The sequence below is a fragment of the Brassica napus genome, chromosome C1 (assembly GCF_020379485.1).
Source record: "Brassica napus cultivar Da-Ae chromosome C1, Da-Ae, whole genome shotgun sequence".
Classification (NCBI taxonomy): domain Eukaryota; kingdom Viridiplantae; phylum Streptophyta; class Magnoliopsida; order Brassicales; family Brassicaceae; genus Brassica; species Brassica napus.
Window position 1 is genome coordinate 5,060,061 of NC_063444.1, and position 65,732 is coordinate 5,125,792.

The 65,732-nt window shown below is 38.9% G+C and overlaps 10 protein-coding genes and 1 long non-coding RNA gene across 19 annotated transcripts; 6 read left to right on the forward strand and 5 right to left on the reverse strand.

Annotated features, from left to right (window-relative positions):
* Positions 1 to 12,202: 12,202 nt before the first annotated feature.
* On the forward strand, positions 12,203 to 16,390 carry LOC106416701 (protein SMAX1-LIKE 4). Of its 2 annotated transcripts, none has more exons than XM_022694542.2 (3): positions 12,203 to 14,463; positions 14,552 to 14,741; positions 14,838 to 16,390. In XM_022694542.2, the coding sequence occupies exons 1-3, from the start codon at positions 13,178 to 13,180 to the stop codon at positions 16,278 to 16,280; spliced, it is 2,919 nt and encodes a 972-aa protein (XP_022550263.2). In that variant the 5' UTR covers positions 12,203 to 13,177; the 3' UTR covers positions 16,281 to 16,390. The 2 variants fall into 2 exon arrangements, with proteins under 2 accessions (XP_022550263.2, XP_013713074.2); XM_013857620.3 differs by having other exon boundaries at positions 12,211 to 14,463; positions 14,832 to 16,390.
* A 2,568-nt stretch (positions 16,391 to 18,958) lies between these two features.
* LOC106416994 (probable calcium-transporting ATPase 8, plasma membrane-type) lies at positions 18,959 to 26,048 on the forward strand. The gene is made up of 18 exons (XM_022693858.2): positions 18,959 to 19,736; positions 19,810 to 19,905; positions 20,302 to 20,355; positions 20,432 to 20,464; positions 20,580 to 20,609; positions 20,680 to 21,485; positions 21,574 to 21,837; positions 21,957 to 22,076; positions 22,170 to 22,232; positions 22,323 to 22,421; positions 22,523 to 22,636; positions 22,719 to 22,886; positions 22,960 to 22,995; positions 23,060 to 23,327; positions 23,473 to 23,574; positions 23,675 to 23,873; positions 23,960 to 24,066; positions 24,173 to 26,048. The coding sequence occupies exons 6-14, from the start codon at positions 21,264 to 21,266 to the stop codon at positions 23,120 to 23,122; spliced, it is 1,149 nt and encodes a 382-aa protein (XP_022549579.2). The 5' UTR covers positions 18,959 to 19,736; positions 19,810 to 19,905; positions 20,302 to 20,355; positions 20,432 to 20,464; positions 20,580 to 20,609; positions 20,680 to 21,263; the 3' UTR covers positions 23,123 to 23,327; positions 23,473 to 23,574; positions 23,675 to 23,873; positions 23,960 to 24,066; positions 24,173 to 26,048.
* LOC106418341 (UPF0725 protein At5g63820) lies at positions 25,877 to 27,914 on the reverse strand. The gene is made up of 6 exons (XM_013859027.3): positions 27,721 to 27,914; positions 27,473 to 27,589; positions 26,903 to 27,092; positions 26,663 to 26,781; positions 26,463 to 26,540; positions 25,877 to 26,392 (listed from the first exon to the last, which is right to left on the reverse strand). Exons 1-6 carry the CDS (start codon positions 27,832 to 27,834, stop codon positions 26,162 to 26,164), a joined length of 849 nt encoding a protein of 282 aa, XP_013714481.2. The 5' UTR covers positions 27,835 to 27,914; the 3' UTR covers positions 25,877 to 26,161.
* Positions 27,915 to 28,001: 87 nt separating this feature from the next.
* LOC111202088 (UPF0725 protein At4g29550) lies at positions 28,002 to 29,508 on the forward strand. Its single transcript, XM_022694543.2, has 5 exons — positions 28,002 to 28,136; positions 28,239 to 28,340; positions 28,414 to 28,720; positions 28,807 to 28,913; positions 29,005 to 29,508. Exons 1-5 carry the CDS (start codon positions 28,080 to 28,082, stop codon positions 29,329 to 29,331), a joined length of 900 nt encoding a protein of 299 aa, XP_022550264.2. The 5' UTR covers positions 28,002 to 28,079; the 3' UTR covers positions 29,332 to 29,508.
* A 1,227-nt stretch (positions 29,509 to 30,735) lies between these two features.
* LOC106418211 lies at positions 30,736 to 32,744 on the forward strand. Of its 3 annotated transcripts, XM_048745345.1 has the most exons (5): positions 30,736 to 30,844; positions 31,569 to 31,618; positions 31,697 to 31,817; positions 31,869 to 31,948; positions 32,048 to 32,744. In XM_048745345.1, the coding sequence occupies exons 2-5, from the start codon at positions 31,583 to 31,585 to the stop codon at positions 32,066 to 32,068; spliced, it is 258 nt and encodes an 85-aa protein (XP_048601302.1). In that variant the 5' UTR covers positions 30,736 to 30,844; positions 31,569 to 31,582; the 3' UTR covers positions 32,069 to 32,744. The 3 variants fall into 3 exon arrangements, with proteins under 3 accessions (XP_048601302.1, XP_013714326.1, XP_013714328.1); XM_013858872.3 differs by having other exon boundaries at positions 31,697 to 31,948; XM_013858874.3 differs by having other exon boundaries at positions 30,742 to 30,849; positions 31,697 to 31,948.
* On the reverse strand, positions 32,204 to 33,543 carry LOC106418212 (UPF0725 protein At4g29550-like). Its single transcript, XM_022693860.2, has 6 exons — positions 33,505 to 33,543; positions 33,331 to 33,414; positions 33,125 to 33,226; positions 32,837 to 33,038; positions 32,637 to 32,743; positions 32,204 to 32,542 (listed from the first exon to the last, which is right to left on the reverse strand). The coding sequence occupies exons 1-6, from the start codon at positions 33,541 to 33,543 to the stop codon at positions 32,204 to 32,206; spliced, it is 873 nt and encodes a 290-aa protein (XP_022549581.1).
* Positions 33,544 to 33,686: 143 nt separating this feature from the next.
* Positions 33,687 to 35,815, reverse strand: LOC106418210 (UPF0725 protein At5g63820). Of its 2 annotated transcripts, none has more exons than XM_013858870.3 (6): positions 35,626 to 35,815; positions 35,370 to 35,486; positions 34,713 to 34,902; positions 34,473 to 34,591; positions 34,270 to 34,347; positions 33,687 to 34,200 (listed from the first exon to the last, which is right to left on the reverse strand). In XM_013858870.3, exons 1-6 carry the CDS (start codon positions 35,740 to 35,742, stop codon positions 33,970 to 33,972), a joined length of 852 nt encoding a protein of 283 aa, XP_013714324.2. In that variant the 5' UTR covers positions 35,743 to 35,815; the 3' UTR covers positions 33,687 to 33,969. The 2 variants fall into 2 exon arrangements, with proteins under 2 accessions (XP_013714324.2, XP_013714325.2); XM_013858871.3 differs by having other exon boundaries at positions 35,562 to 35,771.
* Positions 35,816 to 35,846: 31 nt separating this feature from the next.
* On the forward strand, positions 35,847 to 39,955 carry BNAC01G08520D (UPF0725 protein At4g29550). Of its 4 annotated transcripts, XM_048745341.1 has the most exons (11): positions 35,847 to 36,064; positions 36,163 to 36,267; positions 36,400 to 36,501; positions 36,574 to 36,778; positions 36,863 to 36,969; positions 37,073 to 37,758; positions 38,445 to 38,493; positions 38,571 to 38,747; positions 38,825 to 38,888; positions 39,006 to 39,394; positions 39,494 to 39,955. In XM_048745341.1, the coding sequence occupies exons 1-6, from the start codon at positions 36,011 to 36,013 to the stop codon at positions 37,406 to 37,408; spliced, it is 909 nt and encodes a 302-aa protein (XP_048601298.1). In that variant the 5' UTR covers positions 35,847 to 36,010; the 3' UTR covers positions 37,409 to 37,758; positions 38,445 to 38,493; positions 38,571 to 38,747; positions 38,825 to 38,888; positions 39,006 to 39,394; positions 39,494 to 39,955. The 4 variants fall into 4 exon arrangements, with proteins under 4 accessions (XP_048601298.1, XP_013714320.1, XP_013714321.1 ...); XM_013858866.3 differs by lacking the exons at positions 35,847 to 36,064; positions 36,163 to 36,267; positions 36,400 to 36,501; positions 36,574 to 36,778; positions 36,863 to 36,969 and having other exon boundaries at positions 37,657 to 37,758; XM_013858867.3 differs by lacking the exons at positions 35,847 to 36,064; positions 36,163 to 36,267; positions 36,400 to 36,501; ... (1 more) ...; positions 36,863 to 36,969; positions 37,073 to 37,758 and adding an exon at positions 37,800 to 37,891.
* An 8,060-nt stretch (positions 39,956 to 48,015) lies between these two features.
* Positions 48,016 to 48,960, reverse strand: LOC111201640 (UPF0725 protein At4g29550-like). Its single transcript, XM_048745343.1, has 3 exons — positions 48,856 to 48,960; positions 48,682 to 48,783; positions 48,016 to 48,608 (listed from the first exon to the last, which is right to left on the reverse strand). The coding sequence occupies exons 1-3, from the start codon at positions 48,907 to 48,909 to the stop codon at positions 48,123 to 48,125; spliced, it is 642 nt and encodes a 213-aa protein (XP_048601300.1). The 5' UTR covers positions 48,910 to 48,960; the 3' UTR covers positions 48,016 to 48,122.
* Positions 48,961 to 49,123: 163 nt separating this feature from the next.
* LOC106417651 (UPF0725 protein At5g63820-like) lies at positions 49,124 to 53,371 on the forward strand. Its single transcript, XM_048745344.1, has 5 exons — positions 49,124 to 49,288; positions 49,428 to 49,544; positions 52,007 to 52,196; positions 52,280 to 52,527; positions 52,611 to 53,371. Exons 1-4 carry the CDS (start codon positions 49,124 to 49,126, stop codon positions 52,435 to 52,437), a joined length of 630 nt encoding a protein of 209 aa, XP_048601301.1. The 3' UTR covers positions 52,438 to 52,527; positions 52,611 to 53,371.
* On the reverse strand, positions 50,237 to 51,947 carry LOC125580607. Of its 2 annotated transcripts, none has more exons than XR_007318342.1 (2): positions 50,709 to 51,947; positions 50,237 to 50,489 (listed from the first exon to the last, which is right to left on the reverse strand). It is a non-coding gene; the product is annotated as an uncharacterized LOC125580607 (long non-coding RNA). The 2 variants fall into 2 exon arrangements; XR_007318343.1 differs by having other exon boundaries at positions 50,237 to 50,599.
* Positions 53,372 to 65,732: the final 12,361 nt, after the last annotated feature.

Genomic DNA, 65,732 nt, shown 5'->3' on the forward strand with positions numbered 1-65,732 from the left:
TACTCTGCAGAATTGGTGATAGGAGAGGCCAAACTTCTTCTTCTTCTCGGATCATCCTGCAAAGTGTCAATGAATCCGATTCAAATATCACCCTCCTATACCCAAAGCCAGATAAGGTTGCTACTGCCCATCTAATCGCTTCTGCTTCACACTCTATAGCTGATCCCACATGCTGAATTGCCTTAGCTCCAGCCCACATCAGCCTGCCATTTTGATCCCTACTCACCCAGCCAACTCCATTTTGGTCTCTGTCTTTTTTCCAAGACCCATCGGAGTTACATTTCACCCATGTGGCTGGTGGAGGTTTCCATTTATGACAATGTCCCGTGGGGGTACTTTTCTTAATCTCTTTCAATTCCACCTCATTACCTCTCTTCCAATCCTCTGCATCTTCTCTAGCCTTATTTAGAGTACTAACCGCATCATAATCCCTCCCTTTAAACTGAAACTCATTCCTGTTCTTCCATAGTCTCCACAAAATCCAAGGCACTAACTCCATTGCAATTTCTTCCTTTGGATACTTCATTTGGGCGCTGAGTACATGATGGATATTAGAGTAGAATGAGTCAGTGGCAATACCTTCTGGAGGAGCAGGGATTGGAGACAGAGCCCAAATTAATCTTGCATAGGGACATTGGAATAGAACATGATTCACTGATTCAGACCCTGCTGCACATCGAAGACATGTTGCATCTTTGGATATGTGTCTATACGCCAGACTCTTAGCCACTGGTAGAGAGTCACTGAGGCAACGCCATAGAAAATGTTTGATCTTTGGGCTTGTTTCCAACTTCCATATCATCTGGAACAAGGGTTCCAGGCTCGGTTGTAGCACTTGAGCTCGATCTTCATCTCCTTTCAGTATATTTTGCAGCACCCAGTACCCTGATTTTACAGTGTAATGGCCAGTTTTTGTATACTCCCAGCTATACTTATCGTCACTCTTCTCTCCGCAAGGTCTGATGCGTCTGATCCACTGTTGTTCCTCCTCGGGGAAGAGACTATCAAGGAGCTGTAAATTCCACTCTTTCCCTTGATTTTGTAGTAGCTCGCTCACCTTACTGATTACAGGCAGAGTCTGTTGTTGTTGCTCCGTTAGGACGTTTATAGCTCTCACTGCCCTTGCTGGTTTGGCTCCCAACCATTGCTCTGTCCAGATCCCTGTGTTTCTGCCATTGCCAATGATCGATCTCGCTCCCTGTTTGATCAATTTCTGAGCCGAGTGTATGCTTCTCCATGCGTACGAAGGCCTCGATCCCAACTCAGCATTTAACGGGTCTGTCTTTGAATAATACCGGCTTTTGTAGATCCGGGCCAGCAGACTCGATTTGTTTGTGATCAGTCTCCAAAGTTGCTTCCCTAATAAGGCAAGATTGAAAGCCTCTTTATCCTTAAAACCAAGCCCTCCCAAATCCTTTGATTTAGTTAGATGATCCCAACTCTTCCAATGCATACCTCAAGAATCCTCCTTGTTTTTCCACCAGAAATCTGACATGATTGATGCGATCTTTCTGCATACCGTCTTGGGGAGCAGGAAGCAGGACATAGTATAAGTAGGTAGAGCCATTGCGACTGCTTTGAGAAGTACTTCTTTCCCGCTGGGTGATAGAAATCTGGTTTGCCATCCTTGAACTCTTTGACTCATCCTCTCCTTAAGATAGCTGAGGATTGATACCTTAGAGCCGCCAAACGACTCTGGTAGCCCTAGATATATCCCCTCTCCTCCTGTCTGCTCAATTCCCAGCAATCCTTTAATTGCTTCTCGTCTCTGCGATGGGATTAATTTTTCGAAGGTAACACTTGACTTCTGGAGATTCACTCTCTACCCTGAGACCAGACTATATCTTTGTATAATGTCATTCAACACCTGAAGCTCCTCGTCTGTTCCTTTACAGTAGAACATACTGTCATCAGCATAGAGTAGATGAGTCACTGCAGGGGCCCCCGTGGCAACTTTGAGTCCCGTCAACTTCCTTTCCGTTTCAGCCTTTTTCATCATTTGTACCAAGATCTCAGTGCAGATCACAAATAAGTAAGGAGACAGGGGGTCTCCCTGCCTCAGTCCTCTTGAAGGAACCACCTCTCCGTATGGTGCACCGTTAATTAAGACCTGGTACCTGACTGATGTTACACATTTCATTATGAGATTGCACCATTTATCTGAATACCCCAGCGCCCTCATCGTCTTGCGTAAGAATGACTATTCCACCCGGTCGTATGCCTTGGAGATATCTGTCTTTACAGCAATGAATTCTTTTGCACATTTGTTCCTGGAGCTCAAAGCATGAAGAAGCTCATGCGCCACCAGAATATTATCTGAGATTAACCTCCCTTCAATGAACGCCGCTTGGGTGTCTGAAATTACCGAGCTTAGAGTCTTCTTGAACCGCTTGGCTAGGATCTTCGAAATAATCTTGAAGCTAACGTTGCACAGACTGATCGGTCTGAACTCCATGAGCTTCTTCGAGTTTATCTTCTTGGGTATAAGACAGATATTGGTGTTATTGAGTCCTTCCTCAATATACTCATGCCTGAAGAAATTCTGGACTGTCTCAGTAACATTATCTCCTACAGTCTCCCAGAACTGTTGGTAGAACTGACCCGTCATCCCATCTGGTCCTGGGCACTTATGTGGACTGATGTCGAAGACTGCTTTTCTCACCTCCTCCTTAGTGATCTCTTTAAGTAGTTCTACATTCTGAGGCTCTGTCACTTTGGGGGAGATTTATTTCCATTCTTCTAGCTCCACTCCAACATCTTCGGATGCGAATAGCAATTTAAAATATGTTTCAGCAACTCTCCCCATATCCTCTTCTTTAAACCATTCCTTCTCAAAGTCGTCCACCAGACTGTGAATCTTGTTCTGCGCTCGTCTGTTCTTCGTGACCGCATGAAAGTATTTGGTGTTTCTGTCTCCTGCTCTGATCCAGTTCAGTCGACATTGTTGCCACCAAAATACTTCCTCATTTAAGTACTCCTCATTGAGCTCACTTCTCAGTCTACTAATCTCTCCCGGATCATCCCCAGTCTGTCTTGTGGCCATATGCAACTTATACTGAATCTCTCTGATTCTGAGTGCCGAATTTGGCTTGGCTGAGCGTTTCCACTGAGAGATTTGTTTACGGCATCTGGCGATTCTACTCATGAAACTAAGGTTTCCTCCCTCCTGTTCTTGCCATCCTTTGCTCACCATCTCACAGAAGCCTTGTCTTTTGCACCACCTTTGATCATATCTGAACCTAGTCTTCCTCTTCCAGTTGATACCCTCCAGGTTTGTTAGAACTGGACTATGATCAGAAGAGATCTTCCTCAGATATTGAGCCGAAGCATGTGGGAACCAATCCAACCAGACAGAATTCGCCAAGGATCTATCTAATCTGCATTGGACTAGCTCTTCGTTTCTGACTCCATACCAAGACAATTTGTAGCCCAAGTGTTTTAGCTCCCTTAGGCCACAGGCGTGAATCATGTCTCTGAACTCCTTCCCTTCTTCGGCTGTTCTTTCTACGCCTCCTGATTTTTCATCTTGATTCACCATCTCGTTAAAATCTCCAGTGAGCAGCCAAGGTTCAGCTCTTTTGATACCAATTCGCATTAAACGTTCCCAGACCAAACCTCTTTTGCTCTTTACTGGATCCCCATAAACTCCTGTCAGAAAAAAACTCTTATCTTGCCACTCCACCTTCATGTCAATCAATCTTCTATTCACTTGTTGGATGGCAATTTTGCAAGAGTCTCTCCACAATACTGCTAATCCCCCACTTCTACCTATTGGTTCCAGTGTGTACAGATCGTGGAACCCTAACTTTTCCGCCACACTCTCCATGTATCTCCTTTTGTTTTTGGTCTCGCTGAGGAATATTATCTCAGGAAGATATTGACCTTGTATCTCCTGTAGATGTCGAACTGTCGGGGTATTCCCCACCCCCTGACAGTTCCAACTCAATATCCTCATGGGGTGTTCGAAGGGTTGGAATCAAACATCAACCCTTCTTTCAAATTGCTTCCACTTGTCAGTACTATCCCTCGGACAGAGTGACTTGGAACTATAGCTGCTACTGGAGCAGAATGATTCTTCTCACACGACTGACCTCCCAATCTCTGGAAGACTGATGAAGGAGACTTTTCTTCAATGCGCGAAGCGAGCTTTACCTTTTTCGAGCTTCTCTCATCACTCCTGCTAAGTCTTCTTCTTTTCGAAGGCTGAGTTTCTTCTTTCTTCTTATCTATCTCTTGAGGGATCACTGTTGTGATACCCAGCCTTTCGAACACTGAGCCAGAGCCTCGGCTTCCATTGCTAGACTCTCCTTTCGATCCTTTGTCGTCTTGGTCGCCTCCTTTGAGTAGAGGGGTTCTAGAGCCTCCTGATCCTCCAGATTTTGTGGTTTCCTTATCCTCCTCCAAACGGTGTCCACCAAGTCTTTCAAAAACCGTAGGAGTCATATGACTTGCGCCTGAAGATCCACCACTCTTCCTCCCTCCACCAGGACTCTCTCCTCTATTTTGCTTAAAGTTGGACTCTTCTGTGCTCCTTGTTTGTTTGGACCCTCCTGTGCCTGAGGATGTATTGGCCCTGGTTGATTTAGGTCTCCACACTTTACATGTGGCCTCTGGAAGGTCCATCTCGTACTGTTCTCTACTTTCCTTGCCTTTGCCAAATCTGCTCTCAGAGTGATTCGAGATCGATCTGGATCTGTTCTCTACCTGCTTTCCCTTGCTCATTTTGCCCTTAGCATTCTTCATTGGCAGGTCTCCCTGGGGCCCTCTGTTCTGTAGTCGTCTGTTTTCATTGAATCTCCGTGAGCTCTCCAACTGGGGTACATTCTCTACAGGCTCAGCAAACTGGCAATGCGTCTGATCATGAGTCAGCCGTTTGCAGAGGAAGCAGACTTTTAATAGCTTCTCATACTCCAGCTCTGTAGGAACCACTTCAACAGATTTGAATCTTGCTGTACGACGGAATTGAAGCGGTTCCTCTGTACTTATCCAAACCTGCGCTCTGATATATTCCACTGAAGTAGAGTTCTTAGCATGAAGCTCCACCTTCTCGACTTTCCCCAAGGGACCAAGCAAGTAGTCCACAGTTTGTTTATTCAGCAGGTGAACTGGCAAGCCTCTAATTCTGATCCAGAACAGGATCCTAGTGAGATACTCGGGGCCAGGGCTCGGAGTCCACTGTTCTAGAGCTACTATCCACCCGTTGACGAACCAGGGTCCTCTTGTTAGGACGTGGTGGAGATCTCGGTCGGATTGGAAGATAAACTGAGCCCGGTTCTCTCCCACTCCTCTTTCATGTGTTCTATCTTCCAGACCCCAGATTGGGGGAAGCGCTTTAACCAAACCTCCAACTTTGTGGACCGTCGGGTTTAGACATCTCACTACCACACTAAGTGAGTTTTCTTCAATCAAGTCGTCATTTTCCACATCTGGGATGTCGACTATGTCTCCTTCCTCGAGGAACTCCAGATCTCTTAGTTCCTCCACCAGAGAGATTTCCTTCTTCTTCCTTGGGCGGAACATCTTTTAATCTTTTTTCAGCTACCACTAAAACAGAAGCCACACCGGCCTAATGATCGACAGCGACGAATGTGTCTTCACTCGTTGTCAGAAGAGTCAGTTTCTTTCTATGCGGGTTGAGATAAGGTTGCAGTAGATAAAACTTGTACTCTATTGAGAAGCATTAATCGGGTTTGATTTGCTTATTGAGGTCTCTAGGGTTTCAGATCTGGGGTTTGGGTGAGCGGCGCAAGGGGAACCTTTTCGCTTTCATATTTCTGTCGGTAGCAAAGGGTCTTACTTTTTTTTTATTATGAAACTTACTTTTGTTCTCGTTTCTTTCCTTTTTTTTTGTTTTTAAGAAATTATTAAATGCTAACTCAACCTTAAAACATAAGATTTTTTTTGATGTTGAGTTAACTTTTGAGTTAGCAATTTTATAAAAGGAGTAACTCAAAATTGTACTTCAACCATAACACATATTAAATCAATCTTAAAATCAAAATTTTCAAATTAATGTATGATTGGTAATATTTTTGAGTTACAACCATAAATCAAACTAAATCATTTCTAACTCATGTCACTAATCAAAGCCATAATGTTTTACACTTCATCTCAAAATCTGCAAGAAACATATTGGGCCTAAGTAGGCTTGTCGTAGGCAGCACTTTGTATATATTTTGAGTTCAGCCCGGACAGAAATTAATTATGGGGTTTACCCCGTTTCATTTTTCAAGTTTCTAGTGTTGAGTGTGTTAAAGAAAATTTGTGTAAATAAATGATAATTTTCAGTTTTTTTTTTCGTGTAGCATTTACGCTTACAACCTAGAATACATCAAAATGGTTACTCAAGCGCACACAAAAGATGAAATGTTAAGTCACTTGAAACTCTTTTGATATAGATAGACATATATAATAATAATTAATGAAAATGTCCCAATTATCTTTCTTAAAAGAAAAATGGGTGGCTTTTAAAAACTTGTTGAAATAAATATACATGAGTATCATGGAGGAATTGGATACAGCCATGCTTAATGTTCAGAACGAGACATAATATTCTATACTATTCTCTGGAAGTCTAGAAATGACTTACATTAAAACAATTGATAAAATATTGTAGTCTTGATACAAGTTTTTGCATGTACTAACTACCTATATATGTTTCTGCAGGTTTATGTTCGGACTCATCTGAAAAGTTTAAACATGTCAATGGAGTCTGTTAGAACACTGGTTAGAGCAGAAGCGAAGACTTATACAGTTTATGTTGTCGCTCCATTAGTTTCTCGCGTAAGAGCTAAGAAAAAAGTGTTTTTATTTTGTAAAGCGAGTTTCTTTGCGTACAGGGGATATAGGCATATAGGGAAAAAGCAAATTTCTTATATTTTGTATATTTAAAGATAAGAATGGAAAAGCTGGAGAAATACCATCTCAAATCAACTTGTATCATCCATGGCAATCAAGTCATTTACTTGTACACCTTGGAGTAAATAAAAATGACATTTTCTTTCCTAATGTTATAACTGTTTTTCTGATGATTTAAAATAACGTTTTTCTGATTGACAGTATAAAATAAAACCTTTCAAAAAATTTCTCTGTTAGAATTACTTATTTGTCTTGTGAAGGAAGTAAAGAAACATTCGTTCAACTGTACCCAGCAAAAGACAAATCCAAAAGAGCGTGACAGTAAAATTTGTTAAAAAGAAAGAGCTTAATTATTCCTCTTTGACCGATCCCGTCGTCAATGATTTGTTCCGTTTTCGTTTTCCCTTTTTTTTCTTTTTCATTTTGTATATATACACATGATATTAAATTAGGCAGGACTTTCTATTTACTACTAATTAGTAACCAAATTATCACTTATAATTTTTTTATTAAATATTAGGCGTTGCTACAATTTTATACACAAAAAAAAAAACAAATTATGCCAACTTTGTTCAAACAAATTCGACAAGAAACCAAGTTGTACTTATGAAAAATGTAAACCTCCTCAAAATTGAGTTATCTCTTTCACTGTGAGCATATCCTTCGGATATAACATGTATAACCATTTTTTTTTGAGAAAAAACATGTATAACCATTTTTTTTTTGAGAAAAAACATGTATAACCTTTAAACGTTACTAATACACACACACACATCTATATATATATAAAGTTAATGTTCCCAACAAAACAAAAGTAAAGATACGTATATGAGCTTTATTTTGGGATACGACGTTAGATGACCAAAAGAATTCTGTTAAACGAAATTTTTTTCTTTTAAAGTTTTTAAAATAATGAAAACTATCAATAAAAGATGTAAAAGGTTAAAAATGCTCTTTGACTGCTATAGTTGAACATTATACTGCATTTCGTAATATCGTATAGCCACTTTATTCCCATTTTCATTTTCTTAAAAAAGTAGATAGTTAATAACATGAATACAGAAGGAAATAAAAGAAACACTGTCCAATAACTAAATTAAGCTTTCGATAGATCAATCATTTAGTCTATATAATTAAGTAATTAACGAACAGAAATACAGTACTGTCAAACAATATAAATACACTTAACTGTTATAGATCAATAATGTTACTGAAGCGTAAAATCATAAGTAGAATTATCTAATTATTAATTTAAATAATTAAATTTGCTAATTTGCCTATTTGTGTGTGAGTTTAACAAGCGCCCTTGAATTTTTTTTTAAATCTAGTGTTTAGTAAAGTTGGATAGTAGTTTATGAAAGCCAAGTTACAAAAAAAAAAGTTGGATAGTAGAAAACCATTTACATCAAAAGTTTGTCGGGTGTGACCCGATCGGAAGTGCATCGACCGACGATGTCTTCTCCGAGATCCAGCGGCTATGGGACATCCTCGTCAAAACCAGATAAGTTTTTATCAGAAATGTATTCTACATTTTGATTTGGTAAATGGCTGTAAAGTGAATAAAATGTTCTGAAGGAATAAACATTAACTATCATGCTTCTTTATCCAATCTAGTCAAGCTAATTTTCTTTTTCCGTATACAATACCCGTAAAGTTGTGAATATATAATGATGCATTATCTATATAAAGAAAGGCCTACACTAAAAGACGTTCTCCTCCTCCTCGACGACTCTTGAAGACACCGACGCTCTAGATATGTTCCGGCAAGTGTACCCGCTCCGGTTCCGGCTCCGTTCGTCTCTGTTTCTTTCTGCCTCTTGCTATCTCCTCTTTCTTTCGTTGATATGCTCGCGACCCTGGTGATGGAAGACGACTGTGTCGCTCAGATCTTGTCAAGTAGATCTTGATTTTGGGCCTCGTTCTTCCCTCTCTGGTGAAGTGGCGAGACGATAGAAGTTATGGAGGTTAGAGGGGGGGTCGGCTTTTAGACTTAGGGTTTGGAATCCCAATTTTCCGTTCGTTCTGTTTATGAAACTTGGTTGGTTTTGAACTGTTTGGAGAGGTTGGGCTTGGTGTGTTGTCTCTGTTCTTTGAAGTTAACTCTTGTGGTTGTTGATCTTCGAGGGTCAGAACCTTTTACGAGCTCTATTTTAGTTTTGAGGAGAATCGGAGGGAAATAGATGTTTTTAGGAGACAATGCTCCATTGTTGGTCGTTTGTCTTCGTTCGTGATTGTCCTGGATTTGGAGTGGAGTGTTTTTATTCAGCTACCGGCTGTGTGAATAAGACATGTTCGGGAAGCTTTTATAGGCTTCGCAGTAGAGTGTTGGGCGTATGAGGCGCGTGGAGAGCACAATCAAGGTCCAATGGCAAGTCTTAGTTGGGATTGAAGGGTGTGTACTGCACGGTTAAGGATTCTAACCTTTCTCGAATCTGTTTATGTGTTGGTGATGCTCGTGCGCGTCCGGTCTACCTCGATGATCTTCTCCTCTGGTGTTATTTGTGGATGTGTTCTTGTTAGGTATGTCCGTCCTTGAGTGCAAGGTAGTGCTCTCCTCTCTTTTAGTGATCTATCCCTTCCTTATTTTAGCATAAGTTGTGTTCTTTGTTGTTGTTTTACTCTTGGTACTGAGGGGTGTTGTTTTACCCCGTCGGCTTATGGTTCCACAAAGGTTCTGTTCTTTTGCCGGTTCTGTGTAAAGCATGGTTATTTCAATATTAATTCAACAGATAGACAAAAAATAATAATGATGCATTATGTTTTTCTTACTTTTTTTGTTCGACTTTAAAACCGATTTCTTTTATCTAACCTGGAGGTAATGATTTTGTGAAAGAAAGATAATCGATCTGATAAAAGTAACCCAAGCTGCACCCTTTATACCATTGGAAGATTTACTTTCTTTTGAAAAACTTTAAATTCACATAAAAAGAAGATTTATAAAGGAGAAAAAAAAGAAAAAACAATAAAGAGAAATATTCTCGTTGGGATCAGAGAAACTAAGAGATCGGAGAAAGAGTGTGGCAGCAATGATCAGTTAATACGTCATCGTTTTATGCATGCAGTATATAGTTATGCAATATGAAGCAAAGCGACAAAGCGAAAGTACTTGCTAAACTTGTTATAGACATATGCATAAGTATTTTCTTTTGATTTTTAAACTTTTTTTGCTTTTATTTGTTATTTTTTCCTCTTGAGTTGTGACTTTAATCACATTCTCTTAGATTTCACTAGCAAAAGCTCTTGACACCTTCCTTCTTTATTCTTTTACTTGCTTTATTTTATATTTTAAATTTAACTATGGTTGTTTCTTTTGTGATCACTTTGTCCCCGACTTGTCTCTCTAATAACCGTTCCTTAATTTGCCAAGAAAATAACATTATCTTGGCAGTAATGTATGTAGTTTGGAATCGGTTCTTATGTTTATATACAGAATCGGTTATTGAGCCGTGGTTTAAATGATGATTTACCATTGTTGATCGTTCTGCAGAGAAAACTAACTATGTGCAAATGAACAACTAATCTCCAAGAAACTATTATGTTGAAAATTTAGCATGTATAGTATGTTGCAATTTCGAAAAATAAACATTTTCTTCTTAAATTTGCATAATTGGACTTGGACATGGACTTTGACATATTGTTAAACCATTTTATTATAGAGATGATTCTACGCTAAATAAACATTCAATATGTAAATTTTGCACGCAATGAGATTAGAGTCTATAATTATACACTATTTTAATTTGCTCCATAAATTTTAGTTTTTTGGGTTTATAATAATCTAAATATGCCACAGAATTTTTTCACTGAAATTGTCTCTGTCCACCTTAAGAGAGCTGTTGGCTTCCAACAAACTTTTTCTGTATAGTTAGGTTTCAGCCAAATCTGCTACTAACATTTAGTTCATCGACCATATGCACTTTTAAGGCATTTAATATTGCTATGACGATCGTGATAAATGTTTTAAGGTAAACAATCGAGTCTGCAATTATATGTCAGAACCTACTAAGAAGAAGCAACCATGTGCTTGTTGTTTTAGCTCATGTACATGTACTGAGTACAGAGTAGTGAAATACTTTGAACATGATTAGATCATTTGGTAGGAGCTACAGCTTTTGCATGGGAGAAGACATAATGATTATGAAATACGTATACATGTTGTATAAAAATAATTAAGTAATGATAAAAAGATGGTAATAATTCGAGTACCATGCATGATCAAAAGTTGTGGTAACTTAACTGCTTCACACATAACATGCAATGCTTTTTTTTCATTCTGACACCGATCGCGAGACAGCGAGGACCATCAATCTTGGATTATCGTATCGTATGACTTGAGTAATACAGTATTTAAGAGAAATAGCAAGTTGGTATAAGAAATTTTCGCAAATCCACCAATTAGACGAGGCATTAGCTAGGGCGAAACTTAAGATCAAATCTATGACTGGAAGAGTTCAAATATATACTATATAGTATGTATAGAATTTCAAGTTTAGGTTAGGGTATTACTGGTAACTGGAAAATAGCAAAATAATATATACTGCGAAATTATAACGCTTTAGTTTTATACTCATAATCGCAATTAATATCTCGTTTTATTATGTATTTATGAGATGATATATACACATACACCTAAAATTCTCGAGTAATTTCACAACATTTGTCGTGGTGACATAACATTACTTGTGATGTCGTGATACAATCATATATATAATGTGCTGCCGAAAAAAACAAACTGATAATACGGTTTTGAGAAAAATAAAAAAATTAAGGTTTTTATGTTTATTATATTATGTACTAAAATACATGACATATAACAAATATGAAAACTATAAAATATAGTTTACTCGAATTTATAATTTATTGTCATTTTACTCAAATGACATATATTAGGTTAAATGTTAAATAAACATACCCACATATGTATATATATATTGTGTGCTTAGAGAGAGAAAGAGAGAAGATAGTGCTTTACAAATTGAAAGATAGGAGACAGATTGTTGCTTTTTATGGGAGCTTGAGGAATGAAATTCTGTGTCTCTTCAAAAATCATCCTCAAAGACAGTGACACCACCTCAATTTCTGTATAATATGTTTTTGTTTATATACATTAAATATATTGCAAATTTACTTTCACTTCTCTTTATCATTATCTTTTGCTTTTCTTTGTAGTTACGCTCTTTGAGTTTTCTAGTTTTAGGAATATCGAGACTTGGGAGAAACTAAGGAAAAAAAGACTTTTTTTTCATATGATACTATTACGCACATAAAGAAAGGTCAATTAACCTTTGAAGATATTATCTTGTGGTTTAATCTTGTTGGATAGCCCATACTGTATTCTCATAATTAATTCGGTTGAGCATTAGAAAATTTTGATTGCTGTCTTTCTCAAATTAAAACTTTGTGATGCATGACTAGCTCTTCAAATATATTATCAATTTTTTTTTTACTTTTAATCAAGAGAACCCCCAAAATAATTTAAAAGTTTTGAAAAGAACATGGACGGACCAAAGGTTCTGGAAGGAAGACTTCCTCATTACGAAGAAAGCACCATTTGTGTTTCTAAAACTTCACAATAGTCACAACTGCATATAGATCGCTCGAACACATAACTTGAAATATAACTTTTTAAGTCTCCTTCAAATTTATATGTGGACGTCCAAGACAAGCGCAAATCTAGAAACAGAGACAAGAAAGCACAAGTGAACGACAGATGAGTGGACTCCGATAATATAAAAAACATAATCTAAAGAATTTGTTTTATGGTAAACCCAAACTAATTTTATATGAAAAATAAAAATAAACAACTTATTTGAACAATACCCTAAATTATGTAATATTATAATGTTATTTGTATGTATAAAAAGTATAACAACACTTAAAAAACTTCAATTGTACGAACGGTGTTATCAAGCCGGCCCTCAACATTCATATGTAATATAAAGATGATAATTAATTAGTATATATAGTTCAATACATTGTTAACTTGAACCTGTGGAGGGAAACGAAGCTTGAAGGAAGTGGCAAATTCAAAAAAGCTTCAGAAAGCTGTTTTGTTATTCAAAAGACGAAAGCAAAAGGAGGATATAATTTATTATATAAAAAACATACAAGAATATGATATTTAATTAATAAAAATTTAAAGGACAAACAACATCAAAAGTATGAAACCAACCAACAATATAAAACCATAGCTTGCTCCTTCCTCATCTATTGGATACGTCTTTCATACTAAACTATATCTTTGTCACACTAAGTTTGCTTCCTCTTCCTTGACGCTTAAAAAAACTTCAAAGTCTTTTTGTTTGTCAGTGGTTTTGTGATGCGTACAGGGGCTTATACCGTGCACCAGACGCTAACACCAGAGGCTGCTTCAGTTCTGAAGCAATCTCTAACCTTAGCAAGAAGAAGAGGCCATTCTCAGGTCACACCTCTTCACGTCGCTTCGACGCTTTTAACCTCCACAAGATCAAATCTTTTTCGAAGGGCATGTCTCAAATCTCATCCTCTCACATCCCTCGGTCGCCAAATAGCTCACCCTTCTCTCCATTGCCGAGCCCTCGAGCTCTGTTTCAACGTTTCCCTCAACAGGCTTCCCACCGATCCAAACCCTCTGTTTCAGACTCAGCCTTCTCTCTCCAACGCCTTGGTCGCAGCTCTGAAGAGAGCACAGGCTCACCAGAGGAGAGGGTGCGTGGAGCAGCAGCAGCAGCAGAGCCAGCAGAACCAACCGTTCTTGGCGGTTAAAATCGAGCTAGAGCAGCTCGTTGTCTCGATTCTTGATGATCCTAGTGTGAGCAGAGTGATGAGAGAAGCTGGACTCTCTAGTGTGTCCGTGAAGAGTAACATAGAGGATGACTCCTCTGTTGCTTCCCCTGTTTTCTACGGCTCTTCTTCCTCCGTTGGTGTATTCTCTTCTCCTTGCTCTCCTACTTCTAGTGATAACAATCAAGGAGAAGGGACTTTAAACCCTAACCCTAATAAGTTCTGGCAGTCTCATCATCACTCCTTTCATTTCCCTAAAGGAAAGAACTCTACTCAAGATCAAGACGCAAACCCAGTCATCGAAGTGCTTATAGGGAAGAAGAACAGCAAGAAGAGGAACACAGTCATAGTTGGAGACTCTCTGTCTCTAACAGAAGGAATAGTTTCAAAACTCATGTCTAGAGTTGAGAGAGGAGAAGTTCCAGATGATTTAAAGCAAACCCACTTCATCAAGTTTCAGTTTTCTCAAGTTGGGTTGAGTTACATGAAGAAGGAGGATATAGAGGGACAAGTCAGAGAGCTGAAGAGGAAGATTGATTCTTACACTTCTTGGGGTGGCAAAGGTGTGATTGTTTGTCTTGGTGATCTGAACTGGGCGGTGTGGAGCGGTCCTAAGAGCGCGTCTTCATCGCATTACAGCGCGGCGGATCATCTAGTGGAGGAGATAGGGAGGTTGGTTTTTGAATGTAGCAACTCAGGAGCTAAAGTTTGGCTATTGGGGACAGCTTCTTACCAAACGTACATGAAGTGTCAGATGAAGCAGCCTCCACTTGATGTTCAATGGGCTCTTCAAGCTGTTTCAGTTCCTTCAGGAGGACTCTCACTAGCCCTCCATGCTTCCAGGTTCCTCTCTTCTTCTTATTATTCTTTTCTGATCATTAATCAATAAGTTAGATACTCGCGGTTAATATTAAGCTTCTTGATGTTACAGTGGTAACCAAGTAATGGAGATGAAGCCTTTCAGAGTTAAAGAAGAAGAAGAGGAAGAAGATAAACTCAGTTTTTGCGGAGAATGTGCTTGTAACTATGAGAAAGAAGCAAAAGCTTTTATATTAGCTCAACATAAACTCTTACCACCGTGGCTGCAACCTCATGGTGATGCCAACAACATTAACAAAAAGGTACAATGTTTGTTTGTAAATGAATGATCTTTCTTTGTTATTGATATGTGTTTAAGTTACTAAACCGGCTTTTCCTTTTGTCGGTTGAAGTTTCAGGATGAACTGAGTGGACAGAGGAAGAAATGGAACCGGTTCTGTCAAGATCTTCACCACAAGAAACAGAGCAACTCTGTTTTACCGGATGCCTTTGTGGACTCACGTGCATCTAGTTCTGTGGCTAAGTTCAGACGACAAAACTCGTGTACTATCGAGTTTAGTTTCGGGAGTAATCATCAAGAAGGTCTAAAGAAGAATCTAACCGATGAACTGAGTTTGGATGGGTTCAAGATTAGCAATGATGAAGGTGTGGAGACCAAGATTACTCTTGCACTTGGCCATTCTCCGTTTCCATCTGATGTAGAGAAAGAAGAAGAAGAGACAGAGAGAGAGATTACAATGAGACAATTATCAGAGAAGCTTCACGAGAACATTCCATGGCAACGACAAGTTCTTCCTTCAGTGGTTGAAGCCATGGAAGAATCTGTAAAGAGGAGAGATGTTTGGATGCTTCTTTCAGGAAACGACGTGACTGCGAAAAGAAGATTGGCTCTTACAATCGCAACTTCTCTTTTCGGGTCAGTCGAAAACATGCTGAAGATTAATATGAGAACATCCAAGGCAGGTGAAGTGTGCGAGGAGCTGGAGAAGGCGTTGAAGGACAGAGAAAAGGTTGTTGTTTTGATAGAGAGAGTTGATTTAGCCGATGCCCGGTTCGAGAAGCTCCTCGTTGATCGATTCGAGGCTGGAGATTTGGATGTTTCTCAAGGAAAGAAGAGACAAATGATCTTCCTTTTGACGAGAGAAGATGAAGAATGTGTAGAGAAGGAGCATGTTGTCATACCAATGATGTTGAAGTGTAAGAAATCAAGTTCTAGTTTGGTCAACCACAAGAGGAAAGCAGAATCTGATGCTACGCTGACGATGATTAAGACGAAGAGTCCAAGAATCCAAGAGGAGGAGGATGTGTCTTGCAACACAAGCAACATCAAGAATGAGTTCTCAAGGCAGTTGAGTTTGGGATCAAATATTCTAGACCTCAACTTAAGAGTTGATGCTGAAGAAGAAGAAGCTAAACCGGTCACTCCAATCTCAAGCGGGTTTGAAGAACGTTTTCAAGGCTCGATCAAGAACCGGTTTGATTTCACAGTTTTGTCGAACGAAGATATAACTGATTTTTTCATGGCGAAGATCAAAGATTCGTTCGAGGAGATTCTCGGGCAGCAGGAAGAGAGATTCGGGTTCACCGTCGATGCGGAGTTGATCGAGAAGTTCTACAAAGGGTGTGGGGTTTTTGCTAACAGTTTGTTCGAAGAGTGGGTGAAAGAGGTTTTTCAAACGGGCTTAGTAACGGTCAAAAACGGCGGGAAAGAGGGCATTAGTGTAATTAACCTATGTTTGGGAGGTATAGATATGATTGACCAAGGGGAGAAGGTATACGAGGAGGAAGGTTTCATGGGCACTTGTCTACCCAGTAGAATCCATGTTTTCTTTGATGGTTAGCTTTGGCTTTAACTACTGTTTTCAGTTTCTATTTATGATCATATATATTACATAACTTGCTATTATAATCATATCAATTATGATCTCAAGAAAAGTTGAACTTGACCGCATTGTTTTTTGTGCAAACATATAAGTTTTTTTTTTTTTGACTAATGTGTAAACATATAAGTTGCCCCGCTTCATGATATAATGTGCTTTTAACATGGTTTTTTTTTTTCAAATAGCGTTACTTTTTTCATTCCATTATCTTTTGTATAGATTTGATGATAGGAAATTCATCAAATAACTGTTTTGAATGTACATATTTATTTTGAATGGATTAATCCATAATGGAGTTGAGATAATTAAGGCTTTACGTGAACTGTATATATTATTTGTCTTATTGTAGAATGTAGTGGAAACTGGAAATGACAATATGCTAAAGAGTGACACAAGAAATCGAGTTCTAGTTTGGTCAGCCACAAGAGGAAACATGAATTTGATGTTGCACCGACGCTGATTAAGACGAAGAATCCAAGAGGAGGAGGATGTGGCTTGCGACACGAAACAACATCAAGAAAGAGTTCCCAAGAAAGTTGAGATTGGGTCAAATGCTCTAGACCTAAACTCAAGAGTTGATGCCGATGAAGAAGAAGCTAAAACGGTCATTCAAATCTCATGCGGGTTTGAAGAACGTCTTCTAGGCTCGATCAAGAACCGGTTTGATTTCACAGTTTTGTCAGACGAAAATATAACTGATTTTTTTCATGGCGAATTTTTCGTGCAAAGAGATCCTTGGGATTGGTAAACAGGAAGAGAAATGCAGGTTCACCGTCCATGCGGAGTTGATCGAGGAGTTCTACGAGGAGGAAGGATTCATGGGTACTTGTCTACCCAACCGAATCCATGTTTCTTTGTTGATTAGCTTTGACTTTAATTACTGTTTTTAATTTCTATTATAATCATATACATATTACTTATTTTGCTGTTATTTTCTTATTTATATTTCTTTTTAAGAAAATTAAGAAAATAGTTACGATCCAGTACACATTTTTTTTTTACACAAATGGTATGCTATTATATGATAACACGCCATTTGACATAAAGCCGTATTATTTGATTAAAAATGAGAATGACACCTTTTTAAAAGACATTATTTATTTTAAATCTTGCTTTCGCTTGCTGCAATTCTTTTACAGCATCTAAACTGATGATTGTATCTTCAATATTGAATATCAATGGCTGGCAAATTTCAAAAATGAGATAACCTAAGAAGTAAGAACATATGGGTCCTTTGAGTTTGGTCAGTAAGATATGTTCATGGCTATAGGGACTTAAAGCACGGCATACCAAATTCAGCTGGTTATTCCAGGCCAATTTTTTCTGGCCAGATTGAATGGTGACTCAAACATGTTAAGTTATGATCTACTATATTAACTTTAAGTCATATTTTTCAGTTAGTAAAATATATAAGGTCAAATGCTGACTTTAACTATTTTTATTATATTTTCCCATTGTTTGGTAATAATTCATTAAATGAATTATATAAAGGGAAAGGTGATCAAATTTCACGTTATAAATTAGATTTACTTTTTTTTTTGTAACACAAATTAGATTTACTTATTTGACCAAAAAAAAATTAGATTTACATACTGTGTTAAAAAGATAGATTTATTTACATCTTATGCAGACCCAATTATGGATAAACCAGTAAAATATAGGCTTCGGCCTGATAGGATTATTGAAGTAGGGCCCGTTTTACTCATAAATATTACTAAATTCGTCAAATATGGGCTTGGCTTATATCCTAATTTGTTTTGATTAAAAATTAGATATTAGATATTGGGATGATTATAATAGGTGGTTTAGAACGTTAGCTGAATTTAATGGTTTGCTTAAAAATTATTTTTGAGTATATTTAATGAAATATCATACATTATTACATTAATATAGGTTAGTTCCAACATAGTATTTCTATTTTAGCAAGAGAGAAATGTGTATGTTAAAGTATATGTCATTAGGTTAATTATGAATTTATGATATTGTCTATAAGAATAGGAAAAAATATATAACATAAGTAATAGTAGTACGTTAGGCGAATATAATAGGTGGTTTAAAACGTTAGGTGAATTTAATAGGTAGTTTAGAAGAATTATTTTGAGTATATCTAATCAAAATATCACACATTAATAGAGGTTAGGCCTAACATAGTATTTATGTTTTAAGAAGCGAGATTAGCTCTAATGGTAACAATAGTGGGAGATATATTGTGCTGATTTGACTTAAAATTATATATTTGATCTCTTTAAAAAAAGGTTAATAGATAATTGGTAAAAAAATGTTTGTTTATGCACCTGATATGATGAAGACCGGCTCTAATCCTAGTTAAAAAATCAAACATAGTGCTGAAATAAACAATGGAAAACAGAAATCAAATAAATAAGAAGTTAGTAATTAGCTGTTTTACTGTGTAGCCAATTTGATAATGAAGCTATGATGATATATCGTGTACAACATATATATATATATATATATATATATATATATATATATATATATATATATATATGTAATGACAATTTATGCTCTTATTTTGATTAAAATGATTGATGGTAGTAAAAAGTGTAAACGTTATGGGAAAAATCCCATACCATAATTTTTTTAAACATGTCTATTAAAAAATATACAATCAACAAAGTTAAGTTCATTCAAGTTGTAAATGTTTTAAATAAACACAAATCATACCAATTAATTGTTCAGAATTTAAATTATTTATGTGTGTTTGAAAAACTGAGTCAGAATCTAGGACATAATTTTAAAGTTTTGGGGAGTTTTCTAATGAAATCAAAAGTCCAAGGAGGAAAATAATGGAGTATTCTTAAAAAGAAGGCGAAAAAGAAACAACAGAGGAATATAGGTACCGGATCATAAATATTATTTTAGAAACATTTTGTTCAAAAGAAGAAGAAAGTTGGAGACTTTCGTCTTCATTGCTCTGAGTTCTAAACTTGCCGCCAACGGCTACTCTCCTGTAGCTCGCAACGAAAATACTGGTCGCCGATTTTGATTCAGCTTTCAGTTTCTTTAAAATCTCAGCTGTTGAAGAGTTAGAGACCTCTTCATTCTTGCGATTGGCACCGATTTTGTTTCCGCGGGTTCGTTTCTCGCAATCTCAGGTAGACGTCTTTGATTTTCTGATATTTTCTTTCAGGTGGCTTCTTTTACGTTAGTTATGGGGGCCCCTAACTCGTTTTGAGACGAATCTGAGGTGGCTTCTTTTACGTTTCTTTGGAATCCAACATTCTCGCGACTCTCACCTGATTCTGATTCGCCGGTTTGGATCTCTCGCAGGTGAACGGCTTGTTACGAGCTGGAATCGATTGCGACCCTCACCTGCCTCTGATTTCGCCGGTTTAGTCTCTCGCCGGTGAACCTCTTGTTACGAGTTGCGGCTCTCACCTCCTTCCGAGTTCGCCGGTGAGCTGCTTGTTACTGATTTACTCTGTTGGATTCTCTCAGGTTTGTGAGCTATGTTTCCTCATAAATGCAGGCAGGTGGCAAAATCATCAACAACATCCAGCGATTAGTAGTGACATCAATTCCTGAGGTTGAACACAGTCGCTCTTCACCAGTCACCACTGCATCTGTAAGTCCAAGTGATTCTTGTTCGAGAGTAGCACCAGTCTAACAAAATTGTTTTTGTTGCCATAGTTTGTTTTCCACTGTCACTGAAACTTCTTCAATGTCTCATGGATCCTGCTTCCATTCTCCTGTTAAGAGCTCCTAACATATTGTATGAGTTAGTGAGTTACACTAGATGTAGCAGGTGAATTAAGTTTGACAGTAATCCTTGGATCAACAGAGAACAGTAGCGACTTCATTAGTATCAAAAGCAACTAGTTTTTCATCAAAATATTCTGCAACTTGAGTAGCCAAACTAACACAAGTTTAATAGTAATTTGTTGTCAATCTAGACATGGTTCCTCTTGATTATCTGTTTTCTTCAGTTGAACAAAGTTTGTTTTTTTTTCCTTCTCCACAGAAGAAGATGGATTCCAAGAACATGGATCACATATCTAGCCCAGTTTTGCGTCATGTATGTTCATGAAATAGATGTTTCGTTTTGTTTGATATATTTTTACATTTTCTGTAACATGACTACATATTTGCAGACTGTAACTCGCGGAGAATGCTCGTCCAGCCAAGTAATATTCTTTCATTTATCAAATTTCTTTTCAAAGTATCTCTAAGCCTTTTAGGAGATATTCTCATTATATATTTGAATTGATCTATATCTTGTTCGGAAATATTTGTTAATAGGGATCAACAGATGCCCTGGCCAAATTGCGGGTATGGATACATTCATATTGTTTTATCTCTGTTAGTAGTATGTGATCATAACGATTGACTTTTTATGCAGTCGTACATCCCTTTGGAGAAGATGCCTAAAGTTCTTCAGAAGCCATTCGAAGAAATACCACAAATGCTACATCCACATCTGCTAGATATCATTTTACATAGGCCGGAAAATGGTGAAATCTTTTCTTTCAAGGCTAAAAAAGGAACTTTTACAGTTTGGGCTAACTTCGTAGTAAGTTGGTGTCACTAGTTATGTTTGACTTTCATTTCCAATTTTTTCTTTCTCATTAGTTTTTATGTTGATTTCAGAGGCCAAAGAAAGAGGACTGCAAAAATTGGGAAAAATCAAAGTTTCCAGTACAAAACCAAGGAAAACATCGTAAATAACTTGGTCTCAATCTTTTCTTTTAAATGAATTTTGTTTGCACTGTGTGATGAATAATAAATCGAAATGCAGAGAATTGTTGGTCGATTGGGGGAAGTGAGCATATAAGTGAGGCCCGTGAGATTCACCATATTGACGAGAAGCTCACATCATACTCTGGCCAGTTTTTGGTTGATTTTGCCGATCCTGCTCGGGCAAAGGAAGTGTTTTTGAAGACCGAACAAAAGCACTATTGCTATCCGTATCCATGCATCTACGGTATGGAATATGCCATGGCTTATGGTATGCCAAAAACTGATGACTGGGGTCATACTGGATGCCATACTCAGGTGCTTCCCTCCAAGAGTCATGTTAAACTGCATCACGTCTTAAATGACGCCAGAGCATTCTCAGATGTCCGTAAAGCAATTCACTACCTTCAGACCCAACCAATACTTGCTCAAATTGGTATCTTTAAGCCCGAGTTTGGAAGGATTGGAAATGTAAGTGATTTATTCAAAGAAATTTTTTTTGGATGTTATAGATCTGAATAATTTGGAACTAACAATTATGCATTTTCCTATGTTGCAGGGAGTTTACCGCGGACCTACCTCTGTTCATTCTGTTTTCTCTGCATGGCATCAAGTTTCAATACGGTTTATAACCGTGGAGAATGGAGAGTTGATTGCACACTGCAGGAATAGCCATGGTGAAGAAAGGGGATTACTGGGATATTTCAAGGCATCTTTAGATATTATGCTACTTGAACTATGTACATCTGGAGTGCCATCATATACTGTTCCAACTAGACTCTTCAAAATGTTTTTCTGTGGAGAAGTCCGGAGCGAATACGAGGTGATGTGTTTTCTTTATTGTTTAGTTTAGTGATAATGTTTTCTTAATCAAAGTAGTTAGTTACCTATTCATGTTAGTTTTCAGTTTCTTAAAACTGATGTCTATTTTTTTTTTTGCAGAGGAAGGTTGAAGAACATTTTATTGAGGGTGGTCATCAAGTCGGTATCTCAGATTATATCTCATTTTTGATTTTTGAAGGAATTTGTCACAATACGTCTGGCAGTGTGATTCAGCTTGAGGTATGATTTAAATACTATATAAATATTACTTGATTGTCACTCTAATTAAGCTTAATGAACATTATAATGTATATATATGTTTTCTGGTTACAGGATGGTGAGAATGTAATCATTGGAAGTCCAACAAACCGAGCTTTACTTAAATGGGCCTTAAAGGTTTTCTTTCCAGTCTCAGTTGATTCAACTAGTTGTTCCAATTTTTTTTGTATTGATTACTAATTCTCATACTTGTTGTATCTTTTGCAGAGAGACATGAGCTTCACTTCTATCAAGTCCGAGTCCATGTTTATTAAACGTTCTGGAATGGATTCGTCCATGGAATGCCTAGGCACAGCAGTTGAATGTGTAAGTGATGTCTCATTATTCCTTGCTACTTTCTGCTTTTCTAGTTGATCAATTTTGGTATACTTGTTTTACCTAAGTCTTAACTTTTATTTTATCCTCAGAAAAATACAAGTAGGCCTGGTGTTCGGATTCACTGGAAAGGCGACGCTAACAAAATCCTAGAACAGTGTACACAAGTTTATAACAAAAGTTCCTTACCGATGAGTGAAACCGAGGTTAGCAATCATTATTCTTTTAACTTATGAATGAAAACCAGGTTGGCAAAACATATTTCTGAATCTGGTTATGTTATTTTAGAGGGAAGCATTCAAAGCTGTTATCGACAATATGGTTGCACAAGAACTAAGATGCGTTGCTCTTGCATTCACAACCATTGCAAACGAAGATGTTCCATCTCAAAAGGAAATAAAAAATTGGATATTACCAAAAGGAGGACTTGTTCTGCTTGGTATCTTTGGTATTAAGGTAATAGTTTATGTTTGGCCACGGTACCTTTAAATTCTCTTGTACTAACATCGCAAAACAAATTTTCTTATAGAATCCATGTCGCCCAGTTGAGGATGATGAGATGCAGGTGCGTAGATGTAATTATTATTCATATTTTGTTAATTGTCTAATTTCTCTTGTTGTGATGATAGGCTTTAGCAACTTTCGAGGAAGAGAACAAGATAGAGGCCAGAGGAGTAAGGATAGTTCGTTAATTGATTAGCGTTTCCTTATTACTCAGTCCTAACATATTTTCAGTATATCAGCAGGAATGTTAAAGTAGGAGTTTGTGCTTTTACTTTTGAAAAAAAAAAATGGAGTTGATTTTTGATGTAGACGGAAGAGGAGACCAAGGAGATACCTGACGACAACGTCCCAGATGATAATCAAGAGTGCTCCTCATACGTTACAGATTCCAGCGTAAGATCTTTATCTCCCTTTTGTTAACTATCCTAAATTGCTTTGATTTTGTTCATGTGATCACTCTTCTCTCACGTGGCTTGTGTATTTATAATGCTCTCTCTCTCTCTCTTGTGGATATTGATTTAGTTGTGAATGTGCGTAGGCTTTTCTTGCTGGTGAGAAGATAAAACCTGAACAGTGGCGCTATTATTACGACACCGATCTCTGCGCTAGACTTGGACTGTACTGTTACAATCTTCAGAAGGTTTTCTTCTCTAGTCTTGTTCTAACACTATTTTATTACGCACACATTCACCACTTATCACCTAAGTTAAGCTTCCTGTCCTACTTTCTCATCTCTATAGGGCACAGTTTACGATTTTGGGTTTGTGAGAACGTTATACACTGGGTATGATTCGTTCAGCAAGTCTTTCATAACACTGGAGGCAATGAATCCAGCTGACCGTTCTCGATTCACTTTGGAGACGTGCGTTAAGCATAACTATGAACAAGTTACAAGCGGACTGGGTTTGTGGTGGGAGACGCACATTTGCAGGGTGGAAGGTAAAAGAGATGTCTAACAGCTATCCGTATACGTTATGACTGGTTCCTCTGCTATTGTCATATTTTTTTCTGTGTGTGGTTAAAAGGTAGCGAAGAGGCTGATTATGAGTGGGACGATGGAGCCGTAAATGATTATTACAAAGGTGAAATGCCCGAATGGCTGTCTGATGACCATCAGCAACGATGCTACGTGGTAACTCTTCTGCGTTGCATCTAGTAGTCAATTCATAGATGTACAAAATCATTCATGTTTCCACTGTTTGTTTTTCTTTTTGACTATTGGGTGTGTGGATCCATAGGTTGAACAATCAGAGCTTCAGGACAAAAAAAATTGGTGGCTGCCTCTCTTGACTGAATTTGCCTTCTACACAAAATGGAATGGAACCCTCAGGGCGAGAGATATTGCGGAATGCAGATCTTTGATTACTGGTTGTGGAAACTCTTGATGAAGAAGCTGAGAAAGAGCCGAGTGATAAGCTCAATGCGGCCAATGCAATCTTCTACATAACTTTTGAGTGCGTGGAGGATCCAACGAAAGGTCGTTACAGGGCGGTTTTACGGAAGACGATGGATGGGAAACCTGGGCACATGCGCCTCGAGGTTATGTGTTGGTGCATGAGCGAGAGAGCCGAAGAAAGGGAACCACAACCTACAACCGCAGCCAAATGAAACTCGCTGGACACTCAAAAGACTGCAAACTAAACGAATTTGTTCATTCTATCTCGTTTGGAAAATTTCTTTCACAATATTCTACATATCGACATCTAGAGAAATGTAATCACAGTCCTCTGACACTAAAATCCGCGCTGTTGCTGCCCTCGCGGATCATTATCTTGCTGAAGTTTTTAAAAGTGAACATTTAATTTTTTCAACAAAAGTTTCGGAAATTAGTTATGTTTAAATATTGTACTCTTGTTAAATAGTTATAATAAATCATATCCACAACTGACTAATAGAGTATACGAATATTTTAGTAACCAAAATATCCAATCACACTTGATATTGGTAGACTAACTTAAATTTTGTTAACTAATTTTCATTAGAAAATAAAGTTCTAAGTTTATGTGGACCTATTTTGTTATGATATACTTGCTAGAAAAATATTTTCTAATTACACAATTATTAATTAATTTTTTTTTTGTCTAAACACAATTATTAATTACTAAACTTCAGAATAATGTCTCCGACCAAATTAAGATATTGAAATGCCAAATTTAAGATGAGTTTGACATATCCACTGGTAGATTTTAGCGCCCATGTCCGGCACCGTCGCCTTCGAGTGGCCAGCATCATCACCGGCTGCTCTTTTTTCATTCCGATGATTGTCAAACTCCGAACTAAAAAATGTTTAATAAATAAGCTTAAATGACATAGGACTTCAATCACAATAGCTCTACTAATAACAAATTAAACTTCAATAATGAAATTTATGGGCTGTTACCAAAAAATAAACTTCAATATTTACAACTCCATCGGTCCGGTCATACTAGTTATGTTTCAAAAAAAATGCTTTACGATTAAGACATGGAATCCTAATTGAGATATGAAAATAATTCCTTTACGTATGTTAAATTAAAGTCTATATCTGTAAATGGAAAATCCTCGATTTATATTGGTTTACAGTTTATTTAACGTATTTATGGTTGGGCCTTTGTATAGGCTTTTGAAGGAAAACAAGAGACCAATCAGACTTTCCCTTGATAGAACTTGTGCTGCACAACGAACCATAGGGTCGGTCAAAACCACTAGTGCATATAAAATGAAAGGTATTGAAATGGCAATCATTTAATACCCTAAGACACTGCAGGAGAACATATAACGTAATGTTCAAACAAAAACAAAAAGAGAACATAGTACATATTGAGTCTTCACATTATGGGTTGAACAAATAAGGAAATGAATACGAAACTGAAAGAAGTTACCATTCACTCTGTCTGCTTGCAGATGCTTTACAAAAAGTGTGCAGCCTTAGGGAGCAAACATCAATGATTAGACATAAGTCATAACAGATCAATGAACCATTCGTTCTCATACTAATTATTGCATTACAAACAGAAATCTCTCCTTAAACGATAATAATAGATCCAACTCGTTCTAGTCCAAATAGTTTTAGACAAACACAACATAAAACATTTAACATATCATGACAGAATTAGTAAATAGCCTTAGAAATTATAAACGAGCAGATCCGCAGTTCTGTCTATTGTTCTTATTCTTCAGGTTAATAGGCGTTAATGATAGGTATTGTAAAAGAGCAGATCCCTATCAATCTTTTCTTCTTCTTCAGCTTAATCTGCTGTTGCTGCAACTTCAATATACATATGTCCTGGCTTCCCATCCATGGTTTTCCTTATTACCGCGTTGTGATCACCCGCCCATTCTGAAGATTCACCATTATACTTGTAACTTACGTAGAAGATTGCATTATGGGCTTTCAGCTTCTCATGGCCTTCTTCTGTGTCTTCTTTAGTTACTACAACCACCTTCTCAATCTCCAAGGGTGGGGGAGCAGTCAACACCTACAAAAGAAAAAGGTTCAAGTTATTTTCTTTCTTTTTTTGGCAGAGAATCTCTCTCAAGGGGACTTACATTATTTGTTTTTGAGTAGAACGCAATTTCGGTGAATAGATACAGCCAATCATTCTCCTGCAACTCTGATTCTTGCACCTGTGATGAGATCAACAGAACAGAATGTATGTTACCTGCCTAGTTAACATGTCAGACAAGTTGCCTTCTCAAGCTAAAAAAAAAAAAGAAGTTGCAGTTTCAAACAGTGGATATGATCTTACCACATAATAGTTTTTCTTGCCACGAGCCAATTCTTCATCAGACGACCATTTGGGTATTGCATCTTTGTAGAAATCATCTACTGCCTTATCGTCCCAACGTGCATCCGCAGCATTTTCACCTATAAAAGAGTTCTCTATAAACAGTTAGTTCTCTTAAATTAAACCAGAACTCCCAGCGATATATATAAAGACTTAGACAATATCCATCACAGACCACGAATGTTGGTGATATAATCTTACATTTGATTCTGCAGGCTAAGGTAGTCCACATAACGGGACGGTCTGGAGAAGAATCTTCGTTTAACAAGGTCTGAAAAGAGAAGACCGAGCCAGAGACAGGATCCTTGGCGTCCAAAGTTACATAGACGTAGTCGTATGCAGTAGAGATAACACTATACTTTTCCCAGCGCCCAAACTTGAAGTTTGTTCCCTGTCTCAAAGCAAAAAGATTAGCTCTTTAAATAATGCAATCCACCATTTTAAAATAACCAAAGAAGGCGCATAAAGCGTTGTGGAACACACACGTTTATAATTTATTTCACCTCACCATGTTCCATAGATCCGTTGACAAAGAAAAAATAAAGATAAAACTCATATAGGTATAACAACTGTTTTAAGAAAAATCATGTTATAGTATATATTATCTTCAATTTTTTATATATGATTTTAAACTAAAATCTTTATTCCAATGTTTTACACAGCATAATAATGTACATGAAAATCCTAAATAAATAAAGAAATTACCCAAGTTCCCCACATCAGTAGCAATGAAAAAAAAAAAAACATGAAGATGCAGTGATCACAGTTTACCTTGTGAAAATTGTGGCAGTGAAGTCCAAGCCTACCATAAAGAGCGATATCATAATCATCGCCCCAAGTAGACTTAACTAGCATAGACGGATAACAACTGTTATTCACATCAAAACCCTACAAAAACACGAAGAAAAAAAAAATCGAAAAGATCATCAAATCATCCAACTGTCAAATCCAAAAAACACGACCGATAGACATATACAAGCAGCAACAACATGATTAAGAAGAATTCGAAGAGAGATTACATCGGCCAGCCCTTCTTGATTGAAATCGGGATGGTTCGGAACATCCAAACCGAAGAACTTTAGCTTAGCCTTCCGCCTTCTTTTTTCCAATCGCAATAACTCAATATCCTCCATAACCTCCTCCAACTCTTCCCCAGATCTCACAATTTTTTCAGGATATATCCAACAGCCATAAGATAAACTTTAATCGAGGCGTCACTTTAGGTCTACAAAACATAATACTAAATCAAAATTCTGTCAGTTGTAAGCCCATAAACACGAAACATTTGGGTCTAGGTCCACGGCATAGTGGCCCATTTTCGACCCATTTGTTATTCTTTATAATTTTCCTGCGATCTGAAAAATTAGGGTCTGGATATATGGGGGATTCGTCGCCAGAAGAATATGATCCTGATTATGCCCGATTCGCAGCGGAGGTTCTCCGAATTTTCTTATAAATCATCTTCTTTATAGGCTCGTAGCTTCCTTTCATATATCGCTAGTGCTTGGTTCTATAATATATTGCTTTGGTTATGTAGATCCGAGCGCTATTGAAGGAGAACGGAGAAGATAAAAAACCGTTCTCCTCCTCCTATGATCCGGCTGATGGAGGGTGGTCCACATACGTTACAGATGCCAACGTACGTAACATCTTGAGTTTTGTTCATTTCTCCTCTCACGTACCTGACTTTTGTTTTTATAATTCACTATTAGGCTTTCTTTGCTGGTAGAAGGATAAAACCTCAAGCATGGCGTGTTCATTATGACAGAGGCCTCTGCGCTAGACTTGCACTTTACTGTTACAATCTTCAGAATGGCACAGCTTACGATTTTCAGGTTATCATTCAGATACATGAGCAGAATCGCCTTTCCTTCACCAAGTCTTTCATAACATTTGACGCCGTTAATCCATCCGACCCTACTTCTCCCCTCACTTTCGAGACTTGCGTTAAGCATGTCGATGATCAAGTCACATTCGTCCCCAAATTGTGGTGGGAGACGCACATTTGCAGGGTGGAAGGTAAAAAAAAAAATGTGTCTAACAGCTATTCGTATAGGGGTTCCTCTGCCATATTATCATTAGTTTTTCTCTGTGTGCTTAAAAAGGTAGCGACGAGGCTGATTATGAGTGGGACGAGGGAGCAGTTAATGATTATTACAAAGATGAAATGCCTGAATGGCTCTCTGATGACCGTCAGCAACGATGCTATGTGGTAAGTGGTTAACTCTCCTGTCTTGTAGTCAATTCATATCATTCATGTTTCCTTTGATTGTTTTTTACTATTGGGTGTGTGGATCCATTAGGTTGAACAATCAGAGCTTCATGACAAGAAAAACGGGTGGCTGCCTCTCTTAACTGAGTTTGCCTTCTTCACGAAATGGAATGGACCTCTCAGTCCGGGAGAGATTGAGGATTGCCGACCTTTGATTACTCAACATGTGGTTGTGGAAACTCATGGAGAAGGTGAGAAAGAGCCGCGTGATAAGCTCATTGCGGCCAATGCAATCTTCTACATAACTTTTGATTGCGTGGAGGATCCAACGAAAGGTCGTTACAGGGCGGTTGTACGGAAGACGATGGATGGTAAACCTGGGCACATGCGCCTCGAGGTTACGTGTTCGAGAGTCTAAGGAATCGGAGATCAAATTTCAGTATCTTGTTTAAATTCACAAGACTTCTTAACTTGGAAAAATCTCGAGAATGTATTAATAAGTAGTATCAATGTATGATCGAACTGATAGATCAGAATTATGTTATGAAACTTAAAGTTATTCCCATTTTATTGTCAGCATATTTTCTTTGTTGTACATGTTTATTGTAAAAAAGGTTCCGCTAAAACTGGGTAACCAAATTGATGATAACCACTTGGATGATCTTGACAATTTGATTATGCAAACATACAAGGACATTTGGATGATATTTTGTTTATGGCTGCAGAGTCCAGAAGCGGATGAATTATCTAAGCATGCTAAAATCAATAGTTGTGGTCTCTGTATTCCAGTGACATCCTAGTTGTAACAACTCTTTAGTATGTTTTAATCTATAAGTTTTTTTTTTTTCCCAACTGAAGTTTATTAATAGGATTAAATCCAAAATGGGCAAAGCCCAAACCTTACAAAAATCCGAAGCCCAAAAACAGAGGCATACAACCAAGTAAAACAAACTAGGCCCGAGGCCCACACAAACAACCGAAACCCTAGTAGGCTAGGCGTCGCTCTTCACGCGAAGCCGCACGCCTCCTTTCTTCCTCCGGTACCAGCGACCGCGTCACGACGACTCAACGGCCACCGTCGACAGCAAAGTCGAAACCGGAACTCAACCATTCAACCAGACCTTCGAGATACTCGAATCCAACAAACACATAAACTTCAAACCAAACAGACGGATCTACGAATTACCAACAGATATTAAAGCCTACAATCGATTCATCATCTCCGACATATAAGCGGCAACAGATTCAGATCGAGAAGCGATAACCAAAGAAGCTCAAACTCGTAGATCTAAATGAGGAGAAATAAAAAAAACCCTAAAACGAACGCCGGCGCCAGCGATGTTGCGGAAGCCACCGCCTCCCGGAAGCAGAAGCCGACGATGGCGATGCTGAAGGAGCCACCGCCTCCCGGTACCCAAAACCGGCGAAGAAGGTGCTGGAAAAGCCACCCCTTCCCAGAAACAAGTCGGACGACCACCATAGAGAGGTGCGACGCCGAAACCTATGTAGATCAAGAGACCCCGAACAAAAGCCAGATGCTAAAACGAAAAAAAGAACTCCACAACCGGACCGACGGTGGCTCAGAGAGCCTCGCCGTCGGCCGGAAATCTCTCTCTCTCTTTTCTCTCTCTCTTTGATCAGCTATTCCAGATAATTGATGTTTAATCTATAAGTTAGCCGATAAAGAAAAAACAATAATACTTTGGTTTATTATTCGGTATCGCCAACAATGTTGGGCCGGTAGTGTAGTTTTAGTCTTTTAATAATAATCATCATGGGCTCTGAAAATACGGGTTTTGGGTCTTAACCCGGTAAGTAAAGTGAGATAGATCCGGATGGATATTGTTTTCCTCTAGCGCGTCTCGGTTCCGGCTAATTCGAGAAAGGAGAATCAGAAGAAGAAACGAAGCTGTGAATCGTCCGTCGCTTGTGTAAGGAACGGAACTCTCTCTCTCTCTCTAGATCTTCGAGTATCTATAACGATTATATGAATCCTAGATCTTTTCGTGTTCATTTAGTCGTAAAAGAAAAGAAAAGAAAAGAAAAAATTATCTTTTCGTGTTCATCTAGCGCTCATTTACTGTATCCTTTCTCTTCGGCGTAGCCTAAGGCTGTGGATTGTTCCTATTTGTTAAACTATGCATCAATCTTAGGAAATTAGGGTTTTATGAGGCTTGAATTGTTGTATCTGTGATTGTTACTCCATCTGTGAGTGGAGTGTCAAAATTAAACTACGGCTGTCTAGGTTACGATATATTGATCTCGTTTCTTTTTTGCCGCACGATCTAGTTTTTTTTTTTCGTAAATGCATTACCATCTATTTTGCTTGTTGAGCTACATGACTGCCTCCTCTGTAACTGTGATCATCACTATATTAGCTTAAAGAGCTTAACATTCAGTTCAGTATGTTGCTCTACATAAAGTTACTTTTAGATTGGCTTGAATTTGAACGTTGAGTTATTCACTTTACAACAACTGATTCAATCTCATCAGTAAAGAGATGCTTTTAGATTTGCTACTTATAGCCTGTTTATCGCATCTGAATTTATGCAAGGCATTTTCTGGTTACATTTACTGGGAGTCATTAGAAAGTGTGTTCTCTTTCTGTTGTTGTCCTTTTATATATCTCTTACCTTTAAACACGATGCACTGCAGAAAAATCTGTAAACATGGCTGATTCTCATTTACACCCAGCGTTAACACGGGTACGTCGTCCAAGAGAGAATCATTATTCGTTACACATTCATTTTAGTCTGCTTCTTATGTTCTCACTGGTTATGCAGCACCGCCACACTGTACCAACCATCTCCGATGATTTCTACAACTATATGAAGCTGATAAAGAAAACTGAGCCTGAAATCATGTCTAAACTTTTGCCTATTCTACGCACAATACCAGACTCCGGTATCCAACTCGTTAATACCAAGACTACAGAGTTGTTTTGCACACTAATAGTGAGTTTCAATTGCAGATTCGAAGGGACGAGAGAAAGTTGGAAGAACAGTATGCTGTTTTGCAGTATGATGAAGATCATGGTAAATTGTCTCTTAATGTTCACATTGGATGCATACAAATACGTGTATATCTTTGCTCATGCATCTTTTCTTTTCCGACTCTTTGACATATCTGTGCAGAAACAGTTTGGGCTGTCATAGCAGCCAAGTTGTTCAGTGTTGTAAAACATAGACCGAAGAGCATCTTCACTAACTACTCAGCCCAGTATATACTTGACTTCGCTCCTCGCCCGGGAAAGACTCAGAGAAAACATCAGCATACTTGTTGCAAACCTCTTACCGTAGCGTACTTGTTGCAAACCTCCAACACGTAACCTCGAGGCTCATGTGCCCCGGTTTCCCATCCATCGTCTTCCGTATGACCGCCCTGTAACGACCTATTGTTGGATCCTCCACGCACTCAAAAGATATATAGAAGACTGCATTGGCCGCATTGAGCTTATCACTCGGCTCTTTCTCATCAAGGGTTTCCACAACCACATGTTGAGTAATCAAGGGTCGGCAATCTTCAATCTCTCCCGGACTGAGCGGTCCATTCCATTTCGTGAAGAAGGCAAACTCGGTTAAGAGAGGCAGCCACCCGTTTTTCTCGTCATGAAGCTCTGATTGTTCAACCTAATGGATCCACACACCCAATAGTAAAAAAAAACAATGGAAACATGAATGGTTTTGTGCTTTATATGAATTGACTACAAGACAGAAGAGTTACCACATAGCATCGTTGCTGACGGTCATCAGACAGCCATTTAGGCATTTCACCTTTGTAATAATCATGTACTGCTCCATCGTTCCACTCATAATCAGCCTCTTCGCTACCTTTTAACCACACAAAGAAAAACTTATGATAATATGGCAGAGCAACTCCCATCAATAACCTATACGGATACCTTTTTAGACACTTTTTTTTACCTTCCACCCTGCAAATGTGCGTCTCCCACCACAAATTTGGGACGTGTGTAACTTGATCATCGTTATGCTTAACACAAGTCTCGAAAGTCAGTGGAGAACGGTCGGCTGGATTAACGGCCTCAAATGTTACGAAAGACTTGGTGAAGTAAAGGTGAGTCTGCTCATGTAACTGACTGATAAACCGAAAATCGCAAGCTGTGCCCTAGAGAGATGAGAAAGTAACTGGAAAGCTTAACTTAGGTGATAAGTTTAGATAGTGTTCGTGTAATAAAATAGGAAAAAAATAACCTTCTGAAGATTGTAACAGTAGAGTGCAAGTCTAGCGCAGAGGCCTCTGTCATAATAAAACCGCCATGCTTTAGGTTTTATCCTCCTACCTGCAAAAAAAGCCTACGCACAATCACAACTAAATTAACATCGCCACAGAAAGGATGCATTATAAATACACAAGTCACGTAAGATAAGACATGAAGAAAGGGAGAGAAAGAAGTTACGTTGGCATCTGTAACGTATGTGGACCACCCTCGGTCAGCTGGATCATCATCGGAGAAGGAATTTTGTTCATCTTCTCCGAGCTCCTTCAATTCCGCTCGGACTTACATAACCACGTAATATATGAGAACCGATCATTAGCTATGAAAGGAAGCTGCGGCCTGTATTCAGAGAACCTCCGCTGCGATTCGGGCATACTCAGGATCATAGTACATTATTGAGTATTCACATAATGGGTTGAACAAATAAGGAAAAATGAATACGAAACTGAAAGAAGTTACCATTCATTCTGCTTGCAGATGCTTTAAAAAAAGTGTGCAGCCTTAGGGAGCGAACATCAATGATTAGACATAAGTCATAACAGATCAATGAACCATTCGTTCTCATACTAATTATTGCATTACAAACAGAAATCTCTCCTTAACGATGATAATAGATCCAACTCGTTCTAGTCCAAATAGTTTTAGACAAACACAACATAAAACATTTAACATATCATGACAGAATTAGTAAATAGCCTTAGAAATTATAAACGAGTAGATCCGCAGTTCTGTCTATTGTTCTTTTTCTTCAGCTTAATAGCGTTAATGATAGGTATTGTAAAAGAGCAGATCCCTATCAATCTTTTCTTCTTCTTCAGTTCAATCTGCTGTTGCTGCAACTTCAATATACATATGTCCTGGCTTGCCATCCCTGGTTTTCCTTATTACCGCGCTGTGATCACCCGCCCATTCTGAAGATTCACCATTATACTTGTAACTTACGTAGAAGATTGCATTATGGGCTTTCAGCTTCTCATGGCCTTCTTCTGTGTCTTCTTTAGTTACTACAACCACCTTCTCAATCTCCAAGGGTGGGGGAGCAGTCAACACCTACAAAAGAAAAAGGTTCAAGTTATTTTCTTTCTTTTTTTTGGCAGAGAATCTCTCTCAAGGACTTACGTTATTTGTTTTTGAGTAGAACGCAATTTCGGTGAATAGATACAGCCAATCATTCTCCTGCAACTCTGATTCTTGCACCTGTGATGAGATCAACAGAACAGAATGTATGTTACCTGCCTAGTTAACATGTCAGACAAGTTGCCTTCTCAAGCTAAAAAGAAAAAAAAAGAAGTTGCAGTTTCAAACAGTGGATATGATCTTACCACATAATAATTTTTCTTGCCACGAGACAATTCTTCATCAGACGACCATTTGGGTATTCCATCTTTGTAGAAATCATCTACTGCCTTATCGTCCCAATGATCATCCGCAGCATTTTCACCTATAAAAGAGTTCTCTATAAACAGTTAGTTCTCTTAAATTAAACCAGAACTCCAAGCGATATATATAAAGACTTAGACAATATCCATCACAGACCACGAATGTTGGTGATATAATCTTACATTTGATTCTGCAGGCTAAGGTAGTCCACATAACAGGACGGTCTGGAGAAGAATCTTCGTTTAACAAGGTCTGAAAAGAGAAGACCGAGTCAGAGACAGGATCCTTGGCGTCCAAAGTTACATAGACGTAGTCGTATGCAGTAGAGATAACACTATACTTTTCCCAGCGCACAAACTTGAAGTTTGTTCCCTGTCAAAAGCAAAAAAACAACTCATAAGAAAAAGGGAATCAAGGTTACACTCAACACATCAAGTAGGAAAATACATTTAAACAACACTTAACCATTTTTAAAACTCAAAATCATGCAATCCACCATTTTAAAAGAATGCGACATTATAATTTATTCACCTCATCATGTTCAATATATCAGCTGACAACGAAAAAACAAACTCATATAGGTAAAACAAATGGTAGTAGGAAAACTCATGTTAGTATAATATCTTCAATCTTTTAACATATGAATTTAACTAAAATCTTAATGCCAATGTTTTACACAGCATAATAATGTATATGAAAATCCTAAATAAAGAAAAACTTAAAGACTGTTCTCCCCCCCCGCATTGTATAACATTGATCGACAGAGGTGAAAGTTTATTTACCCAACAACAATAATATTTTGCAGAGCAATGGAAAAAAAAAAGACATGAAAACGATACCTTCTGAAAATTGTGGCAGTGGAGTCCAAGTCTACCATAAAGGGCGATGTCATAGTCATCGCCCCAAGTAGACTTAACTAGTCTAGACGGATAACAAGAGTTATTCACATCAAAACCCTACAAAAAAACACGAAGAAAAGTATCAACCTTCTTTCTTTTATTTTACACGAAGAGATCATCCACTGAAACGACCTGGTAATCAAAATCTGATATAACAAGCAGCAACATCATGATTACGAATTCGAAGAGAGATTACATCGGCCAACCCTTCTTTATTGAAATCGGGAACGTTTGGAACAACATCCAAACCGAAGAACTTTAGCTTAGCCTTCCGCCTTCTTTTCTCCCTTCGCAATAACTCAAAATCCTCCATAACCTCCTCCAACCAACTCTTCCCCAGATCTCACAAAAAATTTCTGGATATATGAGAGAGAGAGAGAACTAACTTTAGGTGACAAGGTACGGGTTAATACGACGTCGTTTTGTAGGTCTACAGAAAACAGAATACCGAAACAAAATTGTAAAAGCCCATAAATCTAGGGGTCTAAGTCCACAGAGTGGTGGCCCATTTGCGACCCATTTGTTGTTCTTTATCATATTGCCGTAGTAGTAGTCGGTCGATCTGAAAAATTAGGGTGAAAATGGGGGATTCGTCGCCAGAATATGATCCAGAGTATGCCCGAATCGCAGCGGAGGTTCTCCGAATTTTCTTTAATCATCTTCTTTAGGCCTGCCTGTAGCTTCCTTTCATCGCAAGTGCTTGGTTCTATAATACATTCCTTGGTTTTTGTAGGTGCGGGCGGAATTGAAGGAGCTCGGAGAAGATGAACAAAATTCATTCTCCGATGATGATGATCCCGCTGATCGTGGGTGGTCCACATACGTTACAGATGCCAAAGTACGTACCATCTTGACTTGTCTTCCTTTCTTCATCTCTTCTCACAACACTTAACTTGTGTGTATTTATATAATCCGTTTGTCTATTTTCTTTCTGTGGGTGCTGCTGATATAGTTGTGTTTGTGCGTATAGGCTTTTTTTGCAGGTAGGAGGATAAAACCTAAAGCATGGCGCTTTTATTATGACAGGGGCCTCTGCGCTAGACTTGCACTCTACTGTTACAATCTTCAGAAGGTTTTTTTTGTTTCCCTATTTTAAATACGCATGCCTTCTCAACTTATCACCGCTTTCCCGTTTCTTTCTCAGGGCACAGTTTACGATTTTTGGTTTATCAGTCAGCTACATGAGCAGACTCACCGTTCCTTCACCAAGTCTTTCATAACATTTGAGGCGGTGAATCCAGCCCACCATTCTTCTCCAATCACTTTCGAGACTTGCGTTAAGCATATAGATGATCAAGTTACACACGTCCCCAATTTGTGGTGGGAGACTCACATTTGCAGGGTGGAAGGTATACAATCTTTCTAATTAATAGCTTATTGAATGGGGTTCCTCTGCCATTATCATAAAGTTTTTCTGTGTGTGTGGTTAAAAGGTAGCGAAGAGGCTGATTATGAGTGGGACGATGGAGCCGTAAATGATTGTTACAAAGGTGAAATGCCCAAATGGCTGTCTGATGAAGATCAGCAACGATGCTATGTGGTAACACTCTTCTGTCTAGTAGCAAAATCATATAATTATAATGCACAAAATCATTCATGTTTCCATTGTTTGTTTTTCATTGGGTGTGTGGATCCATATATAGGTTAAACAATCAGAGCTTCATGACCAGAAAAACGGTTGGCTGACTCTCTTAACCGAGTTTGCCTTCTTCACGAAATGGAATGGACCTCTCAGTCCGGGAGAGATTGAGGATTGCCGACCTTTGATTACTCAAGAAGTGGTTGTGGAAACTCTTGATGAAGAAGCTGAGAAAGAGCAGTCGAGTGATAAAGTGATCAATGCGGCCAATGCAATCTTCTACATATCTTTTGAGTGCGTGGAGGATCCAACGAAAGGTCGTTACAGGGCGGTTGTACGGAAGACGATGGATGGGAAACCTGGGCACATGCGCCTCGAGGTTACGTGTTCGAAAGTCTGAGATCAAAATTTCACTATCTTGTCGGAATATTCTCGACAATATTAATTAGCTAAGCATGCTTCTTTATATGTTGTCTCCATGAAATGTTGTAACAACTCTTTTTAGGATGTTTAATCTATAAATTAGCCGATAAAGAACAAACAATTATCCAGAAGAAAAAAAAATTGGTTTATTAAACCGATTCGCCAACAATGTTGGGCCTGTTGTGTAGTTTTAATCATCATTGGGCTCTGAAGATACGGGTTGGGTTTTAGCCCGGTCAATAAAGTGAGATAGATCCCCGGTTGGATGTTCTTTTCCTCTAGCGCGTCGAGTAAGAAGGAGAATCAGAAGCAGAGAATCGTCGTCGTGTAAGAAACTCTCTCTCTCTAGATCTTCTAGTGTCTCTAAGGATTATAAGAATTCTAGATCTTTTCGTGTGCATTTAGTCGGAAAAGAAAAAGAAAAATTATCTTGAAAATCGAGACCCTCGTTTGCTTGAGCGTATTTACTGTCTTCTTTTTCTTCAGCGTAGCCTAAGGCTGTGGATTGTTCCTATTTGTTAAACTATGCATCAATCTTAGGAAATTAGGGTTTTATGAGGCTTGAATTGTTGTATCTGTGATTGTTACTCCATCTGTGAGTGGAGTGTCAAAATTAAACTACGGCTGTCTAGGTTACGATATATTGATCTCGTTTCTTTTTTGCCGCACGATCTAGTTTTTTTTTTCGTAAATGCATTACCATCTATTTTGCTTGTTGAGCTACATGACTGCCTCCTCTGTAACTGTGATCATCACTATATTAGCTTAAAGAGCTTAACATTCAGTTCAGTATGTTGCTCTATATAAAGTTACTTTTAGATTGGCTTGAATTTGAACGTTGAGTTATTCACTTTACAACAACTGATTCAATCTCATCAGTAAAGAGATGCTTTTAGATTGGCTTGAATTTGCTACATGTAGCTTGTCATTGTATCTGCAAGCATTTTCTGGGAGTCATTAGTTCTCTCTCTGTTGTTCTTATATATCTCTTACCTTTATACGATGCACTGCAGGAAATCTATAACCATGGCTGATTTTCATTTGGTCCCAGAGTTAACACGGGTACGTCCAAGAGAGAATCATTGATAGAGTAAACTGAGCCTGAAATCAGGTCTAAACTTCTTATCTTCTTTATGCAGCACCGCCACACTGTACCAGCCATATCCGATGATTTCTACAACTATATGAAGTTGATAAATAAAACTGACCCGGAAATCATGTCTAAACTTTTGCCTATTTTACGCACAATACCAGACTCCGGCATCCAACTCGTTAATACCAAGTTCACAAATTATGCAATTTGGATTAAAAAACAGGTACTTTTTTATATATAATTGTTTTTCGATGGTTAATCAGAGTTGTTTTGCACACTAATAGTGAGTTTCGATTGCAGAGTCGGAGGGAAAAGATAACTTTGGACAAACAGTACGCTGTTTTGCAATATGATGAAGAACATGGTAAATTGTCTCTTAAAAACTTTTTCTTCACAGTCACACATTGGATGCATATACATATACGTGCATATCTTTGCAGACGCATCTTTTCTTTTTTGACTCTTTCGCATATCTCTGCAGAAATAGTTTGGGCTGTCATAGCAGCGAAGTTGTTGAGTATTGTAAAACATAGACCGGAGAGCATCTTAACTGATTACTCAGCCCAATATATGCTTGATTTCGCTCCTCGCCCGAAAAAGGCGCAGATAAAACATCAGCGTACTTGTTGCAAACCTCTTAGTGTACTGGATGGGCTGAAGTATGGATTGAAAAATAACTTACCCAGAGAACAAGATTGGAAATATGCAGGATGTAGGGATATTTGCAAACCAACGGGCCTTTCACTCTTCCGCATGGTAGGAGACTTGAGACCAACAAAAAGACTGAGCGCTGCTTTGTCCGCATTGAGAATGATACCTGTTGCGGCTCAGTTGCATGTATTTGAGCCAGATATTGACATCGTTGGAAATGTAAGTGTTGCTCTTTGTTAAATTTAAATTGTCTTATAGGTATATATCGTGTTCTATGTATAAGGTATAATTTAATTTTCTTATTCTCCTCTTTCATAGGAAATTTATCGTGGACCAAAGTATTTTGAGTCTAAGTACGTGGGACTTAGAGATGTGATGATTTATGCTACTGACATAGTGGATGAGGAGCTGGTTGCGGTGGTAAACTTCCCTTACAAAAGATTGAAAGAATTGCGTGTCTTGCTAGATGTGATGCTAGTCCAGACACCAAGAGAGGATGAAACTAATGATCCCTTCGAAGAACTGGAAAATCCCACTTGTTTGCTTACAAAATTCTGCATCTTACTATGACCATAACATCCACACTACTCCCCATATGGTGTTTTCATACAGTTCTCTGTGATATTGTCGACGACGTGTTCTACTGCTTATTTTTCTAAACTAGTTTTTGTAATGGATTTTCTTGTATTTCCTAAATTTGAGAACCTTGAAGTTTGCATGTTATTCTGGAACTTTTCTAAGGGTTTTTTGTGTTAATATTCATAACATAATTCTGATGTATCAGTTTGATCATACATTATTGTCGAGATTTTTCCAGTTGAAAGTCTGATTCTGAAACTTGATCTCCGATTCCTCCGTTTCTCGAGATCAGACTTTCGAACACGTAACCTCGAGGCGCATGTGCCCAGGTTTCCCATCCATCGTCTTCCGTACAACCGCCCTATAACGACCTATTGTTGGATCCTCCACGCACTCAAAAGTTATGTAGAAGACTGCATTGGCCGCATTGAGCTTATCACTCGGCTCTTTCTCACCTTCTTCATCAAGAGTTTCCACAACCACATGTTGAGTAATCAAAGGTCGGCAATCCTCGATCTCTCCCGGACTGAGCGGTCCATTCCATTTCGTGAAGAAGGCAAACTCAGTTAAGAGAGTCAGCCAACCGTTTTTCTCGTCACGAAGCTCTGATTGTTTAACCTATGGATCCACACACCCAATAGTCAACAATGGAACACATGAATGATTTTGTGCATATATGAATTGACTACTATGATAGTGGATGGGGATCTGGTTGAAGTGATAAAATTGACTTTAGAAAATGTGGAAAGATTGTCTAATTAAGCCCTGTTCGTTTGCTCACCCAGGTGGTCCATCTGGGTAAAGATGCAAATCGATGTTCGTTTTGTGCATTATAATACTACATCCAGATAGATCACCGAGCTGAATTTTAAAAAACTCATCTCAAATTGTCATCCAAATGAAGGTGAGTCTTGATGGTGCATCTGGATGCAGATGCATCTAGTTCAGTTCAAAATAATTAATGACAAAAATGACTTTTTAAAATCAAAATATTATTTTCAAACCGTAAATTATATTTTCTTGCATATACATTTTTCCGCTATAACTAAAAAATACATTTTCTCGCAAAAACTGAAAAACACACATTCCCTCTAAAACCGCAAGATGCGTTTTTCCGCAAAAAAACGCAAAATGCACATTTCCATAAAAACACATTTTTCAGTCAAACCAGTAAAATCGCACTTTTCGATCAAAACCGAAAAACGCATTTTCCCGTCAAAACCTAAAAAACGCATTTTCCCGCCAAACCCCCCAAAAACGCATTTCCCCCGCCAAAACCCAAAAAATGCATATTCCCGCCAAAACACCAAAAAGTATTTTCCGGCCAAAACCGCAAAAATCATTTTCTCGCCAAAATCGGAAAAATGCAATTTTCCCGCCAAAACCAGAAAAACGCAATTTTCCCTCCAAAACCGGAAACACAATTTTTCCGCCAAAACCGGAGAACAGAATTTCCCACCAAAACCGGAAAACATAATTTTTTCGCCAAAACCGGAAAACGCAATTTTCCTGCCAAAACCGAAAAACAGAATTTTCCCGCCAAAACTTAAAAACACAATTTTCCTGCCAAAACCGGAAAACAAATTTTCCCCCCAAAGTCGGAAAACAGATTTTTCCCGCCAAAACTGGAAAAAAAACATTTTTCCGCCAAAACCGGAAAAATGTATTTTCCCGCCAAAACCAGAAAAACACAATTTTCCCGCCAAAACTGGAAAACACAATTTTCCCGCCAAAACCGAAAACACAATTTTCCCGCCAAAACCGAAAACAGAATTTTCCCGCCAAAACCGAAAAAACGCATTTTCTCGCCAAAACTAGAAAAACACAATTTTCCCGCCAAAACCGAAAAACACAATTTTTCCGCCAAAATCGGAAAACGAAATTTTTCCGCCAAAATCGGAAATCAGAATTTTTCCGCCAAAACCAGAAAATGGAATTTTCCCGCCAAAGCTGGAAAAAAGCATTTTCCCGTCAAAACCAGAAAAACACAATTTCCAGCCAAAACTGGAAAACGCAATTTTCCCACCAAAATCGCGAAAAAGCTTTTCCCGCCAAAATCACGAAAAAAAACTTTCCCGTCAAAATCGTGAAAAAAAACTTTTCTCGTCGAAACACTTTTCCCGCCAAAACCGCAAAAATACACTTTTCCCGTCCAAACCGCAAAACGTATTTTTATGCCAAACCCATAAAAACGTATTTTCCGCCGAAACCACGAAAATATACTTTTTCGCCAAAAACACATTTTTTTCTCAAAAACCGCAAAAATATTTTTCGCCAAAACGGTAAAAATGTTATTTTTCCGTCGAAACGCAAAAAATTATATTTTAGTTATTTTATTAACAAGTCCACCTGGATGCAGATGAAAGTTAAAAAATGAAAAGCAAACGAACATAGTTGCATTCAGATGATTCATCTGGATGCATGGACGAAATAAAGAAACGAACAACACCCAGATGGAACATCTAGATAAGACATCTAGATGGACCATCTGGATGCATCTTCCAAATGTACAAACGAACAGGGCCTTACATGTTATACCAGTTTAAACACCAAGAGAAGATGACATTTATGATCCCTAAGAAGAATAGGAAAATCCCACTTGTTTGCTTACAAAGTTTTGTGTCTTACTACCACTAGCGTAACACCTGCATTACTCCCCATATCGTATGGTGTTTTCATACAATGCTCTTTGATATTGTGGGCGTTGTTCTACTCCTTATTTTTCTAACTAGGTTTTCTTGTAACTCAGCTATCTTTTAGGGGTTTGTTTTTGTGTTAAGGTAATTAAATTCGATGATAGTGAAAACACAAACTTCCAAGGTCCGTTTAAATCATCAACTACAAACAATTTGGAATGAAAAAATGTTTAGTTAAATGCCTACATATGGAATGTGAAAGACGCAATGAAGTGGTTTCGTAAATTCATGAGGAATCAAACTAAACAGGAACTGTGCTCTGAAATCATCAAGTAAGGCCTTAGTGCAACTTTTCCTATTGAACAACGCAAATTTCACAACATAATTCTGATGTATTAGTTCGATTATATCATACATTAATAATACTTATTAATATCCTAGAGATTTTTCCAAGTTGAAAGTCTTGTGAATTTTAACAAGATACTGAAATTTTACCTCCGATTCCTCCGTTTCATTTGGGATCAGACTTTCGAACACGTAACCTCGAGGCGCATGTGCCCAGGTTTCCCATCCATCGTCTTCCGTACAACCGCCCTATAACGACCTATTGTTGGATCCTCCACGCACTCAAAGTTATGTAGAAGACTGCATTGGCCGCATTGAGCTTATCACTCGGCTCTTTCTCACCTTCTTCATCAAGAGTTTCCACAACCACATGTTGAGTAATCAAAGGTCGGCAATCCTCGATCTCTCCCGGACTGAGCGGTCCATTCCATTTCGTGAAGAAGGCAAACTCAGTTAAGAGAGTCAGCCAACCGTTTTTCTCGTCACGAAGCTCTGATTGTGTTGGTTTTTTCCTCCATTACCCCAAAACACAAAAATCATGGTCCATATTAAGAACCCAAAAGAAGAGCACAATGAGGAAGAATTATCTAGAATTATGGAGAAGAAGAGAGAAAGTTATGGAGTAGAATAATTAATGTTAGATATTTTGAAATAAGATAATAATTTAGAGAAATCTAGAACATGTTAGAGTTTGCTTCTCCACTTGTATAAATAGGGGTGCTTAGCACCATTTGTAATCATCTAAGTAGAGAGAAAACAAAGAGAGAAAATATTTGTAAGAGAGAGTTTCCAAAAACAAAATCTTTGTAGTAAACCCTTTCCAAAATTATAAAGAGTCTTCTTCTTAAATCTCTTAGTTGTCTAAATCTCATTTTCATCTCATCGATATTGGGTAATTTTTCCCAAAAAGTGGTATCAGAGCTAGGCTCAAACATAACATCAAGACCCGTGAGATTCAAGATGGAGGCTACCGTTACCGTTGAAGGTGACATGTTCAAACTCACGACGGACAACTACTCTTATTGGAAACCGATGATGGAAGATCACCTTTATTGTAAGGATTTGCATGAACCCATCATCATGAAGGAGAAGCCGGAAGGAAAGGATGACAAAACATGGGAAATACTAAACCGGAAGGCGGTTGCTGTAATCCGTAAGTACATTGACCGATCTCTCTTTGAACATGTTTCTACCTACACAAATGCTTTTGAATTATGGGCAAAACTTGAATCCATGATTCAAAAGAAAACACCTCGAAACAAAGCTCTTCTTGTTCGACGGTTGGTAAAGTTGGAGTACAAGGATGGCCAGAGCATGATGGAGCACTTGAACAATTTCAAGGGGATCGTAAATCAGCTAAACAAAGTTGATATGAAGGTTGAAGACGAAATGCAAGCCCTTTTACTCCTTAGTTCACTACCGGAAAGTTGGGACACACTAGTTGTCACTCTAAGCAATTCAGCACCGGAGGGAAAGCTTACCATGGACACCGTCACTGATAGCCTTCTAAACGAAGAAGTTCGCAGGAAGGAGCCAGGTTCGAGTTCTTATTCAGAAGCTAACATTGTTGATAGACGAGGTAGAGAAGAGACTCGTGGCCAAAACAGAAGCAGAGGACGAGACCAATCTCGAGGAAGATCTAAGTCACGTCTGAGAGTTACTTGCTATTACTGTGGCAAACCGGGTCACATGAAGTCGGAATGTCGGTTTCTCAAGAAAGACAAACAAGCCGGTAATATCAAACCAGACCGGTTCAATCCTACAAAGAAGCATGAAGACAAGACTACCACCATTGTGGAAGACCAGAGCGAAGAATTATATCTCGTTGGAGAATGTAATCTTAGCTCTGATGATAGCTCATGGATCGTTGATTCTGGTGCTTCTTTTCACGTCACCCCTCATGGAAGCTTCTTCACAACCTATCAAAGTGGTGACTTTGGTAATGTTCAAATGGGAAATCAAGGAAGAAGCAAGATTATTGGAAAGGGGGATGTTATTCTTACATCAAACACTGGATGTAAGATAGTTCTCAAGGATGTGAGACATGTTCCCGACATGCGACTCAATCTCATATCAACCGGAAAGCTCGATGATGTCGGCTTGGACAGTCATTTTGGTGGTGGCAAATGGAAGTTAACCAAAAGAAGTTTGATCATGGCTCGAGGAAGAAAAGAAGGCTCATTATACGTGACTCAAGCCAAGCTTTGCAAGGAAGAATTAAATGTCGCAAGTGATGACATCGATATATGGCACCGAAGACTCGGGCATATGAGTGAGAAAGGTTTAAATATGCTTTCTCGCAAGAAACTTCTTCCTGATATGAAAGGTATTTCTCTCTCACCATGTCATGATTGCTTAGCCGGAAAACAACATAGGGTCGCTTTCCGAAGATCGTTTATGCCTATGAGAAGAAATCATATTCTTGATCTTGTGCATACTGACGTATGCTCCATGTCTAAGAAATCCAATGGAGGGGCATCATATTTCGTCACCTTTATTGATGACCATTCAAGGAAGGTATGGGTATACCTTTTGAAGTCAAAAGGTCAAGTTATTGATGCTTTCAAGGAATTTGTAGCCCAAGCAGAGCGAAGTACGGGTCAAAAACTCAAGTGCGTTCGATCTGATAATGGTGGAGAGTATCGAGGTCCCTTTGAAGCATTTTGCAAAGCTCATGGAATTAGAATGGAGAAGACACCACCAAAGACGCCACAACTGAACGGGCTAGCCGAAAGAATGAATCGAACGATCACAGAAAGAGTTCGGTGCATGCTCTCTCACGCTAAACTACCCAAACCATTTTGGGGAGAAGCCATAAAGACTGCAGTGGACGTCATAAATCTTACACCATCAGTTCCTTTGGAAGGCGATGTCCCGGAGGAAGTTTGGTCGGGTAAGAAGGTCTCTTACAACCATTTGAAGGTGTTTGGTTGCAGAGCGTTTGTCCATATACCTAAGGATGAACGAGCCAAGCTAGACTCTAAGACTAAAGAGTGCATTTATCTTGGATCACCAAAAGACGAATTCGGCTATCGGCTTTGGGATCCGGTTAACAGAATAGTTATCCGGAGCAGAGATGTTGTTTTCTTCGAAGATCAAACAATAGAAGACATCAACAAATCAAAGAAACCAAAGCTAAGGGTTGTAAGGAATGAAGATTCTCATAAGCCTCAAGATCATGAACAAGTGATTGGAGATGATGGCGAAGGGGATCCAATCATGGATCCGAATGGTGATGAAGGTGAAGAAGAAGTTCAAGTAGAGGCAGAGGAAGAACATGAGCCAAGAAGGTCTGGAAGAGAGACAAGACCATCTGTAAGATATTATCGAGATGAGTACGTTAATCTTACAGATGAGGGGGAGCCTCAAAGCTATGAGGAGGCCATAGGAGACACTCATAGAGATGAGTGGGTTGAAGCTATGCATGATGAAATGCAATCCTTGCATGATAATCACACTTATGAGCTGATGAAGCTACCAAAAGGAAAGAGAGCCTTGAAGAACAAGTGGGTGTACAGGTTGAAGTATGAAGATAGAAGCTCAAATCCAAGATACAAAGCTCGATTGGTTGTGAAAGGATTCAACCAAAAGAAAGGCATAGATTTTGAAGAAATATTCTCTCCAGTGGTGAAGATGTCGTCTATCCGAGTGGTTCTTGGTCTAGCAGCGGTTCTAGACTTGGAGATTGAACAACTCGATGTCAAGACGACCTTTCTACATGGTGAACTCGAGGAGGAGATCTATATGGAGCAACCTGAAGGATTCAAGGTTCCAGGAAAAGAAGACTTGGTGTGCCGACTAAAGAAAAGTCTTTATGGCCTCAAGCAAGCCCCAAGACAATGGTACAAGAAGTTTGACTCCTTCATGGTGGATCACAACTTCAAGAAAACCAAGAACGATCATTGCGTTTTTATAAAGAGGTACGAAAGCGGCGACTTTCTCATATTATTACTATATGTTGACGATATGTTGATTGTGGGCCAAGATTGCAACAAAATAGCCGCATTGAAGAAAGACTTAGGAGAGTCCTTTGCGATGAAAGATCTGGGGCAAGCGAGACAGATTCTTGGAATGAAGATCACTCGGGATAGGCCAAAGAAGCTTTTATGGTTGTCCCAAGAACGATATGTTGAAAGGGTGTTGGAGAGATTCAACATGCACAAAGCAAAGCCGGTGAGCACTCCACTTGGTGGACATTTCAAGCTAAGTTCGAAGCAAAGTCCAACAAGTGAGAAGGAGAAAGAGGAAATGAAGACTACCCCATATGCATCAGCAGTGGGCAGTCTCATGTATGCTATGGTGTGCACCAGACCCGATATTGCCTATGCTGTAGGAGTTGTTAGTCGCTTTCTAGCGAATCTAGGAAAGGAGCATTGGAAAGCAGTTAAGTGGATCCTACGCTATTTACGAGGCACAACGAAGAAGTGTCTATGTTTTGGCAATGAAAAACTAGAGCTGAACGGTTACACCGATGCAGATTGGGCTGGTGATAAAGATTCAAGGAAATCGACATCAGGATTTGTGACTACCTTTGCAGGGGGAGCTGTTTCCTGGCAATCGAAATTACAAAAGTGTGTTTCCTTATCCACCACGGAAGCAGAGTACATCGCAGCAACGGAAGCGTGCAAGGAGATGCTATGGATGAAGAACTTCTTGCTTGAGCTGGGAGTAAAGCAAGACAAGTACAACATGCTATGTGACAACCAAAGTGCTATTCACTTAGCAAAGAATCCAACGTTTCACTCTCGCTCAAAGCACATTGATATCCGACATCACTGGATCCGAGAAGTTCTGGAAGAGAAGCTCATACATCTCACAAAGGTACACACCGACGAAAACTGGTCAGACTTTATGACCAAGGTATTACCGATCAAGAAGTTTGAAGATTGCTGCAAAGGCATCGGAATGACAATGGTTTCGGGCTAAGTCGGAAAGGGGGAGATTTGTTGGTTTTTTCCTCCATTACCCCAAAACACAAAAATCATGGTCCATATTAAAAGCCCAAAAGAAGAGCACAATGAGGAAGAATTATCTAGAATTATGGAGAAGAAGAGAGAAAGTTATGGAGTAGAATAATTAATGTTAGATATTTTGAAATAAGATAATAATTTAGAGAAATCTAGAACATGTTAGAGTTTGCTTCTTCACTTGTATAAATAGGGGTGCTTAGCACCATTTGTAATCATCTAAGTAGAGAGAAAACAAAGAGAGAAAATATTTGTAAGAGAGAGTTTCCAAAAACAAAATCTTTGTAGTAAACCCTTTCCAAAATTATAAAGAGTCTTCTTCTTAAATCTCTTAGTTGTCTAAATCCCATTTTCATCTCATCGATATTGGGTAATTTTTCCCAACAGATTGTTTAACCTATGGATCCACACACCCAATAGTCAACAATGGAACACATGAATGATTTTGTGCATATATGAATTGACTACTAAACGCAAAGCAAAAGAGTTTACCACATAGCATAGTTGCTGATTTTCATCAGACAGCCATTTAGGCATTTCACCTTTGTAATAATCATTTACTGCTCCATCGTTCCACTCATAATCAGCCTCATCACTACCTTCCACCCTGCAAATGTGAGTCTCCCACCACAAATTGGGGACGTGTGTAACTTGATCATCTATATGCTTAACGCAAGTCTCGAAAGTGAGGGGAGAAGTAGGGTCGGATGGATTAACGGCGTCAAATGTTATGAAAGACTTGGTGAAGGAAAGGCGATTCTGCTCATGTATCTGAATGATAACCTGAAAATCGTAAGCTGTGCCATTCTGAAGATTGTAACAGTAAAGTGCCAGTCTAGCGCAGAGGCCTCTGTCATAATGAACGCGCCATGCTTTAGGTTTTATTCTTCTACCTGCAAAGAAAGCCTAATAGTGAATTATAAAAACAAAAGTCAGGTACGTGAGAGGAGAAATGAACAAAACTCAAGATGTTACGTACGTTGGCATCTGTAACGTATGTGGACCACCCTCCATCAGCCGGATCATAGGAGGAGGAGAACGTTTGTTTATCTTCTCCGTTCTCCTTCAATAGCGCTCGGATCTACATAACCAAAGGAATATATTATAGAACCAAGCACTATAAAGAAATGATTTATAAGAAAATTCGGAGAACCTCCGTTGCGAATCGCGCATAATCAGGATCATATTCTGGCGAAGAGTCCCCCATATCACCAAACTGTATTATCTCTTCAAGCCCTAATTTTTCAGATCCCACTATAAGCTGACCGAAGGAAGAAAACAACTGGTTTGAGCGTTTGCGTGGGGACTAAAACGGTCTAAGTTTTTAATTTTTTTTTTGTTCTCCTTTTCATATATTTTAAATGACGTCGTATTGACGTAGCTAAAGCATAGAACGAAAGTATTTATTAATTTTCTCTGAAATGAGATTTGAGATAATTAGGGCAAGCTTGGCAAGAGAGTTGGAGGAGGTTATGGAGGATTTTGAGTTATTGCGAAGGGAAAAAAGAAGGCGGAAGGCTAAGCTTAAGTTCTTCTGTTTGGATGTTCCAAACGTTCCCGATTTCAATAAAGAAGGGTTGGCCGATGTAATCTCTCTTCGAATTCGTAATCATGATGTTGCTGCTTGTTATATCAGATTTTGATTACCAGGTCGTTTCAGTGGATGATCTCTTCGTGTAAAATAAAAGAAAGAAGGTTGATACTTTTCTTCGTGTTTTTTTGTAGGGTTTTGATGTGAATAACTCTTGTTATCCGTCTAGACTAGTTAAGTCTACTTGGGGCGATGACTATGACATCGCCCTTTATGGTAAACTTGGACTCCACTGCCACAATTTTCAGAAGGTATCGTTTTCATGTCTTTTTTTTTTTCCATTGCTCTGCAAAATATTATTGTTGTTGGGTAAATAAACTTTCACCTCTGTCGATCAATGTTATACAATGGGGGGGGGGGGGGGGGGGGGGGGGGGGAGAACAGTCTTTAAGTTTTTCTTTATTTAGGATTTTCATATACATTATTATGCTGTGTAAAACATTGGCATTAAGATTTTAGTTAAATTCATATGTAAAAAGATTGAAGATATTATACTAACATGAGTTTTCCTAATACCATTTGTTTTATATGAATTTGTTTTCCTGTTGTCAGCTAATATATTGAACATGATGAGGTGAAAAAATTATAAACCGTGTGTCGCGTTCTTTTAAAATGGATTGCATGATTTTGAGTTTTTAAAAATGGTTAAGTCACTACAAGAAAAAAGACTTTTATTAGCGGACGAAAAACGCTATCTAACGATACGATAGCGGTTTATGAAGCGTTGTATCATCGCCCGTCATAGTAGGTCAGACACATTAGATAGCGGTTTTTTGCACTGCTATCTTATTGTTATATATTATAGCGCTTCTGTGTATGCAATTAAATATTTTTTATAGCGTTTCTTTTTCGTTATTATTATCTTATTAAATAATAAAAAAAATTTTAAAAAATATATATTGAAATAGCAATTTATAAATTAAAATTGATTTATAAATTAAAATTGATTTATAATTAAAATTAATTTATTAATTAAAATTGTATTACAAAAACGAAACCCAATATTAAAAAGACCCTAAACCCAGATTAAAAAATAAACCTAAATCTAATCTTCTCAGCCGCATGTGTTGTCTTCTCCCATCCACCTTGCCGTATCCTCTTCTTCCTTGTGTGTCTTTGTCGTCTCTCTTTCTCCACCTCTCTTCTTCTTCTTGCTCGGCTTCACCTCCACCACCACCGCTAGATTCCTTTGCCATCTTAAGAATCAAATGAAAGTCTCAGAACAGAACACGTGATTCACTAATCAAATCCGAGGATACATCTTAAAAGAACAATCCAAACTTCACCTGTGTAATCCTGACATTGGCTTTCCAAAAAAAAAGGAATCATTGGATAAACATATCTGAAAACCCTAAAATCAATACCAGAAATTAAGAAAACACAGATGCTGAGAGAGAGAGTCACAACAATCGAACCTGCTTCAGGAGTTTTAAAACGTCACCGGACAAGAGGATGAGCACTGCGATGTTGCGAGGGCTTTGCTTTGACAAAACTTCATCACCACCTCGAACTCTTCACGCCTCCACTCTCCGCCGCCGTTTCAGAAATCACCCTCGCTACTAAGCACCACCATGCTCCCTCCGAGTTCGAGACCGGTGACGACAGCGACGAACTCAGACCGGTGCCATCGTCTCTTCTTCCATGGTGGTCCAACAACCAGTTGCTTTGCCCTCATTGGATTAATTGTCGATGTTGTTGCTGAAGAAAGCAAAATAAAAAGTCGTATAGGAGAAGATAAGGGAAGATAAGTGAGAAAGAGAAAGACTAAATTGTGGCCTTTGGATTACGTTGCATCAATGGCTAAGAACCGTGATCTTTGAGAAAAAAAATTAACCAATGACAGAGAAGGTTGGAGATAGACAAAAGAAAAATCTCAGCCCTTAGATTAGAATCAATCAATGGTCATAAAAAGAAGCAATAAAATTGTTTTTAGATTTCTTTTTAATTGTTTTATAAATTGCCTAAATGTAAAGATTATATATTGTAATTTAACATATGAAATATAAATTTTGATTAGATTTTTCTGGTTATATGATTTTCAAAAACTGCATAATGGGGTTTTTATAATTAGTTTGTGTAAAGTGTTTTATGTTATGATTTTAGGGTTAAACATTTTGAAAGTACAAGGGTTATAGTTACTATATAAGGATTTGTGATTAAGATTTACATTTAAAATTTGTTAGATTAATAAAATTTTAGATTTGAAATTTATATGTATTGGATGCATGGTTTATATATGTTTCATGTTAGGATTTAGGGTATAGAGTTTGATTGAGGAATTAAGGTTTGTGTGTTTGGAAGTTATATATTAAACTTAAGAAGAATAAATTTGAGTTAAAATTCAAGATTTGAAGTTATAGTATGAGAATATAAGATTTTTAAGGTTTATACTTGGAGTTTAGGGTTTAAAAACTTGTTTAGGGTTTAGATTAGATAAACCAAACATAGCGTTTTAATTATTTTGCTATTAGACATCCGCTATCATAACGTTTCCAAATATACTATTCTGTCATAGCGTTTCAAAATATACAAACGCTATCTAAAACAAACGGGTATGTCAACCATAGCAGAAAGACAAAAAACGCTATCCTCTACTGCTATCAAAACCAATATTTCTTGTAGTGAGTGTTGTTTAAATGTATTTTCCTACTTGATGTTTTGAGTGTAACCTTGATTCCCTTTTACTTATGAGTTGTTTTTTTGCTTTTGACAGGGAACAAACTTCAAGTTTGTGCGCTGGGAAAAGTTTAGTGTTATCTCCACTGCATACGACTACGTCTATGTAACTTTGGACGCCAAGGATCCTGTCTCTGATTCGGTCTTCTCTTTTCAAACCTTGTTAAACGAAGATTCTTCTTCAGACTGTCCCGTTATGTGGAGTACCTTAGCTTGCAGAATCAAATGTAAGACCGATGGATGTTTTTGTAGTGTTTATATATATATATATATCGATGGGAGTTCTGGTTTATAGAGAACTCTTTTAAAGGTGACGATCGTGTGGATGATCATTGGGACGATACGGCAGTAGATGATTTCTACAAAGGTGCAATGCCCAAATGGTTGTCTGATGAAGAATTGGCACGTGACAATAAAAAGTATTATGTGGTAAGAATAAGATCATGTCCACTGTTTGAGTTAGCTTGAGGAAGGCAACTTGTCTGACATGTTAACTAAGCAGGTAATGACTGGCTACATCTATTCACCGAAATTGCGTTCTTCTCAAAAACAAATAACGTAAGTCCTTGTCCTTGAGAGAGATTCTCTGCCAAAAAAAAAAAGAAAAAAAAGAAAAGAAGTTGAACTTTTTTCTTTTGTAGGTGTTGACTGCTCCCCCGCCCTTGGAGATCGAGAATGTGGTTGTAGTAACTAAAGAAGACACAGATGAAGGCCATGAGAAGCTGAAAGCCCAAAATTCAATCTACTACGTAATTTACAAGTATAATGGTGAATCTTCAGAGTGGGCACGTGATCACAAAGCGATAATAAGGAAAACCATGGATGGGAAGCCAGGACACATGTATCTTGAAGTTGTAGCAGAAGATTGAACTGAAAGAGAAAAGACAGATAGGGATCTGCTCTTTTATAATACCTATCATTAACGCTATTACTAACTTTATCATGTTACATATATGCATTGTGTTGTGTTTGGCTTGTGTTTGACTAAAACTATTTGAACTAGAACGAGCAGGATCTATCATTATTATCGTCAAGAAGAGATTTATGTTTTCAATGCATAGTTAGTATGAGAACGAATTGCATTGGTTGTCAATACATTGTAGTATCCATGTCATCTTGGTCTAAGAATTTAAGTTCTACTATGTCAACAAGCTGCGGTGGGCTAGTCGATCACGCAAAGTGGTCGGATACTGGACTATCAAAAAAATGTCAACAAGCTGGAATCAAGGTCAGTCAATATCTCATTTGCTTCTATCCCTTAGAGTTTCTCTTCATATATTGTTTAGTTTCTAGTCTTCTTTGTTTTGAAGATGCCTAAATTACTTATCATCAGATTGCCACCAGTTGTGTATTACTAAACTACCTTCTTATCATTGTTCAGAAAGTATTGTGAACCACGTGATGATTTAGGGATTTCACACAATGAAGAGGTGAATAGAAGGCTCTATAGCGTTCAGGATCTCAACTCACCCTTATGCATGATGCTGTTTTGGTGTAAACTTTTGTTTATTTTTATCTTGCTTGGTTTCAGTTCTTGCCATGTGAGTGTTGAGTTTCCTCTGGATTCATGTTGAATCTATTTTAGTATGTTGTGTTTAATTCTTTTGAAATCTGAGATGACATTACACTTGTTTCTTTTTGTCGACTTGATTTTCCCATCCTAAAAAATTTGTGTTTATGTTAGAAAATACATGGTTTTATATTTCATGAAAGCTGTCACTGTATCACCAACAGATATTTGATTTCCAAGACTTAAAAGGATTTTAAGAAGAGGAATTTGGCGACATGACGATAACAAACCATAAAATTAAGTATATAAGCATAGTATTCAGTAGGTTATGATATTTACATATTAATTGATTTTGCCCTTCTTCAGTTTCACATCTTCTTTTTAATTAATTCTATAAGTTTAAAATTACTTATTCGAATTTCTTAAATACCTATTAAAACATAGATTTTTGTATATAATATGTTCTGAATTTGTTAAAACTACCATATACTTATAAAATTGAATACACATAGTTATAATAAGATTTTGTTCTATTCTATTTATTAAACCTTGACCCTCAAACTTTTTGGAGATTTTTACATACATAGACCACTAAATATTGAAAAAAAAAACTACTAAAGTTTTTAAAAAATGTTTTGAAGACCCCAAAATCTCAGTTCCTACCTTGGGTATGTGGACCACCCTCGATCAGCCGGATCATCATAGGAGGAGACAGTTTGTTCATCTTCTGGTTGCTCCTCTCACCTACATAATCAAAAAATATATTATAGAACCAAGCACTAGTGATATATGAAAGGAAGCGACGGCCTTAAGAAGATGATTAAGAAAATTCGGAGAACCTCCGCTGCGATTCGGGCATACTCAGGATCATAATCTGGTGACGCGTCCCTCATATCACCAAATTATCTTATCTTTTCAGATCCCTCGAGAAGCAGACCGAAGGAAGAACACAACTGTTTTGAGCGGGTGCGTGGGCTGAAAACGTTCTAAGTTTATTTTGTTTTGTACTCTTTTTCATATATTTAAAATGACTTCGTAACGACGTGGCTAAAGCATCGAATCTAACCTTTTTTTTTTTAATGAAATGAGATTTGAGAGAATTAGGGCAAGCTTGGTCAGAGTTGGAGGAGGTTATGGAGAATTTTGAGTCATTGCGAAGGGAAAAAAGAAGGCGGAAGGCTCTGCTAAAGTTGTTCGGTTTGGATGTTGTTCCAAACCATCCCGATTTCAATAAAGAAGGGTTGGCCATTGTAATCTCTCTTCGAATTCTTTATCATGTTGTTGCTTGTATATATATGTATATCGATTTTGATTACTAGGTTCGTTTTTGGATTTTCCAGTGGATGATTTGATGATCTTTTCTATACTTTTTTCTTCGTGTTTTTGTAGGGTTTTGATGTGGATAACTGTAGCTATCCGTCTAGACTAATTAAGTCTACTTGGGGACGCTCTTTATGGTAGACTTGGACTCTACTGCCACAATTTTCAGAAGGAATCATTCTTTAAAATGGTGGATTGCATGATTTTAAGTTTTAAAAATGGTTAGGGTTTGTTTAAATGTATTTTCAACTTGATGTGTTGAGTGTTGCCTTCATTCCTTATTCTATTGTTTTTTTGCTTTGAGACAGGGAAGAAACTTCGAGTTTGTGCGCTGGGAAAAGTATGATGTTATCTCTACTGCAGACGTCCACTTCTACGTAACTTTGGACGCCAAGGATCCTGCCTCTGATTCGGTCTTCTCTTTTCAGACCTTGTTATGCGATGATTCTTCTCTAAACTGTCCCGTTATGTGGAGTACCTTAGCCTGCAGAATCAAATGTAAGAATATATCACCAATATTTGTCTTGTGTTCTGGTTTACAAAGAACTAACTGTTTACAGAGAACTCTTTTAAAGGTGACGATGCTGTGGATGATTGTTGGGACGATACGTGTAACACCCCAAAACTCAAGCCCAAAAAGTTTTTGTTGTTTAAAAGGGAAGGTCCGTTCTGCAGCCCATTAGGATTAAAACACTAGGGTTCCCTTGCCTTTCTCTTTAAATACAAGTCTCCACCTCCCTTGTCTCTCATCAGAAATTCCAGAGTGAAGCTCTGCAGAGATTCCCGGAGACAAGAAAACTCTAGCCGTCAAGACCTTCTTCTCTCTCTCCTCTCGCGCCGTCTCCCTCCCTCTTCTCTCTCCCGGCTCTCTCTCTCCTCGCCGTGAGCAGCCGCGAGTGGTGGTGGCCGTGGGGTGTTGCTGATTAAGATCATGTTCCTCTTATCTCTCTTGTCTCCTATTTCAGATCCAGATCTAGGCTAAGGTGAGGTGTTCTACCCAGATCTTGTTCATGCTCCTTTTTATTGTTGAGTGAGGAGCTAGGATTGTTTAGATCCTGATTGATGCTAGGTTGATAGATCATACTGCATAAGAACGCTCATACTGATTAAGGACTTAAAATGGATTGTCTCATGATTGATTGGTCGATGATATATTCTTGATTGTGGTTGAGAGTCAGGATGCTTAGAAATAATTAAACCTAGGATAATAGTAAACGTTAACCGGTCTGATTAGATGAATGGTAGGACATCCGTGAATGGTTGTTTAATGAATTGAGTGAGACACCGAAAACGGGTGGCGTCTTAAATGAAGGAAATACTGAGTCTAAGAAAATGAAAGGAAAACAATAAAGAAAAAGGAAAGATAACTGATTGATTAGTAAATTACTCGGGAGGGTGGAAAGAAAGATAACGCAGTGGCCGTAGCGTTTAAAAACGGCAGAGTTGCGAGGCCATAGCATCCGATAAAAATGGCAGATTAAGAATAGAGGCGCCGGTAAGATTGAGTCACGCCGAGTCTTGGCAAGAAGGGGTCGTAATACACTGCAAAGGCGGCCCGCACCCGAGGAACTGGGTGATGGGCCTACCAGGGCAGGTGACTTCACAAGAAGCAGCAAGAACAAGGGGTGGAGGGAACCGCTTTGAGCTGTGTAGGTCCTAGAGTTCTAGGATGATTGGAGTCTTAAACCGAATTATGTGAATTGAGTGATGACTGAGTTCATTACATTGCTTGACTTGATGAAATGAAACGAATGTGACAAGTTAATTAAGTTGAATCCAACTGAGTGTAGTGACTAGTCGGTTCTCGTTTCGCATTGAGCAGTATAAAGGCTCATGGGGGAGACTGGTCTAGAATCGCCTCACTGAGTAATCTTTACTCACCCCTCTTTTCCCTCCCTTTTTACAGAACCTTAAGTGGAAGTATCAATGGTAAGAAAGGAAACGCACTTGAAACTCATGGGACCAGTAACGGTACACCCGGAGATGTCAGGAAAGTAGACATGTGTGTCCTCAACCCCGCACCCAGGAACCCCGGTTGGAAATGGGGAAGGGGCGGGTGTTACAATTGGTATCAGAGCCAGGTTAAGGTCCCTTAATACTAACTTAAGGGATCAGCGTTTCCGCCATTGTTCATTTTTCCCTTATGGTTCTGTTGGACTCGTTGTAGTCAGTGTTGAAAGAGAATTCGAACAGGCAGAGGCTACGGCCGAGATCAGAACAACAAAAATTCCTCGAACCACGATGTGGTGGAGTTCTAGAGGCCCATGAAAGGGTTAACAAGGAGTTGTAAGACAAGTATACAGAGAGATCAGTTGCCTAGCACGACAGGCTAAGGAGGAATGGAAGGTTGGGCATACGAACTTGAGGTGACCCGTCTCGCCGGCAACACCGCACCACGCCGGCCGGGAAAGCCGAGGGACGAGGGCCGGATGCAAGACCGAGGCGTGTGTAGCTCCACAGAAGAGATACCTCTGCAGAAAAATAGCGATGTGTCATTCTGATGTTACAGTCAAACTCGTTTCCCATGTAAAAAAAAAAAAATTGGCGCGGGCCCCACCACATTGGCGTGGGGCCACCAGGAAAGGAAGGTGCGAAACCGAGGGTGACCATGGGGGCTGGACAAAGGGGAAAAACCAATTCTGGATTGCGGATTGAGCTAAGGACCTTCATGGGGTTATAAGGTTGACAGTAATAAGGATCATCTTGGGGTAAAAAGGTTGACAGTAATAAGGATCATCTTGGGGTAAAAAGGATCGTCTTGGGGTAAAAAGGATGATGGAGGATCATCATGGAGCGAAAAGGTGGATGCTAATAAGGACGGTGGAGGATCGCTTTGGAGCAAAATGGGATATACCAATAAGGATCTAGGATCTTCATGGGGTAAAAAGGTTGACGGTAATAAGGATCATCTTGGGGTAAAAATGATGATGGAGGAGCATCATGGAGCGAAAAGGCCGGTGCTAACAAGGATGTTAGAGGATCGCTTGGGGAGAAATGGGAAGCACTATTAGGGATATTGGCCCATCGTGGGGTAAAAATGGATGATAAGGACTACACCGGGATATTATTTAATGCAAATGCGCAAGCATCACTATAGACGATGTCTTCACCAGTGCATCACGAGTTCGGAGAAAGACGCTTGCGCTAGGGACCAAATGGGACGAGGGCGTACGCTCGCAAGCCCTACTGTGACACGTGGGGTAACATGGTACCTGCCCTCTTCCCAGACGAGGAGGAAATGGGGTTCGTGGAGCAGCCGAACGCCCACATGCGGGAGACGACCGTGAGGCGTCAAGTACTAATGCCTCATTTCCAGCGGGCAGCAGAGTATGGGCGGTTGTACCAAGGCCATGGGACTTTTCAGTTCGCACATGAAGTTGAAATGACACCGTCCACGAGGGGCCGTGGGCACCCAAGGAAGTCAGGGTTGACCGGGAAAATTCTTAGACCATTTAGGATGCAGGACAGTGTGCCAACGAGGAAACGTGGACGTCCAAGGAAGATTCCTAGCATTGATGCAGACCGCCTGAGAAGCATAACCGGAGTACGTCGGTGTGGGACACTAATGCAGGCCAAGCAAGGACCGCGCTCAGTCCAGGAGTACACTGAGGAATTCCTGGAGACAGCCGAAAGATGCAAGCCAAAGACATCGGAGGACTGGTGCCAGTGGTATATGGCAGGGCTCCGTGAGGAAATTCAGGGGAAGCTGATTGGTGTGTTGGAACCATGGGAATACGCTCTGGTGAACTGGATGGCCGGTCAAGTGAGGGAGGCAGAGCACTTACCGTCGGGTAGTAACCATCTAGAGCTCTAAGGAAGAAGTGGAAGTGGAAGAGGATATGCGGAAGACATCGATTATGGATGAAAGAACCTCGGGAGGATGTACCGAGCCGTGCAAGTGTGAGATCCTTGTTCAGATAGGGCATAAGCCTCACCTGGTCTGAGAGTACACTAAGGAGTTCTTAGACATGGCCGAGAAATGCAAGTCAAAGCCTGCGGAGGGGTAGTGCCGGTGTTATAAGGCGAGACTCCGTAGGGACATTCGAGGAGAGCTGAATGGTGCCATGGAATCTATGGAATTTGCCTTAGTGGTGAGGATGGCAGGGAAGGCGATGGCAGCAAAGGCGTGGTTGTTAAACAGGTTATTTATGTCACAAGTTCTGAACCGAAAGAGGATCCATAAGAAGATTAACAATAGAAGGATTATCTGGAACCGTCAGCTAGAGGTGTCCGAGTGTTTGGTTCTGATTCGAGGCAGAAACGCGCTTCTCCACTTTGTAGAGACTAGTTAATATTATGGGAACATCTCGTAGGAGTAGAAATTATGTTCTTCCTTATTTACTTGAGAGTTTTCGAAAGAAGATCCTTAAGAAAAATATTGTGTGCCTCCCTTGAATGTGTTTGAACTCACCTCGGGTTTTGGGATGTTAGTGTTCAAAGCGTGAAGATTGGAATTCGGGGCGAATTTCGATTAACAGGGGGATAATTGCAACACCCCAAAACTCAAGCCCAAAAAGTTTTTGTTGTTTAAAAGGGAAGGCCCGTTCTGCAGCCCATCAGGATTAAAACCCTAGGGTTCCCTTGCCTTTCTCTATAAATACAAGCCTCCAACTCCCTTGTCTCTCATCAGAAATTCCAGAGCGAAGCTCTGCAGAGATTCCGGAAACAAGAAAACCCTAGCCGTCAAGACCTTCTTCTCTCTCTCCTCTCGCGCCGTCTCCCTCCCTCTTCTCTCTCCCGGCCGGCTCTCTCTCTCCTCGCCGTGAGCAGCCGCGAGTGGTGGTGGCCGTGGGGTGTTGCTGATTCAGATCTCGTTCCTCTTATCTCTCTTGTCTCCTATTTCAGATCCAGATCTAGGCTAAGGTGATGTGTTCTACCCAGATCTTGTTCATGCTCCTTTATATTGTTGAATGAGGAGCTAGGATTGTTTAGATCCTGATTGATGCTAGGTTGATAGATCATATTGCATAAGAACGCTCATACTGATTAAGGACTTAAAATGGATTGTCTCATGATTGATTGGTCGATGATCTATTCTTGATTGTTTGTTGAGAGTCAGGATGCTTAGAAAGAATTAAACCTAGGATAATAGTAAACGTTAACCGGTCTGATTAGATGAATGGTTAGACATCCGTGAATGGTTGTTTAATGAATTGAGTGAGACACAGAAAACGGGTGGCGTCTTAATTGAAGGAGAGACTGAGTCTAAGAAAATGAAAGGAAAAGAATAAAGAAAAAGGAAAGATGACTGGTTGATTAGTAAATTACCCGGGAGGGTGGAAAGAAAAATAACGCGGGGGCCGTAGCGTTCAAAAACGGCGGAGATGCGGGGCCATAGCATCCGATAAAAATGGCAGATTAAGAATAGAGGCGCCGGTGTCACGCCGAGTCTTGGCGGGAAGGGGTCGTAATACACTGCAAAGGCGGCCCGCACCCGAGGAACTGGGTGATGGGCCTACCAGGGCAGGCGACTTCACTGGAAGCAGCAAGAACAAGGGGTGGAGGGAACCGTTTTGAGCTGTATAGGTCCTAGAGTTCTAGGATGATTGGAGTCTTAAACCGAATTATGTGAATTGAGTGATGACTGATTTCATTACATTGCTTGACTTGATGAAATGAAACGAATGTGACAAGTTAATTAAGTTGAATCCAACTGAGTGTAGTGACTACCCGATTCTCGTTTCGCATTGAGCAGTATAAAGACTCATGGGGGAGACTGGTCTAGAATCGCCTCACTGAGTAATCTTTACTCACCCTTTTTTCTCTCCCTTTTTGTAGAACGTCAAGTGGAAGTATCGATGGTAAGAAAGGAAACGCACTTGAAACTCATGGGACCAGTAACGGGACACACGGAAATGTCGGGAAAGTAGACATGTGTGTCATCAACCCCGCGCCCAGGAACCCCGGTTGGAAATGGGGAAGGGGCGGATGTTACAATACGATACGGCAGTAGATGATTGCTACAAAGATGGAATGCCCAAATGGTTGTCTGATGAAGAATTGGCGTCTGACGATAAAAAGAACTATGTGGTATGATCATTTCCACTGTTTGAATCTGCAACATCCTTTTTAGCTTGAGAAGGCAACTTGTCTGACATGCAAGTTGTAACATACATTTTTTGCTCTGTGGACCTCATCACAGGTGCAAGAATCAGAGTGGCAGAAGAATGACTGGCTACATCTATTCACGGAAATTGCGTTCTACTCAAAAACAAATAACGTAAGTCCTTGAGATTCTCTGCCAAAAAAAAAAAAAAAAGAGCTTTCTTTTGTAGGAATTGACTGCTCCCCCGCCCTTGGAGATCGAGAAGGTGGTTGTAGTAACTAAAGAAGACACAGAAGAAGGCCATGAGAAGCTGAAAGCCCATAATGCAATCTTCTACGTGAGTTACAAGTATAATGGTGAATCTTCAGAGTGGGCACGTGATCACAAAGCAGTTATAAGGAAAACCATGGATCGGAAGCCAGGACACATATATCTTGAAGTTGTAGCAGCAGAGTGAACTGAAGAAGAAGAAAAGACAGATAAGGATCTGCTCTTTTATAATACCTATCATTAACGCTATTACTAACTTTATCATGTTACATATATGCACTATGTAGTGTTTGGCTTGTGTTTGACTAAAAATATTTGAACTAGAACAAGCAGGATCTATTATTATTATCGTCAAGGAGAGATTTATGTTTGCAATGCATAATTAGTATGAGAACGAATTGCATAGGTTGTCAATACATTGTAGGATACATGTCATCAAGGTCTAACAATTTAAGGTCATTTGCTTCTATCCCTGAGAGTTTCTCTTCATATTTTGTTTAGTTTATAGTCTGCTCTGTTTTGAAGATGCCTAAATTACTTATCATCAGATTGCCACCAGATGTGTATCACAAAACTACCTTCTTATCATTGTTCAGAAAGTATTGTGAACCACATAATGATTTAGGGATTTCACACAATGAAGAGGTGAAAAGAAGGCTTTATAGCCATCTTAAACCGCTTATTTATCCCTTTTCAAATGAGTCTTCAGGATCTCAACTAACCCTCATGCATGATGCTGTTTTGGTGTAAACTTTTGTTTATTTTTATCTTGCTTGCTTCAGTTCTTGCCATGTGAGTGTTGCGTTTCCTTTGGATTCATGTTAAATCTATTTTAGTACGTTGTGTTTATTTCTTTTGAAACCTAAGAGACATTACACTTGTTTCTTTTTAGGGCTTTTTGCAGAATTGACCTATAACTTAAAGTCAAACACAAAACTAACCTTTTTTTTTTTTTAAATTGGTTTTGCCTCATTCACCCCACAAGTTCATATAATTTACGAAAATGCCATCAATTTTTTTTTCTTTTTTTTCGAAAATGACATTTTTACTCTCTCACCCTCATCATCTTCAAGTAATTACAAGATTGCCATTGTCATCAATACCACAACCACCATGAACAACCAATTTGAAGCTCTTAATGCTCCCAAAATCGATTTACCCTTCTTCTTTTTCCATTCTTGTGAACTAAACACAACATATCTCTCACTTTCTCTCCACAATGAGCTAAAAAAACCCAAGATTTTGATTCTAAATTTTTTATGGATCATAGAGTCATAGAAGCTAACGATTCTGGGTGGGTTACTTTCGTTTGTGATTCTGTGTGCTTGGAGAAGCCTTATGTATGCTAAGGAACTTATCTCACCAATTTAAGGTATGACATCGAGTTTTTTTTCAGATCTGTTCGTCAGACGACTTACTTGGGAAGTCGTCTGCCTGTAGACAACTTACCTGGAAGTCGTCTGGTCAATGCAGAGGTTTATTTTTGCAATTGACTTTGAAATCTGTAACCTGAGACGACTGAAAGTTAAGTCGTCTGTTTTTGTTTGGTTTCAAAAAAAATTTCCAAAGAACCTAGACGACTTACATTTCAGTCGTCATAGGTTAGTTTTGCATTTGACTGGATAATTTCAGAAGTTTGACTTCCCCAGACGACTTACATTTCAGTGGTCTCGCCAAAGTTAAAATAATAATATTTTTTTAAAAGTAGACGACTTACAGTTAAGTCGTCATAGGTTAGTTTTGCAATTGAAAAAAAAAACTTCAAAATTTAATTATACACAGACGACTTATAATTCAGTCGTCCACGAGACGACTTACTTGTAAGTCGTCCAGGATTTTTTTCCGAGATTCTGGTCAAACCTCGTAAATCCTGGACGACTTACATTTCAGTCGTCTCGTGGACGACTGAATTATAAGTCGTCTGTATATAATTAAATCTTGAAGTTTTTTTTTTCAATTGCAAAACTAACCTATGACGACTTAACTGTAAGTCGTCTACTTTTAAAAAAATATTATTATTTTAATTTTCACTAGACGACTGAAATGTAAGTCGTCCAGAAAAGTCAAACTTCTGAAATAATTCAGTCAAATGCAAAACTAACCTCTGACGACTGAAATGTAAGTCGTCTAGCTTTTTTGGAGTTTTTTTTTAGCCAAACAATAGTAGACGACTTATTTTTCAGTCGTCCGAAATAACAGATTTCAAAGTCAATTGCAAAAATAACCTCTGCGTTGACCAGATGACATATAGTTTAGTCGTCTGGACTACTTAGATTGAAGTCGTCCGCTTCGATCTTTAATAAACTTTCGTTTTCTTTGTTCTAAGTTTGCTAATGTGTTTTATTTTGACTTTTTCAGATGATGCGTCAGTTACATGCAGTGTATGGAGAATGGTTGTTGAAAGATGGATGTTGGAATTTTGTGGTTGATCATTTCAAAGGAGCGAGAATGTTATTTTTGAATGAAGGTTCGACACATGCTGATCTTGTTGCAATGGCTCAAGAAGATTATAACCTGGACATGAACACAGAGTCTGTGGAGCTAACCTACTCATTACAACAGATGGCTCCAGACCTTCCTCCTATTCATGTTACAAGTGATAGACAAGTTCGGAACTTGCTCGAGATAACTAAAACGCATGAAGTACGTCTTTGTGTATCAAGCTTTAGCAAGATGAGAACGGTTTCAGAGGAAAGGGATGAAGATCATGTGGGGGATGAAGCTGAGGAGGGGGATGAAGCTGAGGAGGGGGATGAAGCTGATGTGAGCGATGAAGATGAAGAGGGGGATGAAGCTGAGGAGGGGGATGAAGCTGAGGAGGGGGATGAAGCTGAAGAGGGGGATGAAGCTGAGGATCATGATGGGGAGGAGGATGCTGACATCCCTGTTGTCGCTGATGCTGAGGATTATAGTGAGTATGGAAAGGTTAAAGATGAGGATGAGGAAGAAGATGATGAAATCTGTTTTGATGATTACAAAGGGGCATATGGTTGTGAAGGAGAAGGATCATCTGCAGACAGAATCTATGTCAACCAGAGTTTTGCTAGTAAGGATGCACTGCTTTCAGAGTTGCGGTTGACAGCGGTGAGGCGTAGGTTCTCCTTCAGAATATTCAAGTCAACGAAAACTCTGTTTGTGGCAACATGTCGTGTTAGTGGTTGTCAATGGAAGGTCCGAGCAAGTGTGAAACATGGGACTAAAACGTTTTGGGTAACCAAGTATTTGGCAACTCATACATGTTCCATCCCAGACAGAATCGCTCAGCGGAAACGTTGTACTCCGAAGTACATTGGTCGACTTTTCATAGATCGAGTGGGAATCATTGATGGGTTGAATCCGCAGCATATCAAAGATGCAATGAAGAACATGTTTGGCATGACACTTGATTACACCACTTCATACAGAGCATTGTTATATGCGCAAGAAATGGTGAGAGGATCAGCGGAAGACGGGTATGAGCGACTGCCTTCATATTTGGAGCAAATCAAGGCAGCAAATCCGGGTTCTATCACAGCTATAGAACTTGATTCTCTGAATAGATTTAAGTATCTATTTCTTGCTTTTGGAGCTTCGATCAGAGGATTTAAGTATCAGAGAAGGGTCATTGTGGTAGATGGGACTCACCTAAGTGGGAAGTATGGGGGTACTATGTTGGTTGCAGCCGCACAAGACGGTAATTTTCAGATATATCCATTGGCTTTTGGGATCGTAGATGGTGAGAATGATGAATCTTGGGAATGGTTTTTCACAAAATTGGCGAGCTGTGTATCTGATGAGTATCCTCTGGTGATAGTCTCCGACAGGCACGCCTCCATTATAAATGCGTGTGAAAAGGTGTTTCCTTGGGCAACCCGAGGAATATGTTATTATCACCTTCAAGAGAATATTGTCAAAAAGTATAAAGGGAAGCATCTCTTGTACTTGGTGAAAGGTGCTGCTTATGCTCATACACTTTACGATTTTGATCGGTACATGGATGAGATACGGAGTGCAAATCCGGATCTTGCTGATTATCTGGAGGAAGCCGATGTGACCCTATGGTCTAGGGTTCATTGTCAGGGAGACAGGTACAACTTAAAAACGAGCAATATCGCTGAATCAATTAACTCCGCACTGAAGCGAGCAAGAGGATTTCCTATTCAGTTCCTGCTGGAGTTCATAAGGGAGAAGCTAGGAAGGTGGTACTGGAAAAGGAGAGGAGATGCTTTGAGTCTTACAACTCAACATAGTCGGGGTGTTGAACACTTGCTTGCTGTCCGAGAGGAGAACGCGTATACTCTGAGAGTCCAACAAATTGATGGATGGAAGTTCTTTGTGAAAGGTGGCAATAGGGACTGTAATGTTGATCTGGAACTTCAAAAGTGTGATTGTGGTGTCTATCAAGTCGAGAAAATACCTTGCTCTCATGCTATAGCAGCTGGAACAGCAGCTGGTGTGCATATCTCCACACTTGTGTGGCCGGTCTACTCAAAGGATACTTTGTTTGCTGGATACTCAGAGAATATATATCCTTGTGTTGGACAACTTGTTGAGGCACACACATGCTTTCCTCCGGAAGTAAAGCGTGGTCCGGGGAGACAGAAGAAATCAAGATGGCAATCTTGGTTGGAGCTATCC

What these genes read in the sequence shown, in the direction of transcription:
- LOC111202088 (XM_022694543.2), top strand. Translation starts at nt 28,080, where the DNA reads ATGGGGGATTCGTCGCCAGAAGAATATGATCCTGATTATGCCCGATTC. An exon ending in CATACGTTACAGATGCCAAC is followed by an intron (nt 28,341 to 28,413) that starts GTACGTAACATC and finishes ATTCACTATTAG; the next exon opens with GCTTTCTTTGCTGGTAGAAG. An exon ending in GCACATTTGCAGGGTGGAAG is followed by an intron (nt 28,721 to 28,806) that starts GTAAAAAAAAAA and finishes GTGCTTAAAAAG; the next exon opens with GTAGCGACGAGGCTGATTAT.
- LOC106417651 (XM_048745344.1), top strand. Translation starts at nt 49,124, where the DNA reads ATGAGATTTGAGATAATTAGGGCAAGCTTGGCAAGAGAGTTGGAGGAG. An exon ending in ACTGCCACAATTTTCAGAAG is followed by an intron (nt 49,545 to 52,006) that starts GTATCGTTTTCA and finishes TGCTTTTGACAG; the next exon opens with GGAACAAACTTCAAGTTTGT. An exon ending in CTTAGCTTGCAGAATCAAAT is followed by an intron (nt 52,197 to 52,279) that starts GTAAGACCGATG and finishes ACTCTTTTAAAG; the next exon opens with GTGACGATCGTGTGGATGAT.
- BNAC01G08520D (XM_013858866.3), top strand. Translation starts at nt 37,697, where the DNA reads ATGTTCTTTTCCTCTAGCGCGTCGAGTAAGAAGGAGAATCAGAAGCAG. An exon ending in CAATTTGGATTAAAAAACAG is followed by an intron (nt 38,748 to 38,824) that starts GTACTTTTTTAT and finishes TTTCGATTGCAG; the next exon opens with AGTCGGAGGGAAAAGATAAC. An exon ending in GCAATATGATGAAGAACATG is followed by an intron (nt 38,889 to 39,005) that starts GTAAATTGTCTC and finishes ATATCTCTGCAG; the next exon opens with AAATAGTTTGGGCTGTCATA.
- LOC106418210 (XM_013858870.3), bottom strand. Translation starts at nt 35,742, where the DNA reads ATGGAGGATTTTGAGTTATTGCGAAGGGAGAAAAGAAGGCGGAAGGCT. An exon ending in GCAAGAAAAATTATTATGTG is followed by an intron (nt 34,348 to 34,472) that starts GTAAGATCATAT and finishes ATCTCATCACAG; the next exon opens with GTGCAAGAATCAGAGTTGCA. An exon ending in TCTACTCAAAAACAAATAAC is followed by an intron (nt 34,201 to 34,269) that starts GTAAGTCCTTGA and finishes TTTCTTTTGTAG; the next exon opens with GTGTTGACTGCTCCCCCACC.
- LOC111201640 (XM_048745343.1), bottom strand. Translation starts at nt 48,909, where the DNA reads ATGGGGGACTCTTCGCCAGAATATGATCCTGATTATGCGCGATTCGCA. An exon ending in ATGCGCGATTCGCAACGGAG is followed by an intron (nt 48,784 to 48,855) that starts GTTCTCCGAATT and finishes TTGGTTATGTAG; the next exon opens with ATCCGAGCGCTATTGAAGGA. An exon ending in CATACGTTACAGATGCCAAC is followed by an intron (nt 48,609 to 48,681) that starts GTACGTAACATC and finishes ATTCACTATTAG; the next exon opens with GCTTTCTTTGCAGGTAGAAG.
- LOC106418211 (XM_013858872.3), top strand. Translation starts at nt 31,583, where the DNA reads ATGGCTGATTCTCATTTACACCCAGCGTTAACACGG. An exon ending in TACACCCAGCGTTAACACGG is followed by an intron (nt 31,619 to 31,696) that starts GTACGTCGTCCA and finishes CTGGTTATGCAG; the next exon opens with CACCGCCACACTGTACCAAC. An exon ending in GCAGTATGATGAAGATCATG is followed by an intron (nt 31,949 to 32,047) that starts GTAAATTGTCTC and finishes ATATCTGTGCAG; the next exon opens with AAACAGTTTGGGCTGTCATA.
- LOC106418212 (XM_022693860.2), bottom strand. Translation starts at nt 33,543, where the DNA reads ATGTACTATGATCCTGAGTATGCCCGAATCGCAGCGGAG. An exon ending in CATACGTTACAGATGCCAAC is followed by an intron (nt 33,227 to 33,330) that starts GTAACTTCTTTC and finishes GATTGTGCGTAG; the next exon opens with GCTTTTTTTGCAGGTAGGAG. An exon ending in ACTGTTACAATCTTCAGAAG is followed by an intron (nt 33,039 to 33,124) that starts GTTATTTTTTTC and finishes TCATCTCTCTAG; the next exon opens with GGCACAGCTTGCGATTTTCG.
- LOC106416701 (XM_013857620.3), top strand. Translation starts at nt 13,178, where the DNA reads ATGCGTACAGGGGCTTATACCGTGCACCAGACGCTAACACCAGAGGCT. An exon ending in CTAGCCCTCCATGCTTCCAG is followed by an intron (nt 14,464 to 14,551) that starts GTTCCTCTCTTC and finishes TTGATGTTACAG; the next exon opens with TGGTAACCAAGTAATGGAGA. An exon ending in CCAACAACATTAACAAAAAG is followed by an intron (nt 14,742 to 14,831) that starts GTACAATGTTTG and finishes TGTCGGTTGAAG; the next exon opens with TTTCAGGATGAACTGAGTGG.
- LOC106416994 (XM_022693858.2), top strand. Translation starts at nt 21,264, where the DNA reads ATGGAATATGCCATGGCTTATGGTATGCCAAAAACTGATGACTGGGGT. An exon ending in AAGTCCGGAGCGAATACGAG is followed by an intron (nt 21,838 to 21,956) that starts GTGATGTGTTTT and finishes TTTTTTTTGCAG; the next exon opens with AGGAAGGTTGAAGAACATTT. An exon ending in GCAGTGTGATTCAGCTTGAG is followed by an intron (nt 22,077 to 22,169) that starts GTATGATTTAAA and finishes TTCTGGTTACAG; the next exon opens with GATGGTGAGAATGTAATCAT.
- LOC106418341 (XM_013859027.3), bottom strand. Translation starts at nt 27,834, where the DNA reads ATGGAGGATATTGAGTTATTGCGATTGGAAAAAAGAAGGCGGAAGGCT. An exon ending in ATCAAGAAGGGCTGGCCGAT is followed by an intron (nt 27,590 to 27,720) that starts GTAATCTCTCTT and finishes GTGTTTTTGTAG; the next exon opens with GGTTTTGATGTGAATAACAG. An exon ending in CTTAGCCTGCAGAATCAAAT is followed by an intron (nt 26,782 to 26,902) that starts GTAAGATTATAT and finishes ACTCTTTTATAG; the next exon opens with GTGAAAATGCTGCGGATGCA.